This window comes from Ostrea edulis, chromosome 4 (genome assembly GCF_947568905.1).
Source record: "Ostrea edulis chromosome 4, xbOstEdul1.1, whole genome shotgun sequence".
Taxonomy (NCBI): Eukaryota; Metazoa; Mollusca; class Bivalvia; order Ostreida; family Ostreidae; genus Ostrea; species Ostrea edulis.
In genome coordinates, this window is record NC_079167.1 from 78,455,873 (window position 1) to 78,527,961 (window position 72,089).

Below are 72,089 nucleotides of genomic sequence, written 5' to 3' on the forward strand. Positions count from 1 at the left end.
TCGACAGGGAATGTTTACTCCTCCTAGGCACCTGATCCCACCGCTGGTGTGTCCAGGGGTCCGTGTTTGCCCAACTATCTATTTTGTATTGCTTATAGGAGTTATGAGATTAATCACTGTTCGTTATCTTAACCTTCCATAGCTCTTAGAAAGAACTGCAAAGAAGAAGTTGAGGAAATTCTTTACAAAAACTAAATGAATCATTTGATATCACATTGTCTGCTGTCTGACGTGTTTCATACTGATTGTTAGGCCGTTCTTGGCATTCTGAATTTGAATAAGGATAATTCAGTTTACCTAATCAAGATATAGGACTCACGGCGGATGAGACCCATCAACAGGAGATGTTAACTCCTAGACACAAGATCCCACCTTTGGTATATCCAGGGGTTCGTGTTTGCCCAGCTCCTTTTTGTATTTCTTATAAGGGCTATGAGATTGATCACTGTTCGTTATCTTCGCCTTTCATTGGGCATGTATAAGAAGATTATGGTATAATCAGTACATCAGCAATGTAATTTTACATGAATACATATTTGTACTGATTTTGTGACCACAATCTTGTGCACAGTGAGAACAAACAACATGGCCTATGTTGGCATTTTCCCCTTATCTTTCTGTTTTTGCTTAGCAGCCAGAATAATTTCCCCCTCACTCTTCTCTTGCTCTTTTTTCTATCTTCTGTATAAAAGTCGATCACAAGTCTGAAAGTGTCAATAGCGTTGAGTCCCCATATCCGCTGCTAGGTTTGGAATGTAGGGGCACTTGTAAAAAATCCGACTACAGAAATTGAATAAATGTGTTAAATAAAAAAATAATAGAATGAAATTTTACTACTGGTAATACTAATTTAACGAGGTAATGCTCTCGAAAAATCTTTGCTCATTGACTCAATACGTAAATAACCAGGAAGATAGCAATCTATGTATCCCGAAGTGTCTAAAATACAGAAAACAGCGTTAATGTCCAAAGTGACATAAAAAAGGGGAAAATAACGATCAGTAATGAATCTCTTAATTCCTATAAGGAATAAAAATAAAGAGTTGAGCAAATGCAGACCCTTGGATATGCCAGAGGTGGTATCAACGGTCTAGGAGGATTAAGCACCCCCTATCGACCGGTCACATCCGCCGTGAGTCCTATAATTTCATCAGAGAAACCCAGTAATCCATAATAAAAATCAGAGTACAACGAATGACCTAACCATTGATATGAAACATGGAATGTGAAGATAATGAACAGTGACCAATGAAAGGTGAAGAAAACAAACAGTGATCAATCTCATAGCTCCTATAAACAATACAAAATAAAGAGTTGGGCAAACACGGACCCCTGGATATACCAGAGGTGGGATCAGGTGCCTAGGAGGACTAAGCATTCCCTGTCGACCGGTCACACCCGCCGTGAGCCCTATAACTTTTTCAGGTAAACGGGGTTATTCGTAGTCGAAAAAATAACGAACAGTGATCAATGAAAGGTGAAGATAACTAACAGTGATCAATCTCTTACCTCCTGTAAGCAAAGCAAAATAGAGAGTTTGGTAACATGTCAGATAGCATTGGACCAAATAACAGGTTGTTATAATGATCATAGAATTTGCTAAAATGCTGTAATCTAACAATGAAGTGTTGTCTTTTTGGGATGTTCCTTGTCTGACTTCAGGCATGAAAAGGTTACATGAAAAATATGGAGTAAAAATGCAAAAAAGAAGAATCATCCGAACTGCTACTTAAAGCAAATCTTAAGGAATATAACTGGTATTGAAAAATGTGGCTTCATATAAAAATCGGTTTTGGTTGATTACTGCCTAAACTCGTTTTGCAAAATAATTATAATGGGAATATAGTAATATAGCAATAGTCATTCTTGAAATGTGTATCTCATATTTTCAGTGTAAATCGGGTTGTCCTGAATCAATTATATGTTTAACGTCACACGCCTGCGTAGGTTCACCTATAATCACAGTTTGTCAAAGGCAAAAATATCTTAGATATATTATCAATTACAATTAAGTTTTTACTTTTAACAACAAAACTTTAGCTATTTATACAGCATTTGACTAGAACTTAAATTGATCTGTTGAAATTCTATCTGGGGAATAGTTTTGTTTTGAATGATGTAAACGTCTAAATCTTAATATGTATCCATTGTTTCAAATTTCTCTAAATACATGTAGATGAATCTTAATTCCTAAATACTTTGTTTGAAACGTGTTTGTTAATATTTTTCTTCCTTGTATTACATTGTAAGTTTTGAATTTTAGACTGTCGCAAAACTAGAATTAATTTGAGATGGCCTAATGGTATTCGAATGAAAAAAAAAAGATTCAGTTGAATAAACCAACTTAATCAGTCACTTGTACATCTTAACGGCGGGCGGAATATTTGAATTGATCTTAAAACACGAATACGGAATTTATTTCTTATGTGAAATTTTTTGAGCCAGTATACAGTTATAAGCAAGGTGAAGATAACGAACAGTGATCAATCTCACAACTCCCACAAGCAATACAAAATGGACAGTTGGGCAAACACGGACCCCTGGACACACCAGAGGTATAAGTGATGTTATTAAAAGTAAGGAGACTCCATTTGTATCTTTATAAAGTTATGACTTAGTACCACTGTAGTAATTTGATTAATAAGTTGTGGGTTTTCAGTAGAATACAGCATTATCAACGACTGTGCAACATGTATTGGATTTTGAAAAAAAAAATTTCTGTCACAATACCATGACAGCAGTTTGTAAAATTAATATCCAAGATATCCCATGTAGTGAGATTCAGTTGTGTTCAAAGCAGAGCTCCCCCATCCCTTTGGTGTGTAGTATTATATATATATATATATATATATATATATATATATATATATATATTCAATCTATACCATCGTGACCAGGATGTTTCATATCCGAGTTCAAAATTTTAAGAATGGCACATGTAGTGATAACTTCTCTCAAGAACAATTCTTTGGGTTTTTTTTCAAAATAATTTACAAGCATTCTCATATGGGGTCCGTGTTTGCCCAACTATCTATTTTGTATTTCGTATAACAGTTATGCGATTGATCACTGTTCATTATCTTCACCTTCCATGGTGTACATTCCTTTTTTTTGAAGTTATAGCTTGGGCCTGGGACAAAGCTTCATATCAGAATCCTTAAGGCGGCCTGATACACTGTTCACTGGAAATTCAGACGAGTGTTTAGCATTTTGAGTGATCTGCTCCTGATTGAAGGTTATACGTTGGAGTCAAGAGGTGTTACGAATAAGAGTTTCATAATAACAGCGACTCTTGTTCGAGTAGATTCGAAATCTACCGGTGATTTTTACATTTCTTTTATCTTATACTCTGCAAAATCTAAATTTTACAGGGTTTGTTTTCTCGAACACCAACATATATATCCTCTCTTTAGTTTGATGTTTCATTTCAATATTATATATACTTGAGAAGCATTTCAATATTTCTGTGATTTGTTAATGGGTTGTGCAAATTATCTCTATAATGTTTGTGATCTCAGTCTCCCTTTTAACAAACCAAAGACATTTGTATAAATACATTTTTCTGTATTTTTTAAAAAAAATACAGATACACTTTCAAGTTAGTAAAGTATAGATATTATTGACCTGTAAGTTATTTGAAAGCAACATTTAAATTCACCTGACTTTGACTTGCTTCCATATTGGTAATGATATCCACATTCAAGCGATGGTAAATAAAACTAGTCCATAACAGGAATGTTATCTATTTTTCTTTATTGATTTGCAAGTTGATCTACATATCAATACACGCCGTTTTACCACCTTGGTTTATTTTTCAGTAGTTGAAAAACTAGCTCGTTGAATGAATATACATGTATTGATACGCGGACATACAACAATAAAAAGTTGGATCTAACTGAATTGAAACAAACTGTGTCTTCATCGTTGTATATGAAAAGCAATGTACATAAATAGAAATTAAGGGGAAACACACAGTGAATGTACATTTACCAGACATTAGTTTATTGCCGAAAATTCGGTTATAGTGTCAGGTCTCCTTAATTAAGGCGTCTGAATACTCAAATACCATTGGTAAGAAAGTCTTCATTAAACGATACTTCACCACATATCAAAGTATATGTACGTTTTATCTCAAACACAGGGCGCATTGCACACCTTTTACATGTAACAGATATTTGTTATACTGTATATTCATGTACAAACAAGCTATGTTCATTCGACGTCATATGGCGCAAATGGTATCGGTGATTGTGGGAGCTACCACCCAATCCTGCTTCATACTTTGATATTTTATTGAAAATAAATACTAACAGCAAACTAACAACTCACCTTTATGACAAATGGGATAATTTTAGCTTCTCCATCGTCAACTTCACATATTTATGTAGCAATATTCCATTATCACCTGCATATGGTGTGTGTATATATCTCAACTGATCCGATATGCAAGAGATTGTCCTGTGCATGATCAGTTCTAAAATCGAGACAGGCGACTGACAAAGAAGTTGATGGTGCATGGGTTTCAACAGTCTCGTTTAAAGTCGACATTTCGCAAATCCTATGGTCATTATAACGATATAGTTTGTTAATACAACCTATCATTGCGCCGAATGCTGTCTGACGTGTTTTATGAAAAGTGAAGATACCAGTGACCAATCTCATAAATCCGACAAGCATTACAAAATAGAGAGTTGGGCAAACACGGACCCCTGAGGTGGGATTAAGTGTCTAGGAGGAGTATGCATCTTCTGCTGACCGTTCACAACCGCCATGGATCCTTTATCTTGATCAGGTAAACGGAATTATCCGTAGTCAAAATCAGCGTGCAAAGAACGGCCTAACAATCGGTATGAAACACACTAGACAGCATCCAATGATAGGGTGTATTGGTAAACTAGATCGTTATAACGACCATAGAGTTGGCAAAATACTGACGTTAAACGATACTGTTGACACCCATGCACTATCAACTTGTCGTCAGTAGCTTGCTTCTATTTGAAAACTGACCATACGCAGAACAAGCTCTGGCGTATCATACTGATTGTTAGGCCGTTATTGTAACACTGATTTTGACTACGGATGAATCCGTATCCAAGGGACCAAGAAGTGTAACAAACAGCAGCCTAGATTTTTCTCATTACCCCGATAGATCGTCGATGTCTCTCTATGCCCCGCACATTTGGAACTAAACAAGACCAAATCCAAACAGTTCTAAGGGTTGCAACAATGTATTTTAAAATCAAGATACGAGAAAATAGGTTTTTTTATATCCTGCCGGTTAAAAAGTATCCCAAAGGAAGTACTGGCTTTTTAAAAGTGGGCTTTCTCCGAGTAATACTATTTTTCCAAAAGACTTTGATTTAAAAAATGAAACATATACATGTAATTAATTTAAGAAATGAAACTTATAATTCTTTCATTAATGCGCTACAAGTTTCATTTCTTGTCATTTAAATATGTGTTTTTTAAATAATAAAACAAAGAGTTTCTCTCATACACAAGCTTTAATCAACTTGTATGAAATGGCGCGTAGGAATACATGAAAGTAAGAATGTAAACAGCAACAAAAATGGCTAACGGAGTGTGATTAGGTCAGGTAGAGTTACTGTGCGGAATTAAACGGATCAGACGCCAAATTAAAGGTACAATGCTTTTCAAAAGCTGAATGAGATATAAAGGAAGAGAACAAGCGGTGACTGGATGTGCATGTGTATGCTGCATTGTATTGGAGGAGACGTTGAATACTGGTTTTGTCGTGGGAACGGTGTGATTCGACTCAGCTCCATTTCAGTATCAAATCTCTATCGATTGCATGTTTCTATTGGTCCCATAATGTAATGCGTTTTATGATCAAGGTGAAGGTCATATGAGTACTTTGACCTTGATGTTAGTTTGTTGCCTATTAGACTTTTCATATATGAGAGATCCCATGTCTCTATCAATATTGGTTGCAAAGTTATACCAGGTTTTATATTCATGGTCAGAGGTCAAGGTCACTGGGGTCCCTTGACCTTGATACTAGTTTGTATGCCCTGGCATCTTCTTCTCATTTCCGAAGATCCCAGGACGCTATCATATTTTTTCAAGTTATATCTGTTGAATTTTGGAACTAATTTTTTCACACATAGTTCTATGTTGGACCCACCCCCAAAATATAACTAACCCCATTTAATCTGAAAACAAAAACATTTCTACAAAACTAGATATATTGCCTGATCACATCCTTGAGTTTCTAATACTTTCATCTACTGGTTACGACACCGGTTGCTAGCTTTTTAAGGCAGAAGAACAAGAAGCGGAAGAATAGTTAATAAGAGACAAGCAAATACAATACGTGAAGTGTGTGAGTTAATAATACCAGTACATATATAATACTGGTCTCCAGTGATTGAAAAAAAATCTTCAATGTGTTTCCATTGTTATTAGGAAGAAAGCTGGTTGATGTAATTCATTGTGTTTGATATTACAGTCTCTTTGACTGGTCCTCGGTAATTCGCGTACACTGTGTCATTTTGGAGATGATCAGCAATGGCCTCGTAACAACACTGATATTATTCCTGAAATTAGAAAAACACGGAGTTCTCTGTACATTTGATGTGTAAAGGAAAAGAAATCGTATTTAAAAATTGAGTGGAAAATGAAAGTATTTCAATTATATGGCCGTCGGATTTGGAGTTGTCTTGTGATTGTAAATATGCCCACCTCTGTGTCCATGGTAAGTTGTTCCATAGCATTGAATACAACCAAGAATTATCCACATCGCTTGGCCCCATCACTAAGTAATATTCAATTTTATCTCATTACTCTGATGATAATAGAATTTATCAATTGAATTAATTTGCTATGCGACAAAATGACTATTTTCTGAAAGATTTTTTTTATTAGAAGCGATATATAATCTCCACAAGTGTTATACCGGGTATATTTGTGCTATTTCTAGATTAAGAGAGTAGTTGGTTTACCCTTCACCAAATTAGCCTTTCTTTAATCCCCAGGTCTTGATCTTCAATTAATTCTTAAGATATTACATATGTTTGCAAAAAAAAAAAAAATCAAAATCAAACCTCGACAGAACCAGAATCCTTCCCTCCGGGTGGGTCCTTTCCCCCACTCTCGCTTCGTTGATGAGATCAAGTAAAACTCCCCGGTTTGAGGAGTCGTTTTCTCCTTTCCAGCTTCTACATTCCAGTACGCAAACGTGCATATCACTAGCTCCCTGCAATCACGTGTTTGAGACGAAACGAATCTTGGATTATAAATACCAAACAGTACTTCATGAAATGTAAAAACAAAAATTCATCAGAAAACTTTGTAAATGGACACCTTTTGGTGCAGAGTAATGCTAGTCTTGGTGACTGTGGTTGTTTGTGTACAATCTGTCATTTTAGTCGTGAATGCTCCAATCGTTTTGTTTTCATTTTTACCAGGAAGCCAAAGTGAAGACTGAAAAAGAAAACACAAACTTTGGGCATGGCTATAATAACGAAAGGATTCTGCTATACAAAATGTGAAGCTCATGCCAATCGTAAACCATCTTAAAGCATGTAAGTAACTGCAATGACTGGTTGATTTCTGAAGTTGCACAAGGAGTGTAGGGTATTTTCGTCTAGACTGCTTTCATTTTGTAATTGCATGTGTTTATGTCGAGTTGAAAGTTCGGGAATTTAATCCAGAAATAGAGTACAATGAAACAGCATAAATTTATTACATGTACATTTAGAAAGTTACACACACTACTTATGTTACCGAACGTAACCTGTGAGTGTGAGATTTAAACCGTTATTTATAAAACAATTACGCTAAAAAGACATCCGGGATAGTTTTGAAAGTTTACTGTGAGGTTTACAACCGAAATCAATACAAATGTATAAAACACATACAAAGCACAATTTCAAAATTTTCTTTAAATCTGTGATGAGTATCTCTGTTGTGATTATGAGAAACTTATCCAAACCACATAGAAAGGAGATTTTGTAAACCTAAACATATACTTACTCATTCAAACTACATAGAAAATATATTTTGTAGACGTAGAAAATGTACTCACTCATTCACACTACATAAAAAGGATAGTTTGTAGACCTAGAAAATGTACTCACTCGATACTACGAACCCCACCAAACCTTTCTATTTCATACCTATCAGTAGACTGCTATATGAGCATTGTCATCATATCAATAAAAATGTAATAAATTACATATCGTAGAAGTTTCAACAGTTTAAACATCGAAATTCGTTAAATTGGTATGCATACAATGATACCACTTTCCGTTTCTTACTCCAATTTAGCGATTGAGGTCACTCTACCCAAAATGCCCTCACCTACGGTATCACTGTACAACGTTGTGATTGACATAAAAAAAATCTTCATAATTAATATTCATGTTCAATGGTATTGCTTTTGAAACATCTTTGGTACAATTTACAAGGCCAATTTCTTTCTTGTTTGAATTCAGTAAATAGACTAATGAAAAAGTGAAAATAACGAAGAGTGACCAATGTAATAAATCCTATAAAGAATAGAACATTTAAGAAGAGGACAACCACGTTCACCTGGACACACTGGTCAGAGGTGATATCAGATGCCAAGGAAGCATTTCCTTTTGACCGGTCACATCCGCCATTTTGATCAGGTAAACGGAGTAATCCGTAGTCAAAATCAGTATGTAAAGAACGACTCTAGACAACTTTCCACCTAATGAAAAGTGGCAGGGTGATCTTTATATTTAATTGAATTTTCTATATTTTTTCAATACTAAGGTGTGCTATATTAATTGAATAATATCTATTCACAACATTCTATTGGCCAGGTTGTTTGTAGGAATTCACTCACTCTAGCTAAAACCAGTTTAATAACTTTTTCTTCTATAAATAAGTTTCGCGGGCTATTTTCATCAGTACATCGGGTTTATTTTTTTGAGGAGGTTGTGGATTGTTAATCTATAGAAACTCTAATAAACATGTCAACTCCTTAAATCATCATTGTTTTACCATAAGTGGTACTGTCTCTGGTGATATAAGTATTGAAGCACACTAATTGTTATGAACTGTGTTTCTTTTTTTTCTTTAAAAGGAAATCGACAATACAAGCAGGTGTTACTCTTACTTGCTAATGTAATGACATTGTACATGTATCTCTACCATTAGAATGACCTAAAGGGGCAACACCAAAAATTTCCTGGCGCTCTCTGATCCATAGTGTGTACACCGTACGGAAACATTATAATAATGACGAAGTGAAAGTACACATGAATACACACCGAGTGTGTCGATAAAAAGAACCCACGTTTGTGTTCCGTCTATTTGATTGCATGGTTTTATACAGCTACTGAAAGAATATGTGTAATAAAGTTTCTGTTAATCTTAATGTCTAGAAAACTTTGATAGTATATTCTGAAGTAATGTTTACACTTACCGAAATATTCTTGTTGGGAGCGGTGTCGTTTTCACTCGTACCAAAACGATTTCATACCCGATGATTTTCTTTTCTTATGTAATAATCACCCAGTATTTATTATCATAATTTCTTTGGAAATATTTGATTATATAAGTTATGTTCAGTATGAACAATATAAAGTGCTGACAAGGATCTTAATTTAAATGACGTTCTGTTAATTGTCAGAGTAACGTCATAAATTGTCACCAGAACGTCGAAATTAATTCAGACGCATATGCTATTTTAAAGACCTCTTACAGAATGAATAATCAAGATATTGTAAAAAGATAGGTATTTTAAGAAAGTATGAAGTCTATAAATATATTCTACAGCAATATGTTTTTGTTTTTAGCATGGGCCATTTTTGGCACTTTTTGAACCAGGCTCTTTGTTTTAGAGGGAGTATACCTATACATATAGCTGCCCGTTGTGCCACACCTTAAAGTATAGATTTGAAATGTTTATTATTAACTGGTTGATAATTATGTACGTTGAACTATTTTTTTTATCAGTATATTTCTCTACTATGAAATGACCGTTTTTTGATCAAGGACTATAAATTTTGTTACTTTTTGAAGTAAAGTAATAAAGTCAATCATGTACATTTCATTGGAATATTTTGACTTCTTTAAAGGGAAATACGAATATGAATTTATGTAATTGTATATTTTGTTGCATGTGTAATGTGGTGTGTGATTTGTTAATTTCAGATCTGCCATTGCCTTTAGTTCTTAATAAATTTAATAAAACCTACGTCGCTTGGTTATAGAAGGGTTGTGCAATAGTTGCAAATTAGATCATTATAATGACCATATAATTTTAAAAATGCTGACTTTAAACGAGACTGTTGAAACTCACTAACAGCAACATATCTGTCAGTAGATTGTCTCGATTTAAAAATTGTTCATAGGCAGAATACGTTCTTGCATCTTGAATCAGTTGCGAGACAAACATCATATGCAGGTGATGAAGGAATATTGATACATACATATGGGAAGTTCACGATGAAGAGGCTGAATTCATTCCATTTGTCGTGAAGATTAGAATCAAATAATTAAATAAATGTTTCATGATTTAAAAGTACACATTAATTTTAATCTCTCAATATTAAATTTTGATGCTTATGTCTAACATCGTAAAACTACAAATAATACACATGTCGTCATTGTGACATCAGAATCATGCGCAGTAACCTGACAAATGATTGGTAAATGAAAATATAAAAGACTGCTCATTATACAAATTGCAGGATTTCTTTTCGACCATACCGATTCAATTTCCACCAACGGTCTCAGGGATACAATTGTAGGTGCATGATAAGCCTTCACAAGTCTCAGGAAGTCCTCTGTGTAATCTGGGATAGGATATTGAGCACTGATGAAATGGTCATTTCTTGTGAAAGACTGAAAATGAAAATGAAATGAAAGACAGCATGCAGAACGTATCTATCATGTACACTGTACATATTGTTGTATCTAATAGTTGCATTCAATGTAAATTATTTATAGATCATTCTCATGTCACATGTTACTGTACAAAATCACAAATATCGTTCTAGAATATCCGACAAACTGTTCAAATCATTCAGGCTAAGATATGCCGATATTTTATTAGAGATTTATATGTAGAATCACCTGAAATTCAGCAGAAAGTGGTGATTTATTGGCTACTTCTCCGAGATTGAATGATCCTGGAATTCTCGTAATGTCCTGGTTGATACAGACCTTCCTTTTCCTCGGAATGATTCAAGTAATGCCAAGTAAACAACTCTGTATTGATCCTTAAATATGAATTGTATTATAAACGGGTATTACAAAAAGCTGATTTTCTCTCTTTATATTATTTGTAATGATCTAACATTCTAAACTAACACAATATACATATCTATATGAAAGGTGAATACAACGAACAGCAATCAATCTCATAACTCCCACAAGCAATACAAAATAGATAGGTGGGCAAACACGGAACCCCGGACACACCAGAAGTGGGACCAGGCGCCTAGGAGGAGTAAGCATCCCCTGTTGAACGGTCACACCCGCCGTGAGCCCCATATCCCGATCACGCAAACGGAGACATCCGTAGTCAAAATCAGTGTGTCAAGAACGATCTAACTATCTGTATGAAACGCGTCAGAAAGCACCTGACGCAATGACAGGTTCCATTGATGAACTAGATCGTTATAACGACCATATTATTTGCAAAATGCTGACTTCAATCGAGACTGTTGAAACCCTGTGCCATCAACTTGTTTGCCAGTAGCTTGCCTCGATTTAAAAACTGACTATACGCAGAACAAGTTCTTGCATACCAAATCAGTTGAGAGATATAAACACCATATGCTGGTGATAATGGAATATTGCTATATAAATATGGGAAGTTGACGACGAAGAAGCTGAAATCATCCCGTTTGTCATACAGTCATACAGTTGAGTTGTCAGTTTGCCGTTAATGTCTAATTTCAATAAAATATCTAAATATGAGGCAGAAGTGGACGACTCCGTGGTGTTTTTTATTTCGAGCTCATAGGGATATATCGAATCGACATATGAATGAAAGTTATTATTGTCAATAGACAAAACGTCGTCGATATATCTAAATGTCGAATTGAAGGCCACAGCAAGATATTTTTTCTTCTCGCGTAGAAGCTTTTGAATAAATTCTGCTTCATATGAATATAGAAACATGTCACCTAACAAAGGAGCACAATTCGTGCCCATGGGAATATGATATGTAACATATCAAGGAATACAGGCATGATATAGCACATCTACCAACAATTATTTACTGAAAATTGAATGCTACTAACCAGATGTAGGACTTTGATTTGGAAGTTCCGTCTGAATGAGAATTATTTGAAAACACCTGGACACCCATAAACGAGAACACATACGTAACAATTACCATTTCAATTCAAATTTATTATCTATAACCTATCATTGGGCCAAATGCTGTCTGACGTGTTTCATATTAAATGTTTGTCCGTTCTTAGCACACTGATTTTTACTACGAATAACTCCGTTTACCTGATCAAGATATCCCGTAAAACTATCGACTAGGAATCAAAGAGAGTAAAACACAAACTTACGTCGCCCTGGATCATGTTAGCACGGCTGTTTCTCATGGTTTCTACATACTGCCGGATATTAACTTTCCCGGTTATCTCCCCTCCCTTATTAAGCGCGTCCAATGCTATGTACGTCCCTGTTCTACCAATCCCTGTGCTGTATTGTTAAACAGAAGTCATTAGAAGTCATCAATATAATCAACGGTTGAAATAGAAGTCATCAATATAATCAACGGTTAAAATGAAATTCATTAATATAATCAACAGTTAAAATAGAAGTAGTTGATATTATTAATGGTTAACATTCTAGTATATTAGACATGGATCTCAATTAGTCATGTATAGTAAAATTATTTGATAAATAGGATTATTTTGGGTGAAAACCCTTCAACAACAGTGACATCATCAGCATGGTAAATTATATTAAAGGTAATCAAAATTCGCTAAATCCTGTCTGTTGCGCGAAATTTTTAAAATCCAATTTCAGAATTTTGAATATATTTTGTGTCTTAGCTTGTACATTCCCAACAGTTTCTCATTGCTGTCATGAAGTAATGTTATTTTCACACTGAAAATATCACTGTTATGACTTCGACAGTGTGAAAATATTCAGTGGATGAATTATACTATGTTGCTATTGAAAAATATGAAAGAATAAATAGTAATACGCGCCTGCAGTGGACAAGAGTGTACTTCCCTGGATGTTCGACAGAAGTTTTCAGAACGTGTCGATGGAATACCACGAGAGCCAGCGGTTCTGGGACACCGTGGTCTGGCCACTGCGTGTAGTGGAACATACACACGTCACGCTCAGCTTTATCCTGAAATTAAACAGTTAATGAACACCTATATGGAGAGTTGGAAATATTGGATATATCTGTTGCAGAGAAAGGTGACGAAAAGATACGTACCAAAATATTATAATTCATATAAATTGAACAAATTGTATACTGATGTTTCATAATCAGAATACGACATTTAAAATGCTGGATTCTGGCACCTGCATCATATTCATCGAATCTTAATTCTTCACAAAATGGTTTGCATATTTTATCATGAGTTAATCTCATTATATTGCACTACAATTATGACGGGTAGGCATGCTGTTAAAATGTTTTCAAGGATTTGTCTTTAGCCATTACGTAAAATGAAAGTTATATTCCATTCTTTTTACAAATTACCATGCAAGTTAAGAAACTTTTGAGGATGCATTTCAGTCTTTGTTGTAAACGCCAACAGGTATATTGATATCAATCTCAGATCTACCTCAGCCTTAAGAAAACTTGTATAAACTTCCTGCATAAAAGAACTCTAAAGTTTAATCCTGTGATCATAGATAAATGAACACCATCTTGTAGGTCTTTTACCCGTATAATAGAAAATAATATCGGGAAATAAATATCAATTTCCCAAATCACTATAACTTTGAGCTTCACTGCTTTTAAGGAAGAAATGCAAGTTCTAAGCTCTTCAATCTTCAGTAGCTACACGGCTCGTACGAGAGTTTTACCTTCCAGGTTCTAAAATTTTCGTATACTCTATCGAAACTTCCTAAAAACCTTTCTAAAAATGATGAAAATGAAAACCAAATGTTTTTACAAGTAAAATAAATACATTTACCATATGGAATGCGATATATTCCCATGATTTATCAATTAAATATAGGAAGGAGTAATATATTTTAACTTTTGAACATGAAAGAAAATTTACAAGTCCTTATGTTTTAGGAATTTTATATGAAATTCTATATAACCCTGCTGTGAAAAAATTTAGAAATCCATTTCAAAATAAAGGATTATCTCCCTCATGCATAGCTCTTATTTTAAGACGAATTTGACTCCAGGTTTTTTTTTGGGGGGGGGGCACTTTGTTTTTCCCTAAAAAAGCTCTTACAAGTTTGTTATTTCGGATTTCAAACATTTCGGTTGAACATCACTGAAGAGACATTATTTGTCGAAATGTGGATCTGGTGCAGCAAAATTGGTAGCGTATAATTTTTACATTATGACCCCTGGGTCGAGGCCTCTGCTGGTGGACTGTTAGTACCCGAGGGTCTCTACAGCCCAGTAGCCAAGTACTTCCTTACTAGCTTGAAAATACGTATGTATATTTAAATGCTGTAATAAAATTTAGAAATTCATTTCAAAATTAAGGATGATCTTCCTCATGCATAGCTCTATCCTTGGACGAATTTGGCTTCAGTTTTTGGCATTCTAGTTTTCTTTTTAGCTCTTACAAGTGTATTGTTATTTCGAACTTCCAAAATTTCGGCTTGAGCATTACTGAAGAGACATTATTTGCCGAAATGCGCATCTGGTGCATCAAAATTGATACCGTACAAATTTTACATATATAACACTTATTAAAATTACATTATATTGCTAAGTGCGGTAAAACGTGAATATACCTTTCCTGATCAATACTGTCAGTACTAAATGTGCCTCTTAGAATTCAACTACATACATGTATGTATACCAAACTCACTACTAAATGTACCTCTTTGAATTCAACTATATACGTATATCAATCCCACTACTAAATGTATATCCTAGAATTCAACTACATGTGTATACCGAACTCACTAGTAAATGTACTTCTTGTCTTAGAATTCAACTCACTATACTAATTAAATGACAATTTATAGTCTTCAAACATGTATGGCAGCAGTCATGCAGAGTAGTTTTATCATGGTCATACTATCATGCTGTAAAGCATTAATTAAACTAATCCAGTTATTACAAAATTTCTGACATTACAACTGATACATCTAAAAACGAAACGTACCAAAATAAACAGTTTTGTTTGAAAGTTAGTAAGGTTTTCATATATGCATTTGCGATCAAGGTAGAAAATGTTAATTGTTACTTTTTAATGTTACAGTTAGAGTGGGAAAGGTGGAATTGAGAATAATCTAAGCTTTACCAAAATAACTTTAGCAATGTAGTGCAATTTATCTTCATCGTATGCTATACAATCCAAAATCTTGAACTATCCAGACACAAAATTAGGTAGCAAACTGTGAATTAAACATTAGATATAAAGTATATTACACGTATGTTCATTCCAATATGTACTCCAAACTCAGTAAATATCAGGATTTCCTCCATTTGATTCCTGTTATTCTCAGTTTCATTAATTTATATGGGATAAACCAAGGGTTCACTTAATAAAAGAATATCGGGACACAGATTTCAAATTAATAATGGTGGTAACCAACTTCTTTACAAGCATTTTAATGCACCGGACCACTTCATCTTGTCCATGAGGGTAAGGATTTTAGAAAAAATTTACCATCACACAAACAATCCTACATTAAGCACCCCTTTTCGTAGACAACGAGAAGATCACTGGATCAGGACCTTAGGTACTGCATTTCCATATGGATACAATGATAATGTATATGATGTGGGAAATTTGACTAGTCCACAAGGAAATAACGTTAATGTGATGGGACTCTTTCCCAATACCCAAAGACGAAAACGCAGTAACGGACATAGTTCATATAAAAGACCAAGTATAAATGATGTCACGTTTGATTCACTTTTGCCTCACGTCAACAGACAATTGGGTCCACATCATATTCGTACAAAACTTTACTCTATTCCATTGAGGGTTTTACATACGTTATTTGAAGAAGCTATGACTAGTCTATATTTGGATTTTTCAACACCTAAATATAGACTGAACTCTATGATTATGGATGTTGCCTACCACAGGCTCTATAAACCAGCACGGACCATGGATGATATTCCTTCCAAATCATGCCGTCAGTTCCTTAAGCTCAAATTTACAAACAAAGGAATAGATGCCGTCAACATAAGCAACATTCTTCGTCATAAAAGGGTTCAGTCGTGTATTCCAACTTATTTCAAGTTCAAGTCTACACCCTATATTTCCTACAGCCATACTTCTACTATTGCATCCAAACTTTTTAATTATAAACAAACTTTGCAGTGCATAGATATAGGCCATCTTATACGTAATCCACCAACATGTTCTTGTTCTTCATCTTCTTTCAACTACAGTCCAGCTGGACATGTCATTACTGGTGCTGTTGATATAGTTGAAAATGAGGACCTCAAATCACTTATTCTTAAAGGTCCTAAATACAGAGAACCTCGGTCTTTTAATTAGCGACAGAACTTCATCTATATTATGAGTTCTGTCGAAGATTATGCCAGACGATGGGCTAAATATGAAAAAGAAGAACTTGATACATTGTCAGAATGGGTTAAAAGCATAAGATGGATATTAAAATCCCGCATTACACACATGAAAACAAAAGTACGTACCATCTATCCTTCTGTGCTTAGTAAACCAGAAGTGATAAAAGAATTAAATAGGTTACATGAGAAATATGTTTTGGTTCCAGCTGACAAAGCTAGTAACAACATTGTCTTTGTTTGTAAGGCTCATTATTACAACTGTATTTTAAACAAATTTGGCATTAATTCCACCTTTGGTAATCATACTAATACTCCAACTGCTCTTTCAAAAGACGAAATTCTTCAACCATGCTTCAGTTTTAGATACATTTAATATTCCAGTCAATGGGTCGAATGAATATGAGTTACCGTACCTATACTGGATTTCTAAACTACATAAAAACCGTTACAAACAAGGATACATTGCTGGATCCAGTAAGTGCTCTACCAAGCCCCTATCTTTGCTCCTCACGAAAACGTTAACAACTGTGAAGGAGAAACTTCAAACTTACTGTGCGACTACATATGCCAGAAGTGGTGTTAATCAAATGTGGATTCTAAAAAATTCTAAAGAACTTTTAGTAAACTTGAAATCACAGAATTTTTCCCAAATCAATAGCATTAAAACCTATGACTTTTCAACACTATACACGACCATTCCTCACGATAAATTAAAGACTAGTCTTTTTGACATCATAGACAGTTGCTTCTTCAACAAAAACGGAAAACGGAAATATTCATATCTAGTGATCAGTCATTCAAAAACTTCCTTTGTTAAACACCACTCTGATTCCACGCACAAGTACTCTGAAGTTGAAATAAAAAATATGCTAGAGTTCCTCATTGACAATATCTTCGTGGTCTTTGGTGATCAGGTCTTCGAACAATCTGTTGGAATTCCCATGGGCACGAATTGTACTCCTTTGTTAGCTGACCTGTTTTTATATTCATATGAAGCAGAATTTATTCAAAAACTTCTACGTGAGAAGAAAAAATCTCACGCTGTGACCTTCAATTCGACTTTTAGATATATCAGTGACGTTTTGTCTATTAACAATGATAGCTTTCATTCATATGTCGATTTGATATATCCCCGTGAGCTCGAAATAAAGGACACCACAGAGTCGTCCACTTCTGCTTCATACTTATTTATTTTATTGAAAGTAGACATTAACGGCAAACTGACAACTCAACTGTATGACAAACGGGATGATTTCAGCTTATTCATCGTCAACTTCCCACATTTATGTAGCAATATTCCATTATCACCTGCATATGGTGTTTATATATCTCAACTGATTCGATATGCAAGAGCTTGTTTTGGGTATAGTCAGTTTTTAAATCGAGGTAAGCTACTGACAAACAAGTTGATGGTACAGGGATTTCAACAGTTTCGATCGAAGTCAGCACTCTATGGTCGTTATAACGATATAGTTCGTCAATACAACCTCGCATTGGGCCAAATGCTGTCCGACGTGTTTCATACCGATTGTTGAGCCGTTCTTGGCACACTGATTTGACTGCGGATAACTCCGTTTACCTGACCAGGGTATGGGGCTCACGGCTGGTGTGACCGGTCAACAGGGGATGCTTACTCCTCCTAGACACCTGATCCTACCTCTGGTGTGTCCAGGGGTCCGTGTTTACCCAACTATCTATTTTGTATTGCTTGTAGGAGTTATGAGATTGATCACTATTCGTTATCTTCACCTTGCATATATATATATATATATATATATATATATGTATGTATGTATGTATGTATATTTAATTGCTGTTCCAAAATTTAGAAATTCGTTTCAAAATTAAGGATTATCTCCCTTATGCCTAGCTCTTATCCTTCGACGAATTTGGCTCCACTTTTTTGGCACGCTGTTCTTGGCTATATTTGGCTCTAAAACTTCATAGTTATCATAGTTATTTCGGATTTCAAAGATTTCGAAGTGAAATTTTCTGTGCTTTATATTAATTATATCTTCACTCAAGGCAGTTATGTTCCTTTAAGAGTTCATTGCTATTTCTGTGTTTTATATTAAATATTTCGAATGCAATGTGTATCATGTATGATCCTCCTAAATGTACGTTATATAACTGTATCCCATTTCCATTCTCAATGACCGTGAAGCGTGTGCCAGCGTGGCGAGATTTCCATCGTCATCGAAAGCAAGTTTTCTTACTTGCCAAGATGGTCGAGCGGTCTAGCGCGCTGGTCACATGCTGTTAGGAGATTTGGTTCCGTACTTTATATATATATATATATATATATATATATATATATATATATATATATGCTGCTAAGAGATTTGGTTCCGTACTTTATATATATATATATATACATGTATCCCTGTATCTCTCTCTCTCTCTCTCTCTCTCTCTCTCTCTCTCTCTCTCTCTCTCTCTCTCTCTCTCTGTATATATATATATATATATATATATATATATATATATATAAAGCTCTAAAATTACGAACGACACGAACAACCAGATTGTCAAATTTTCGGGACGACCGAAATACATCTAGCACTACAACTGCACTAATCTACAAACGTACTTACAACACATATTACATGTTTTTTAGCTTCTAGGCTTGCCAATCAATGTTAAAAGTGCCCCAAAAAGTTTACATGATAAATGATAGCATTAATTATATGATAAAGATTTTCCATTCTATTTTCTTGATGTGCAACCTAGATAGGCTTCAGTACTATGTTGGAAACGTTAAAAATTGAAATTTCCGATATATATAGAGGCTGTCATGATGTGGAACTTTTTTGTATTCAAGACCACAAAAATCAATAATTTTGACGTCACTCCGTCTGTTCTGGTTTTGATGAAATTCTAAGATCATCAAAGATGTGCATGTGGTAGATTCTACAAATGAGTAGATTGATGTCTTCTTGTCAAGCTGTTAATTACACTAACTATGCGAAGGGGAAATGTTTTGTTTTTAAAAGCTTTTTTAGAAATTCCTGACCCAACCAAGTCACCTGAAAATAAAAGACAATGTAAACTGTGAATCCATCGTTTGCGTAATGACAAGTTGAAGTTCGAGACATTTGTATGAAGAAACGTGTACCGTCTGCCTGGTTTGCGACTCTATTGACCGTCTTCTTTTCTTAATTTCTTCTTGCGAAAGAACGGACTCAAATCTATACGGCTTAAAACTTAACTGTTCGTTAGTTGTCATGTTTACGTACTGATGAAATAAACTGGAACCAACGGTGTGCCGTCCTAAATAAAAACTTCAATGGCCTTTCTCTTAGAGGCGGGTAATTTTAAATATAGGAAAGATTAATATTGATTTAATTGTTAAGCAAGAAATTTTGTTGTTAAAGTTGTCATTAACGATATAAGTAAGTGATACTTTATTCATAAAGGTAACAATGTGGTTAGGGTTGCATTTCCCTTTCAATTAGTATTATCCTTAACAGAGCATTCAAATATAAGTACAGAACTTTGGAGCGCTATATCTATTTGTCTTCATAATCGTTTTTTCTTCAGTGATATAGGTGTACATTTTCTGCATGACAATTTTAATCTTATTTTTGCAGATAATTCTGCTTCACATACTTTAATATAATTTTGACCAGAGCATGACCCATTTTCTCAGCTGACTTAGAATATTTAATGGCGTAAATGTGCGAGACTCACGGCGCAGTTTTGCAAGCGGAAGTGTCTGATGACGTAGTCCGCGTATACGTTTTCTTTCTGGTTTCGTATGCTGATGTTGCCTTTCGTTATCTTGTCACTGGAATTTGGCCAGTATTGGGCACATTTGTTCTGATAAAGATAGGGAAGAAAGTTTATCATCATAATGCAACTTTACTGCGAGTAAGATCACGTTACGTACATGTAGAGCCATGTGATCAGTTTATTATCACCTTATTGCATACGTACAAAATGTATCCTTTTTATGCATGTTATTAATGATTGATTTTGAATATATAATGCAGTGTGATATCAAGTGTCTCTTTCTAACCTTATTTCCCTCTTTGAGATTGGTCAGACAAACAATTACACTAATGTCTTCCTGCCAGACCATTTTCCAGAAATCAACAATTGTCTTTGATTTTGGTCCTGATAAATATAAACAGGCATATTGGAACACACCAAGGAATAAGAGTAAACAAATCATCAAAAGAAAATGACATGTCCAGTCGTCTATTTCAATGTTACAAATTCACAAAATATGTTGGAATAATAACGCACACTTGAAAATCGATATATGAAGATATATATTGTGTATTTACCTTGCGCTGCAATATACGATTTCTTTCCTTGCACATCCTGTGTCCATGACGAAATTGAAGATTAATATCATAAATAAAATTACTCATTGATTTTTCAACAATTTCAATCTGCCTTTCTTGTATAAAAACTAAATGATGGCTACTCATTTGCATTATATACATGTAGATTTTATTTCTTTGGCGATACAGCGTTTTAGTTGTGTACTTAATTAACATTAACCACTATAAAAATGGATTCATATCACTGACCTTAATATAATTCGCGTTAATGTAGTCTGACTCTTTTGTTGATTTTTCCAGAGCAACACGTGAATGGTCATCTACTCAAAACAAAATGTACACTGTTGATATTTATCACAACACTTATTACTAGTTGAAAGAACGTCAAATTAAGAAACTTACACGGTAAAATCGTGGTGGATCGGTTTTTGGCGGCATTTTCCTGTTTCTTTCCTTCATCACACGGGTGTAGTTCTCCTCTAGGAATATTCTACACACAAGTGAATGAAACAACAAAATTGTATATGTAGAGAAATAATGTTAATACAATAAAAGTCTATTTGGAATATTAACAGAAAATATTTTTAAAACATCTTATTTCTGTACAGAATAGTGAGAACTGATTCTTAATCTTAATCTTTATTATAAGTCTTCGTCAAATATCTTGAACGACTTGATTCCACACTTACAACGAAAAACCTAATACAGGAGTTATGTTTTCAAAACAAACAAATACACCACCAATTTAAAGCCTCAAAAGAAATAACTCTAAAATGTGTACTACACCACATTCAGATATCAAGAAATTATAGACAACCAAGCGCAATATTTACTGAATTTCAAATGAACCATTCATATACACGGTTCACCCGTTACATGTATTTAATTTTATCAATTAATAGACACGTACCATGTATTCTTCTTTAAACTTGGCATTCTGATTTTCAGACAAAACAACTATTGCTTTATCAAAATCCTCGACGGATATGTCTATTTTAGTATTCGTCGTTAGCACTTCCCCCTCAGTTTCTAATTCTAAGCCTGGGTTTCCGAATCCACGCATTTCCTTCTCTTCATGTCTTGTATCACCTGTAAAATATCATAAAAATTGAATTACGACACCTGATGCTAATATAATATAATTATTCAACAAGATTTACTTTTTCCTGTGCTCAAATTTTCTTCTCAAAATCATTGATTTACAAAACACAAAGATTTACAAGATAATTACGTTAATATTGATTATTTGTCTCTGATTGATTGATTGATGTTTTCCGCCACACTCAACAATTTTTCAGTTATCTGGTGGCGCCCAGTTCTAACTTGATATCATTAACATGTAGGTATCTGCTACAGCAGAATTACCTATTGTTGACGTTTCTGGGATAGAAGAAAACGCTACCGTCTCCATGTCTTCATGTTTTCTCTCCTTCTTTCTTCTCCATCTACATGAATACAGGATTCAGTTTTGAATGTACGTTTTCTTTATATTTAAGTCTTAGTGCCTTAACAAATTCATTTTAACCTATCCAATAAGATGGAGTCATTCGACTACGTACATAATGTTCACAAAGGGAAATAGGTAAAACGAACATTATGTAATATGTTAACATCCACCAATAGATGAAGTACTAATACCGTATAAACAGTATCCCTGTGATGAGGACGACAATAAGACCTACGGCTCCCACCGTTAAATTACATGTCTTGACATGAAATCACTGTTCAGTAAGAATACATACTATAAATCCACATCTCCCATGGCATTCACTGGTGTTTTTAATAATTAATAACAACAACCATAAATGTCATTCCTTCATAAATATGCATTAGAAAACCACCCCCTTAGATTGAGTAGACCAGCACTCCATTAATACATGTATATAATTTGTCGAAAATGTCAAATCGTTTCATTTTTTAAAATAGTTTATTATACTGAAAAAAAAATTGTTCTGGTTTTTAACCTCGAATAAAATACTGTTTAATACGGCATATATACATTTAAGAAGTGAAGATAAAGTACAATGATTTTATAAATTCAATAAATAGTATAAAATTGAGAACAGGTAAAATACGGACGCTGAAGAAAAAAACTAAAGCAAAAACCTTACTTTGATATCTTTTTTTATTTTGGGAGATATCAGACCAATAAATCTATGGGGGATTCTTGTTACATATACGAAGCCTGCAGTTAAAGTCATGAAAAGATTTCAACTTCAATGGTATCGATTTTTAGAATAGATACATTGTAAAATATATGGGAAAATATGTCAATGCAAACAAAATAATATATTGTTAGAAATAAAAAAAAATATATATTAGAAATAATAAGCCATTTTTCTGTAGCAAGGTTATCAATTTCTTTCCTCTATGTTTGTTCTCCAAAGTTTGAGGTAATGTTCATAATTCGATTAAGAGGTTTTGTAATCACCTTTACTAGATATAATTAGCCAAAATATCTATAATTACATGTTTTATTGGGTTGAATTCTAATTTTTCTCAACATAGACAAATGTTGATAATTTGGGAAAACCGAGTGTATGAAGTAATATTGAGCACAATATATTACTTCTAGGATTTCCAAATGTAACTAGACGAATTATTGTAAATATATACATGTAACCTAGATACATGAAGGTGAATATAACGAACAGTGATCAATCTCATAACTCCTATACGCAATACAAAACACGCCAGGGGTGGGATCAGGTACCTAGGAGGAGTAAGCATCCCCTGTCGACCGGTTACACCCGCCGTGAGCCCTATATCCTGATCAGGTAAACGGAGTTATCCGTAGTCAAAATCAGTGTTTAAAGAACGGCTTAACAATCGGTATGAAACATGTCAGACAGCATTTGACCCAATGCGAGGTTGTATTGACGAACTAGATCGTTATAACGACCATAGAATTTGCGAAATGCTGACTTCAATCGAGACTGTTGAAACCCCTGTACCATCAACTTGTTTCTCAGTAGCTTACCTCAATTTAAAACCTGACTATACGCAGAACAAGCTCTTGCGTATCGAATCAGTAGAGAGATATAAACACCAGATGCAAGTGATAATGGAATATTGCTACATAAGTAGGGGAAGTTGACAATGGAGAAGCTGAAATAATCCCGTTTGTCATACAGTTGAATTGTCAGTTTGCCGTTAATAAAATATCCGAGTATGAAGCAGAAGTGGACAACTCTGTGGTGTTTTTTATTTCGAGCTCAAAGGGAAGTGATACATTGCAATCGGATCTAAATATAAATAGATAATCGAGAAGTTATTAATGTTATAGTAGAAAAGAACCCAGTAGAGAAACAAAACATTTACATGAATGATCAGAATGAACAAGAATGCTTCTATACCACAATTCAAACATCTCACCTTTGTCACAGAGTTCTCCGGTATATCCTGGATTACACCCATCGTCACATATCCCTGTTGTCCTGTTACATGGGAGGTAACTCAGGCACTGCCCACTACAGTTATACACACAATCTGGACCGTATGATTCTGCAGAACACTCTAGTAAAATATGATTTCATCGAAAAATTTGTTACTTTCAACAAAGATTCACATTTCCGTTTCATATCCATTGCTACTTTCTTGTCGTATTTATCAAATTTAAAATATATTGATATTTAACAATCAAATATTCCACAACGGTTAGTAAACGTGGATACTTTACACTTTAAGATAACGACAAATGAATTACCTGTGTTACAATGTGTTGCTGTCCATCCATTACCACAGCCATAGTAACATTGTCCAGTGGTGTGGTTACAGGACAGGTTGTCTCTGCAGTGTCCAGTACACGTAGATCTACACTGTAGGCCGTAATATCCAGCTGGACATGCTATAAACTATTCTTTATTTTGATGCGATGTACCGTGTCATATCTCAATTAATATTGTGAAAGTGTATCTACATTATATATTTTCTTCGAATGATACAACAAATGTAAACTTACATATATTACAAAATTCTCCCACCCATCCTGCAGTACAACCAAAACACGTTCCATTGACAATGTCACATCTCATTTCCTGACAGTTGTTTGGGCAGGGTACATCACAGTTATATCCATACACACCGGATTCTTTACACCCTATAGATATAATATCAAGAAAATATAGCACCTCATTTACACACACTATATGGATTAAACCGTATAATGATGTGGCACAATGTTACCTGTTACTGTTACTTCACATAATTCTGTGTGAACTGAAGCTGTTTGATATTCGGTAGGATAAGTTGTTCCGTCAAGTCGTTCATTGTAAAATATAACGTAACGTCCATGTTTGACACAAGTTGTGTTGAAATCCAAGGTCGGTAACTCCGGTCCGTTCTTGTAACAGAGATCCCTATCCTCCTTTATAGTTGTGTTCGACACATAGAGCGAAAAACCAACAAAACGTCCTCTTTGTCTCATGACTGAAATTATGAGTTAAAGACATCAAACAGTTATCTAAGTTGAAGAGAAGTGCGTTCTCTTCAATATATATCTATACTTTTATATTAACAATGTTTGCCAATATACTCCGAAATACTTGCTCTTGAGTTACTGCTTGCACCTTTGATATTGTTTCATATGTGAGGTGAAGCCCATAATTATATTATAATCTTACATGATTAGTAAATATCGGAATATTAATCAAAATTTGATTTTCGTTTTCCACAACCTATCCTGAAATAGCAAAAATGAAAATATAGTAGTGGGACACGCATTGATGGATCTAAGCCAGTTTTCTATTTTTTTTTAAATGACAACTTAAAAAATAATACGTTGTTTATTGACGCTTGATTTTTATTTTACAGAAGAAATTAGGTTTGATTATTGTTGAATAAATAAAAAAAAAATGCTTGTTCGTTTCTCCGATCCGTGATTTTAGCCTTGAATCAGTCTTATGGAATTTTCCAGAACGAATCATCTCATTCAAAGAAGAACATTCCCCTCTTGAGACCAACGATCTGACACGTCAATAGATTTTTTAATACAGTGACGGATCCAGAGGAGGGAGGGGTGGTTCGACTCCCTTACGTCCCCCTCCTTTTCGTAAGAAAATTGTGTTCTAAAAAAAGTAAAAAATAATGTTTTTTGAGGGTGGAACTCCCCCTTTGAAAACCAAAGTCAAGAATTCCTGGATCTGCCCCTGAAATGCGACGTTCGTCTTATATTTTTGACGTTATTAATTTTTTCCTTGATTATAGAGTCAATGTTACGAGTTTTTGTAACAATTACTGGTATGTACAATTCAATCAATCAATCCCACACAGGTACAACACAGAGCATGATAAGCGTACCGACAATTCGGAATTACATGTGTATCTGCATTAATGCAGATCTGTAGCTCTCTTGGAAAATAGTTGGTCATACCAGAGACCTAAAGATCCACCACTTATAAGAATCTTCGATTTACGGCGCAGATCACTATATTCTTGCATCATAATATCAAAAAATTCCTAAGATATTTTCCCAGTATATTTCTGTCCAAACATTTATTAAAGCCCAATGCGAACCGAAAACTCACAACTTCAAATGATTTCATTTGTAGAAGTGTCCATGTTAGGTAGCAGTCAATTCGAACCCCATTGATTTTTGTATCTATTCATTCTATCCGATATGAAGTACGTATTTGGTCTTCAATTATAATGATATAGGGTTATTGAACTTGTATTTGTAAATATTGGCACTCGTTGGCTGTCAAAATGCACGAGCTTGCGAAATCATGAAATTTACAATTTCGGTTAAGGCATGCTCTACATGATTAGATCAATGCATTTAGTTTTTCTTACAGATCTGAGGTTGTAGGGAAGATGTTTTAACATTGATAAATTTTTGCTCCATCCTTAATGTCCCGGGGTGTTGGAGTAAATTTATGCTTTTACGCCCCCTTCTTTCAAAGAATGCTTTATACCAAATTTGAACAAAAATTTAAATGTTAGTTATCAGGAAGAAGTTAGGAATGGTCAACTGTTATCGTACGGCGCACAACAATGGATGCTAACCATTTGCATGTCGTAAAATATTTATAGGGATATTATGTCACATTGACTTTACTGCTCAAAAAACCGTACAAGCATGGAAATGAACCAGAACAACTCGATACTGTCTGGACAACTAGCATTTGTGTACATTGCATCGGTTCATCATTTATTCATATGAGATTGATCACTGTTCGTTATCTTCACCTTTCATTTATACAGATATGTCAGGAAAAGGTTTCCGTATAGTATGCTTGTGTCAAAGTCAGCCTTTGACTGTAAAAATCAGCCCTTCTCGCAAAAGTCCAATAGTATCTCCCTCGGAAAAATGGCTATAAAGTAGCCTTTCCCCCTAGGGAGAAAAATACTACATAGTAGATCTTCCCCCCATAGTAAGGTGATCCCCCCTCCCTCTACACATATTATATATGGAAAGATAGTCGGGATTTGTACAATAAATGTTGATACTGCATAGATATGAGTATCGAAAAGTGTATGAATGTAGATACATTATTTTCAGAGAGACAAAGGACTAGAGCCAGAAATCATGAAAAATGGCCCCGTTTCCAAATTTTCTAATCTTTTGGGTTCAAAAGGCTACAACATCTGCATTCTAAAACCATTCATTTTATCCAATTTCCTCTACACGCTTTCTGTCTACGGGCTTCTGAATATAACAAAGAAATAAATGCATTTACGTTGTAACGTCATTTTGACGTCGTTGTATTGCTTAGGTAGTTTTAAAGTTAACTAAATGAATATTTACGCGAATGGCGTACCAGAGAAAAAATGTATCACTTGGTATTATCAAGTTCTTCATTAAATTTCCTCGCGTATTTGCAGGTACAATGGATATTCAATTTAATAATAAATACGACATCGTATGAAAAAAGTGTTTTGTTCTGCATGTAAGCTTGTTAAATTCAATGAGAATGACCGTGTTGTATCGTTCATTTATTCAGTTCATTTGTTGTCGTTCTCACAAAGATTCCACAAGTGTGTTGTTATCATTAGCGGATTTACGGGGGAGTGGGATATGCTTTCCTAAAATTGAAAAGAATAAATACAATCCAATTCATATTTTTTATGGAGAATATGTATACAAATAACATAAAATTAGATAATTAGACTATTGCGTGTGTTTTTAAAAAGAATATTATCGCAAACCTGTTATTTTATCGAATTCTGATTTTTAATCACACTGTTTATATGCATGCCGGTTTAGGCTTCAATTGGACAAGTCTAGTTGAAAGTTCATCAGAACATAAACATCAGGGATGTCAATTTTACTCGGATAGCCTAATGCAAGGTGAAGATAACGAACAGTGATCAATCTCATAACTCCTATAAGTAATACAAAATAGATAGTTGGGCAAACACGGACCCCTGGACACACCAGAGGTGGGATCAGGTGCCTAGGAGGAGTAAGCATCCCCTGTTGACCTGTCATACCCGCCGTGAGCCCTCTGACGCTTTAGTCGAGCGATAGTCGAGTACTCTGTTAAAAAAACCGGGACCAGGTATAAGTGTACTTAAGTCATAAGTCACACCTCGGCTCACCTGAATAGACATCATATTAATTATCTTTTAATGCGAAATAAACACACTAGGGTATGCTTTTTGTGAGAAAATCTTGGGGGTGTACCGTGCATTTTTTCCAGGGGAATTAACCCAACTTTGATGATGTGCGTTATACACTTACAGTAGACCCATAATTAATCCATCATGAAGAGATCGAAACTCGGTACGTAATGATTATAATAAAAACATAAGTATGCCCGTCTATCCCCGATTAACACTTTATGTCAAATTGAAAAATGTATAAACCAATTATTTTTCCTATAGACTTCTACCTTTCGGTATAAAAATACGGATGTCACCCGTCTATCAATGAAAAAAGATGCTAGACACAAGGAGCCAGCAGTAACGCCAGATATGCTTTACAGTATTGATGAGAAAATATAAAACATACGAAACTATATTTTTAAAAAAGAATAATCTCATAATATAATCAAGCACATACACACACGTGACCGCCTGCCCACCCACCAACATTCTTCTTCACCAGAAGTTAGTTGGGTTTTTTCAGGTTATTTGAAAAAAAAGTATCGATAAGAAAATCGTCGTGGCCTGTTGTCTTTTTAACGGAATATACATATATAAAGTGTTTTGTGGGAAAGAAAGAGTGAGCCCACTTGTACAATGTATCAGAATAAATATTTATGTTCAACGATATTCTGCAGTCTTAATCGTATCGATATCTTGAATTAACAAGAGGCCCACAGGCCTTGACGGTCACCTGAGTCCATTGCATGGACCTGTCTGAAAGGCTCTTATTTGCATAGTCCCCCGCAACCTATACAATTGAAATATTTGGCAGAGCGCAGTCCAACCTCTTTAAAAAAGCACCCAGTGTTCAATATATCAACACATTTTTGGCACATTAATAGATGGAATTTCAGACAACCCCTCCAAAGTCTTTCACTAATGCATTGCTCGGGTAGACAGCATCTTGATTATCATTAAGTATTCATCTTATATCAAAGGAACTAAATATAAGATTTTAAGCATCATAAACATTAACTTTGATCATCACCCCCCACCCCCCCCCCCCCCCACCCCCGCTCATCTTGAAACCCTTCAACGGGGTTTACAAAATAAACAATTTCGTTAGATAACCTGTGGTCTTTCTATCGTATGTGTTAAATCTCATTCAGAATAAAGAAATATCTTGAATTTGTAAATACTAAAGGAATTTTAACTATACAAGCATTATAGCCACCCTCCCCCTGCAATCAGGCATTATATATTGCAGCTCCTGCCCCAGGGATCATGAAATTTACAATTTTGGAAGGGGATTCCTTGCCCATCATTACTATATACTCATTATGTCTGTTTTAAAATTGCCTAAAAATAAAGAAGATTTTTAAAGGATTAATGTATTTTCACTACATGACTAATATGGTCACGCCCTAACACAGGAGCCCCTGCTTCGGGTGTCATGGAATTTACAATTTGGTAGAGGCTTTCAGGCTCATCATTGCCTTCTATTATGAATTTAGATGATACATATCAAACTGGTAAAGATTGGCCCAGCAGTTATTGAGAAGTTGTTAACGCATGAAGCAAAACAAGGGAATTCGGAAATGAACTATCCATTTAGGATATTTAGAATAAAAGTATTTCAAAATGGAAAGAATATGTCTTGGAAAGATCCGCCGTAAATGTAATCGGAGTGAGAAGAGGGGGATAAATATATTATATAATACGTTTTCAGGGGGGGGGGGGCTGTCATTTGGCTATAAAAAGGGGGAAATCCTACTATTTTCGTGGGGTAAAATTTACTATAAAGCAATATTTTCTGGGAGAAAAACTACTTTATTTTTTCGGGGGGGGGGGGGGGGGGGGGGGTCGGGGGCATTGATAGAAGGAAAGACTACTATACAACACAGGTCCCGTGGACATTGTAATGTTTAACAACCGTTATTCACCAGTGTCATGCGGTTTTTTTCGTAAACATGCGGTTGGTGTCCATTACATCATTAGTTGACCCGCCACATGCTCGGTTGTAGTCCAGCCGTGTCTCATATCTACCGGATATTAACGTTGGACAAGTAACAATCTCTACCCAGAGTTGTCGTTCCTTGCTCTCACATACACCTTTGTCAAGGTCTCGAGGGTTTTATAAGATTTTTTGTAAAATGGCACGTATGCTCAAATAAAGTATTGTTTCGACTTCAGTTACAAAAATATACGTAAATAAATAAATACTGAGAAGATGTCAAGTCTTTTTTGTGACACAAGAAGCATTGATTTGGGTTGAAACGCGAATATTGGGTTGTTCTATTGCACCAGACCTATGCATAGGTACATGAAGAATGCATAGTAATGGGGGAGAAACTACAAATGGTTGCTTGTCCTACATTTTCCCGATATTTTATAAAGTAGTTCTTAGTTTTATTAGCCGTAAAAAAGGTGGATTTACATGTGGAATAGCATTGCTTATTTTGAGACGTTGGCAGAGGTATATGTAAGTGTAAGGAACGATAATTCTGGGTAGAAATTGGTAAAACACTGCATTCTGAGTTCCGACTAAAACTCATAACAACGTATAGGTACCATACACAATGCGGAATCCATAGTCCGGTGGTGTCCAATTCAAGTTTTGTTTAACATGCTTAAAACTTTCCACTGGATAAACCGGACTTCACAGGCAAAGGAACGTGTTGGCCTGAAAGAGAAACGGGCACGAAATGCAAAGGAACGGGGACGAACGGATTGACAATTTTGTCATCCGTTGGACGTCCGTCAGTTTTATCCGGTGAGGTATGACTGCTGCTTGAACATTGAACTGTGTACCATAGTCGTTTTAGTTACCTATCGTCATTAATTTTGGAGAAGTTGCGTGCGCAAAATGGTCTTAAGAATTAGAAAAAACGTCAAATTTTCGAAAACAAATTAAAGTTCATGTTATGTTTAATGATGTCTGAAAGTTTCATAAAAATGAAATGGGTAATTTTAGCGCTATCAATGTTACAATTTGTATATAAAAAAGGAAAAAAGATTCCTATGAAAACCTTAATCCCTTATAGCGGCTGGGTTTTTCCCTCGATGTGATAAATTTGGCTTATTTTAGTGGTTAGATACCTTTCCGTCAAAATTTCACTGGCCATATATGCATCAAATTGCGACTCCGGTATTTGTAAGAGATATAACTCTTTCTTTTTCGCCAAAATGTGTTCCGCTAGCAAACGGGGGTGGGTGGGGCGGGGCTATACAATAACATCAATGATAATAATAACAACCATTATAATGCGAATCTCAATCAAAAGAAACGTAGTAAACAAAGTATGTCTCAAAACATAGTTTAGTGGATTGGTTGATATCTACATCATCAACTACTTGTGGGATTCATTGGAAAGGGAGTATATTAGCAGGTGCATTCCCAACCATTAACGTAATCAGGATTACTTTAGCTCTGCGACTCACATATGTAATCGGATCACATTAGCTGATGAAGATTATTCCATTATCACCTGTTTATGGTGTTTATATATCTCAGTTGATTTGATACAAAATAGAGCTTGTGCTGCGTATAATCAGCTTTTGAATTCAGGCAGGCTACTGACCAATAAATTGATACTACAGGGTCGGTGTTTCAAAAGTCTCGTTTGTTGTCAGCATTTTGCAAATTTTGTGGTCGTTATAACGATTTAATTTACCAATACAACTTGCCGTTGGGTAAAGTTTCATACCACTTCACATGCTGATGTTGACTACTGATTACTTAATCTCGGCCGAGATTCGGTTAGCTGGATATCTGTAATGTGATGCCTTCACCGAATATCGGAGCAGTCCTATACAATTCATTCAACTTCGGTCAGTTCTATCAATAAATGTGCACCTAAGTGACATTGCTTCTCACTTCAGATAAGTTAGTTGATCATTAAACCAAATCTGTATCACTAATAATGTTGGATTACTTACCGTCTAGGAATGTAACTTTCATAATAAAAACTATCACTTTTTCCGTTCAAAGGCTGACTTTCATAGCACATTTTTTGTTATCTCCCGAAGTTCCTATAGTCATTTCAGCTCACCTGAGTCGAAGGCAAGTGGAAGCGCCATCTAGGTGCAAATTAATTGCTAGAAAAGGCAGAAGTTGGATGTAAACCAGACATAAATTATGAAGGACTGCTCTGAGATTCGGTTAAGGTGTCAGTCCAAATATTCAGCCGAGCCAAATTTCAGTCGAGATTACTGATCATCAGTTTACCTGATCAAGATGAAGGGTGTAACCGGTCAACAGGGGATGCTTACTTCTAGGCAACTGATCCCAACTCTGTGTTTAAGGGTCCGGGTTTGCCATATTCTTAACTTTGTATTCCTTATGAGATTGATTAATGTACGTTATACTAGTATACACTTTTAACACTAGCACGTTAAATTTTTCAAACAATATCAATTCATTAAAAATCTTACTATTGACCTCCATTTACACGTAATTGCAAAATTTCTTAAATGTTGTAATTGTTAGTATTTTTACGTCTCAATGTAAAACATATAAGGAATTGTATTTTTATCACTACTTTCACTAATGATATACAAATTACACATCCAATAAATTTGCATAACTTTGTAAACTATAACAAATCAAACCTTTTTATTTATTAAAAATGCTATTGCAAAACGTTTCGAATTTGTTGTATGTAGAGTAGTTTCTGTAATTTGGTAAAATGGACTACTGGCGTACAATCTAAATGTTTGAAAAGAAAGAAAAAATTGGAAGGATATGTCTGCATATAATAGAAGATTGAATTTAGCATGCCGCCAGGAAATTAAGAAACATTCAAGGAATTTCTAATTGGTGACCATCACGGATTTCATTAACATTTTATTAGTGAGAGTTAAGAAGGAGGAGATTATTTTAGTGAACTGGACACTAGAGGACAATGAAAACATTTATAGATCAAGTCATAAATCATTAAACAATAAAGACCAATACCATATTGTTCTCCATAGTCTTTGAACTGTATTCTGATGCTGTAGATTCTGAGTACGTTCTGAAGGTCAACATACCACCATGTCCGTTTATCTGGAGAAGTAAACCCTATTTCTTTTGTCCTTGTACACGTGTTAATATCTCCATCTACAGCATTACTGGATTGGTATAGATAACATGTTCCAGCTCCTGCGCAGCCGCGTAGTTTCGTAGCCTGCTCGGTCTCCTTTTTCTGAGAGATGATCTCTTTAATTGAAAGAAACCTATTTTATTGCTAACTGATGGTGGAAATAATAACTGATTTCCAAAATTACGTTCACACAAAAAATAATTCTATACAAAACAACCAATACTACATGTACCTACTAGATGTATCGTCATAATTACTCAAAATTTAAATTATGTGTTGAATTTATAGGATTGTGACAGGATTTCGGTGTCAAGTTTGATTATAAAACGAAATGAAATACATTTCTATTTCCAACGCATGTAAAACAATAATTATGCTGCAAATTTACAAAATGTCCACTGCATCTTAATATACTATTATGAGAGCAAACGAATACTAGTTACACTTGATTTAATTCCCCACCCCCCACCCCCCACCCCCCCACCCTTGTATGAAGAAAACTAATTGGTGTTCTGACCTGTACACTATCGGGATATCTTCCTAAGATATATCCCTTCTTTCGATTTCAGTGTTAGCACAGTGTATTAATTGGTTTACTAGACCGTGGTACGAACGAGAACGTTAACTGTACGATATATATAAATCATATATTGTTTACTTACGATATCCATAAGACAAAGTCATCATCATTGATATGAAAAGGACAAGTGTCTGCATATTCAGATTCCTAAAACAACAAGGAGGAAGTTTTATTATTGAATTTAACAAAGTGATGTGATCAACAGCTGTCATATTTCTAATTGTTGAGACATTGAATGACCATTATGAAGTTTATAACATTTACTCTTTATAGAATAAAAAAAAATTGATTGAAAAAGAAATTTCTATACATTTATGAAAAGAATTGAAAGACAGAAACGTTTTTAGATATGTCCATGCTGAGTTGTTTTTATACAATTGGAGAATATGGGCTAAAACATGTTCGGCAGCGAGCGCATAAACAGAGTCTTATACTGTGATTGTAATGAATTGCAACTTTGTTTCGCTTCTTCCAAAAGTTAGTGTCCATGAGGAAATGAAAGTTTTAAAGTGACTCCAAAATGTATGATATCCCCTTCGAGTTTACTTTATGTTTGTTGCATTTCATTCTAAACAGCTAGGTTATCATATTGAAAATTACATACATGGCTGTCTGTTGACATACATTTACAATGTAGAACCTAATGACGCTGTGTAATATTTCATGCAATGTGGACAATATGAAAAAAGGACGGCCTTCACAAATTATATCAACTTCAAAAGCGAGCTACTAAAGTTAGTCTAAGTAGAAATATTTATACACCTACAACAGAAATAATGCAGCATCTTAGGTGGATGTCTCTATCCGACTAGTTTGATATAGAACTATCATTCTTGTCTTCAAAGTTTTACATATTTTAAATCCCGATTATTTCGATGTTTTTTTTTTATTTCAGTATAGTTCACGAAATTTACTGTAACGTGTTACTGGGTTCTTTACAAGAGATGGGGTCATGTATTTATAATTTACCTCTTACTCTACTTGAGCTAATGATTGATCATTAACATATTTTTTTTCTATTTTTCTATCCGAGCGTTGATTGGTTCCGAGTTACTTATCTAGGGTTTCTAATTATATACAGAGGATGGTTCGCTGGCTGGGCTACTTGCACCGTGTTTCTGAGCCCAGTTCCTATTGCTTAGTGAAAGTACAGGGTGGCTCACTCTTATTCAGGATAATTGCACCCAGTACCCCACTGCAATTCTTTAAGCTCTTTCCACTAGTGCTTATTCTTTTTCTCCAAACCTATTTCTTATTTCTATTTTTGGCTTATCTATTCCTTCTTTCTTCTGGAGCTGTTCACATCAGATTGACTGATTTCTCGACTGCAGGCTCTTATTGGACCTGAGCCCAATTGATATTTACTATTGGACCATACCTATTCAAAAGGGGCGATCAGGTCCATGGACTATTCCAAATTATAAATCACTTCTGCGTTTGGGAGATATGGACCCAATACACTATAACTATCAATCATCACATATCAGTAGCTCTACAAGATTAAGTCCAAGTCATTAATTCTATATCCAGAGGGCAAACACACAATATTCTAAAATATCTTTTACAATTTACTGCTAACAGTTGTGGAATAGTATGCCAGAATTTCCAAAATCTTGTCCAACATTAGACACTTAAATCAGCTTATCTTAGAATTTTTTTCACCCTAGAAATTAAAAAATATATAGATTTGAAGAGAACAAACATTGATCAATCTCATAACTCTTATAGGCAATACAAAATAGAGAGTTGGGCAAAACACGGACGCCTGACACACCAGAGGTGGGTCAGGTGCCTAGGAAGAGTAAGCGTCCCCTGTCGACTGATCACACCCGCCTTGAGCCCTATATCTTGATCAGGTAAACGTAGTTATCCGTAGTCAAAATCAGTTTGCAAAGAACGGTCTAACAATCAGTATGAAACACGTCAGACAACATTTAACCCGATGATAGGTTGTATTGGCAAACTAGATCGTTAAAACAACCATAGAATTTGCGAAAATTTGCCTTTAAACGAGACTGTTGAAACCCATGTACCATCAATACTGCTGTCTGTATATATGTTTTCAGGGTCACAATGTAAAATAATTGCGCTAATAAAGGACATATGGACGCATATTCGCTGAGCTTTTAAGGAAAGGAGGAACGATTTCTTCAGCAATTGGGATATTCTGCAGAATTAAGTAGCATTTTTTTTGTTTTGTAATACATGATAAAGTATGAAATCTCGTCACTTCAAACATTTTTCTTTCCCAGCTCCCATCATGTTCTGACCAGACCACACACCTTTTCGCATTCTGAGCGGAGATGCAAAAATGCGAGGGCGTCAACGTGAAGTTACAAGGACAATGGAGCGCATAGTAAGGACAGGAGTGAAGGAAGCTGTCATCGAATTTACGGAGTTTAAAAAATACAACTTCCTTGTACAAAACAGTGTCTAAGAAGTTTATTGGGGTTTCAGATATTCAATAAGTGAATCTCAACAACTAGTAGTAAGAATTGCCTATTTTTGTTGAAGATCCCAGTGGTCAACACTTACGTTTGTCCGCTTATCCGGTACCAGTGGAAAACATTTCGGACAAGTGAGTATTGATGGGCACAAAAACTTCATTGCTATTTCGGATTTCAAACATTTCGGTTGAGCATCACTGAAGAGACATTATTTGTCAAAATGCGCATCTGGTGCATCAAAATTGGTACCGTATATGGTGTTTAGCTATTTGAAGCTTTAATATTTTAAACTGTTTTTCAAAAACCACCCTGTAATATTTCTTGAAATGGTAATTTAGTAATGTAAATGATGATTGATATATGTTTGCAGAGATAGGAATTTTAGACACCATTTTCCACTATGCGTTTTTTAAAAGGTTTTTATCCTAGAGGGGGTCATTAGGCTATCAAATTATCCGATACCCTATCTACTTCTTATGAATAACGATTGCTGGAGTGTAAAGGTAAAACACATTGAAATGTTTAAAAAATCTAAAGGTTTTTTGAAAACACAATTTTCCGGATATGGTAGGCTATGATTAGTCAAAATTTGACCACTGTGCGTGCATCACTTTTAAACCAAGAGCATGGTTCAGTAGATAAAAAAATATTGAAAACAGTCAAATGCAGTACATTTTCTTCAATTCATATGAAATAAACATATTTCTATCGTTTAAATATTGACAGTGCCTAAAAATGTATGTGTATTGACAATGCTTGTTTTAAGGTGATGTGTTTTATTTCTAGAAGTGGCTGTACTCTGGGAAAGGCCGCTAAATATAATTTTCTTCGGGAATTCGGTCAACATACATCCTCGACCACATACATGCAGATGTTGATGGAAATCTTTAGGTTTTTCAATAGTAAGATGTGGTATGGGGAAGTACCTTAAGTACATCTTGTCATTTAAATGTGTGTGGACACAGGGAAAGCATATTTTTCAGACCCTCGCCGTCGCAACATTACTACTATTATCCATTAGTTCACTGAAGGGAACCTCATGGCACTTCCCCTTCTTAACAGTCAGAATTTCATACCTTTCTTCAAGATGCAGGCGTAGGTACAAATCGTTTGGTTAGGTGTTTTTTTCTCATTGAAAGTAGATTTAAAAAAAAAAACCGGATAATAAAGATCATACCAAAATATATACTCTACAACAGTTTTTGTCCTATGACATTGTATTTAAATGCAGTGTCCACTGTTCAGATGTGGTTATGGAATTTTATTTTGTTAGCCGGTTTTATTCAAAACATAAATTTAATGTATTGATTAATGTAACAAAAGAATGTAAAATTATAGGGTACCGATTTTGATGCATCAGATGCGCATTTCGACAAATAACGTCGCTTCAGTGATGCTCAACCGAAATGTTTGAAATCCGAAATAGCAATGAAGTTTTAGAGCTATTATAGGGAAAACAGTGTGCCAAAAAAGTGGAGTCAAATTCGTCGAAGGATAAGAGCTATGCATGAGGGAGATAATCCTTAATTTTGAAATGAATTTCTAAATTTTATAACAGCAATTAAATATACATCCGTATTTTCAAGCTAGTAACGAAGTACTTAGCTACTGGGCTGTAGAGACCCTCGGGGACTAACAGTCCACCAGCAGAGGCCTCGACCCAGGGGTCATAATGTAAAACTTATACGGTATCAATAAGAATTTAACTTCATATTTAGTTCACCTGAATTGAAATCTCAAGTGGGCTACTCTGATCACCCGTTGTCGGTCGTATGTCCGTATTTTTGTCTGTTAATTGTCTTAAAACTTTTCACATTTTCTTCTTTTTTCAGAACCAGAGAGCCAGTTTCAAGTGCACTCAAATGAAGGATCATGTCTCCTTCGAAGAGTAGATAATCACGAAAATGCAACATTTAAAATTCTTCAGAAGAAATACTGGCCCAGGAAATGTTGAAATTTACACGATAGCCATCTGACAACGTGATGTTAAAATCATGGTCCCCGAGGGTAGCTATAGGGTGGAGCCACAATAAGGGATCAAATTTTTACGTGCGAATATATAGGCAAAATCTTTTAAAATCTTCTAAAAAAACAACACTGGGCCAGAAAAGCTGAAATTTGCACACAGCTTCCTGACATGGTGCAGATTCAAGTATGTTCAAAATTTGGACCATTGGGGTAGGATAGGGCCGCGATAGGGGGCTAAAGTTTTACATTCGAGTATATAGGGACATTTTTAAAAATCTTCTCAAAAACCACTGGCCCAGAAAAGTTCACATTTACATGTTTGCTAACATACAGTTGATGCACGTGTTTTGTATTGCTTGTTTTGCACTAAATTGAACTAGATTGTTCTGGGGAAGTGATGTTTATAATTTATGTGACACCTGCGACCTAGATTGTTCTAGATCACAACACATTTTATTTTTAGTAGAAATAGTACGTAATGGTTACATCTTTGTCTTTAAAGATTGTACTAGAAATTTCATTCGTATTATATATATATATATATATATATATATATATATATATATATACATATACATAAATTCTTCTCATAAAAAGATCTTGTTAGACACTTTCTATTCTTTGGATTGCTATACCGGGAACTACGATTTTGGAATTGTCATTTTTGTGTATAGATTCCGTTTGGATTTATTGTTCAACTACCGTAAGTTAACACATTACTATTGTAACTATTTTCTTTCAATTACCAATTGTTAAATAAATCTTGTTAATTGTTTAATTGCCTTTTGCTATTAAAATCTGCTGCGCTACATTAAGGGTTTGTTCTGACACACGTTTGTGCAATTCAAGGTCCACGGGAATAGGGTGTGGATACAATGGGGGACCAAAGTGTTACATGCCAATGTATGGGGAAATCTTCAAAAATATCTCTTGCACTATTTAAGCTAGGACTTTCATATTTTGTATATGCCTGTACATTTCTTATGAACGGAATTTTCATATGATACAACAGTATGTGATCTTGTGACCTTGTCCTTGAGATTTGGCCTACTTTTAATGACAATGTAACCTTAACAATACGTCTTGAAGTATTTAAGATAGATCTGCTGTATCTTGCATACGTATTTCTTAGGAGAAGACCTTTTATTTCATATCATGATCGTTCACCTACTGACCTTGAACTTGAAGTTTGACAAGAAATCATAGCCTATTAGATATATTCCCAACTATTTTAGGTGGATCTTTTATTTTGTATATTGATTCTTTATGACAAAACCTTGTACAACATGGTGTTTGATCATTTTACCTTGATGTTTGATATTTTTAAAAATCTTAACTAATCAATATATCCTGAACTATTTAAGGCAGGATTATATGTTCTTTATGATAAGACCTTAGTATTTTGCGAATTCTGACCTATTTTTGATAAAACTCCTACCTATTCCATCAGTGCGAACTGAGAATCTAAAAACGACCAACAAACCTCAAGTCTCAGATTTTTGCAACACCGTCCACAGATGCTTATAAGACAATTGCTCTAAAGACATTCACACCTGATACCGAGCGTTTGGCGGTGGAACTGTCACTACCTTTTTTAACAAATTAGGTTTGTCGCGACCGGGATTTGAACGACCTTCCGCATGCGGGGCGAACGCTCTAACCTCTAGACCACAGCGGCAGTACAGTGTATAATTGCTTGAGTGGTGAATATACTGTGCATGTCGCCAACTCTGATTTGCAAGTCGCGGATTTTAAACAGAGCAACAACCAATATACATATGTAGAAATGTATACAGCTTTGACATATTCAAACCAAGACAATTTTTGTTTTCATCAATTCATTAATCTAACTGATATCTGGAATCGCACGATGTGTTGTTTCTATATTTTGCATACTGCCGGGGAGCACTACAGTAAAACAAACTTATTCAATAATGAATAAAAATGAAACATATTTATGCTACTAATCAAAACTTATATTTTAGAAACATTTTATTCTTAACCTTTATGCATGATATTGGTAAGGAATTTTTGTTCCGAAACAATAAAAAGTGATTTCTCATTTCCCCATTCGTATTTTCTAACACAACTGCGGATAAGTCGTCGTTCCTGCGGCCGATATTGATAAATTACAGGTAGAACTAGTCACAGCTTTTGATCTGTTACCTGTGGATGGATGACGTTGTGTGTACTTTGGACACGTCCCAACAAATAATACAAGAAGAAATTGAAGATAACGTACATTGATTAATCTCATAAATCCCATAAAATGCAACATTAAGAATAGGACAAACACGAACTTCCGGATACACATGTAGTGGAATCAAGTGACCTGGACGTGTTATCCCCCACCAATATATTCATGCACCGAATTATCTATGAATACAATCAGTACGTGAATATTTTCAGCAAATCAACAGATTCTATCACAAAATAAATTTAACAAATTATTTTTACCGGTAAGTCCTATTAACTCTTATAACATTTCATCCAATCAGATTTGAACAATATCGCAAAGTACATGACTTGGAATATCGTTGATGTACATGATATAAACTAATTCTTAAAATCGATTGCTCAATCAAATCAATTGCATGTAATTGTATCGATATAAATAACCAAACTACACAGATAATCTGACTAAATTTTTCAGAAGGAAATCTTGAATGAAGCGTATTCTCAAAAAAAAAAAATATGGTAGTAAATTATCTTAAATAAAGTTCTTGTTTGATTAATTACACTTATTTGATTAACCTTCTTGGGTCCCTCGTACTTTTTATGTCGAGTAGGATGTTAATAAGTATCACATACGGGACCAATCAGTGTATAGCATCTTCATAATTCGTTGTGCCATGTAGAGAGTGGCTGCTATTTTTCTGCGCTAGTTATCTTCCTTCTACATGGATTTGTTTTGTAATCCATTACCTTAGCACTGGTATTCTGTTATTAGTGTGTCGGGTGGCCAGGGGTGCACAACTTTCGACTTTTGCGATGGCTTCCGGCATTGTTTTTATTCAGATTGGAGGAAATGACTTGGACATGGGTAAACCAATTAGAACAGTATTTAGAGATATCGTCAGTTATGCAAATTATTTGTTGATGTGATGTGAAGCGAAATTCGTAATTATAGGACACATTTTTTGGACGAAAAGGATTGGTTCCTATAATGAGTAAGTGGTTGAACTGAACAATTTGTTGATGAAAAACCATCATCTTAATGAAAGGTGAAGATAACGAACAGTGATCAATCTCATAACTCTTACAAGCAATACAAAATAGATAGTTGGGCAACCACGGACCCCTGGATACACCAGAGGTGGAATCAGGTGTCTGGGATGAATAAGAATCCCCTGTCGACCGGTCACACCCGCTGTGATCCCTATATCCTTATCAGGTAAACGGACTTATCTTATCCGTAGTCAAATTCAGTGTGCCAAGAACGGCCTAAGAATTGGTACGAAACACATCAAGCAGCATTTGATCCAATGATAGGCTGTATTGACGAACTAGATTGTTATAACCACCATATAATTTACGAAATGCTGATTTCGATCGAGACTGTTGAAAACCCTGTCCGTAGCTTGCCTCGATTTAATAAAGTGCACCGCCACGGCACATGATACCCCCGTCACATATTGTTAACAGTATAGATTGTACCCATTAAAACATTTTTATATCACCTTAATTAAATGTCACAGTGACCTTAACGTAGGATGCGACACACCTTCTACCTAAGATGCATTAGTTGACCAATTTTGGTGATTCTAGGTCTAATAGTTTTCAAGTTATGAGCCGGACAAGTTTTTGCCATATATGGCCATATCTTCTTAATGAAAATTCACAGTGACCTGGTTTTAGTGTGCGACACATCTTCTACCCAAGATGTATCTACAGACAAAGTTTGATGATTCTAGGCCTTGTAGTATTTAAGTTACGGGTCGGACACGAAAAAGCTAACAGACGGACGGACGGACAGACAGACAGACGGACGGACATGAACGCCATACCATAATACGTCCCGTCTTAAGACGGGCGTATAAAAACTGATTATGTGTAGAACAAGCTCTTGCGTATCGAATCAGTTGAGAGATATAAACACCATATGCAGGTAATAATGGGATATTGCTACATAAATATGGGAAAGCTGAAATAATCACGTTTGTCATACAGTTGAGTTGTCAGTTTACCGTTAATGTCTACTTTCAATAAAATATCTAAGTATGAAGCAGAAGTGGACGACTCTGTGGTATCTTTTTATTTCGAGCTCACAGGGATATATCGAATCGACATATGAATTAAAGTTATCATTGTTAATAGAGAACACGTCGTCGATATATCTAAATGTCGAATTGAAGGCCACAGCAAGTTGACAATTCTCTATTACCTGAGTTATATCTACATTTCTGGAGATAATTCTGCTACGGTCTCTGTTCGATCTTGAATATCGTACCCGTTTTCTTAACATTGTGATATATTCTTGTAAAAGGTTCAATTTTGTTAAAGTACAATTTTTGGGTTTTGTAAACCCATTATGTTTGATCAATTGATCAGATTCTTGTTGGTTTTTTTGTTCATCTTGGAGGATATCTTGATCAAACAGATTTCTTGCATTGACCAATCGGTATGTAGGCCAAAGATCCAAAATCATTCCTATAATATTTGGATCTCCTTGATATCATGACAGTTAGACATGTATTTTCCATATTATTCATTACGATTTCTCATTGAAAAGGAAAACAAAACAAAAACCCATGGAAATGCATTGACCACCCCTACCTTTGACCTTCATGTACATCTATTTAGGTCTCAGAGTTTGTCAGTTTATCTGAGGATTAACTATTATGTATTCTTGGGTTTCTCCTTTTTTTGTTTTACATCGAATCCAGACCACAAAGATCAATAATAATTGAAAATTCACAGAGGACAATGTCCGCCATCACCCATGTCTCAAAAGGAAATTCTACTATGGTTACTACGAACATTGATTATGACATATTGGCAGATGCTATTTCAAAGAAACAGAATCTCATTGAAAATTTACAATTAACCCACCCAACACTATAATAGTTACACCAAGTGGGTCCTTGATCTGAAGTATGCCCTCCCTCAGTGTAGATTCGGGACTTCCACTGACACATTCTCCACCAGAAAGAAGATCACGCTCTTCAGTACCGGAACCTAGGTAGTCAACTGGTTAATGGTGACAATGGTTTCATTTTGAGTAAGGAAACAACCCAGTCACCATTCTTAATATATCTAGATCAGTTGTTTGGAGGCGAGTCCCTATCCACATGTGACAAGAATTCGTTAATAAATGTTGTTCCCTTGTCTCTTTCTGCAGGTATACCTTAGGGAGCAACTCCTCCCAAGATAGTAAAAGAAAACAAAAATGACATTTTTTTTTTATTTAACTTCACATTTTAACCTCCAGATTTTCAGGAAAAAAAGGTATCTCTGCATCAGAAGGGAGTAAAAAGATCCCATTAAGACAATGGACGAATGCATTTTATGATTTTTGTGTCAGTATATTTAATCTCACTTGATGAAATACATGACTACCATCCGTCAGATTCATGCTGCTAATGGCGATATGGCTTGGCGGTATTATGACGAGAATTATTAGAAAATTGAGATAATTTAGCTATCTGCCATGATAACAGCCTCTAGGGGAGCTCATGGTTAGGACCTCAACAATTTCAAAGTCTTCTCAAGGTTCTGGTAATTTTTGCTCTGTCAGTAAGCCACAGAAGGAAAACAATGGTCAGCCATGCTCCTCCTCTCCTTCAACCATATCTACAAGGCTTTTCCTGAGATAGTGTGTTCTCTATTAGGCGTTGTGCCAAAATCTACTCCTGGGAAATTCCGCTTAATTCATTACTTGTGTTTTCCTTTACAATATTCTCTTAAATCTCATTCTAGATGAGGCAGATAAAGTTCAATATGATACCATCTTTTTGGTAATATAATTAGTTAAAAGGTTTGAAAAGAAACACAGTCTTATGCGTTTCGCATAATTCCCATACACCCTAGTTACTAAACATTGTGTGAAATTTGCTGGGAAGACATGTTTCATTCTGATAAATGTCTACCCATTGGGTTTAGAAGTAGTTGTAGAAATTTTGAAACTTTTAGTTGTGCCCTGCAGTGGGTCAGGTGTAGTAAATTTCAAGTAGGTGGGGTGTCTCATATGACAGATGATTGTTTTTATTGATGAAAAAGGTTCTACCAATTATGAAAGGGATTTGAATCGATTAATTTCCATGTGTGCTAAAATTGGTGTTCGAATCAAATATGAAAAAAAGACTGTTTTACCATCCACGGCCATTATCATTGATGGCATTGAGATTGATTCAGAGGTTAACGAATCAAGATTGTGCATTGAAAAAAATTGAGAAAATTCGTAATAATTTACAATATTTTACAAAGAAAAAAGTGTTAGTATGAGATCGCTCCTAGGTTTACTGAATTTTGCAACTTCCGTTATTACATCTGGGAGAGCATTTTTGCGACGTTTAACAGATCTTAGTTTGGGTAAACCTAAACCTCAACACTATAAAGTCCGACTTAACAAGGAAGCCCGGCTAGACATTAACGCTTGGTTATTGTTCATTGAGAATTTCAATAACAAATGTATCCTCAAGGATGATAATTTCATATCTTCAGATCATTTGAAGTTATACACTGATGCAGCTGGGTCATTAAGTATTGCAGGCGTTTTGGGTTCACGGTGGTTTGCTTTTGAGTGACCTCCTTCTCTGTGTGATTTGCAAATAGCTGTCAAAGATTGTTTCCCATAGTTTTATCATTTGAGACGTGGGATGATATTCTGGTAAACAAATATTTGTTATTTCTTACATATAACTCTGCAATAACCTGTGTTATAAACAGTATAAACATTTATAAACAGTCAGTCTTCAATTTAACCTACAAGTATGTGTCTTGTTAGAAGGCTAGTGGTGGTGTGTATATGCAAAAACATTCATTTCAAAGTTGAACATATTCCGGGGAAAGAGAATGCAATTACTGACAGTTTATCTCAATTTAAATTTCAGGAAGTACGCCTCAAGGCCCCATAGATGGACCTGGAACCAACATATATTCCACCCGAGTTAATAAACATTGAAATAGTGACTCGTTAATGCTGTTAGGTAGATCTCTTTCGCCAGCAAAAGTATTGCTTATGCTAGAAGTTGGAAATTATTAATTCAATATGATTAATCTTTCAGTCTTAGCATTGTCTTCCCAGTCCCTTTAATTATTTTAGCAAATTTTATTGAACACCTTTATTCATCTGGTGTCGGTACTTCATATATAGCTTTTCAGTGCTCTTCTATTAGTTTTGTTCAGAGGTAATTTTGGTTGTCTTGACCCATGTCAAAGTTTTCTTATCGAAAAAAAATGCTAAAAGGTTCAAGACTATCTGTCTGGCGTAACCGTTACGTTATTCAAATTCTTCTGGTTTACGTTTTGGAAGATTTGATAACCTAGGAATGTATCGCAAAGTGGTAAAATTTAAACTAGAAATTGAACTCCGTTTATATTAGAACTCGAATTGTACAGAAAGAAAAATGTTGATCGAATAATTACGTTCGCCAAGTGGGCGACGAAAACAGAAATGTTGGGTACCCACACGCAAAGTATAGTTGCCAATGCGAATGGGCGAGCAGTAATTTGGAACTCTAACGGTACAGTTTTGTATATGGTTTGGAATGTTATATGTGTCGCATGACTGGGGTGTTTTCCATTACTTTTGATTTGTGTATTTAGCCTTCAATTCGGGTTTTATACCTTGTTACTTGTATAACACATTGTTAGTGACATAATTTTGGCCACCTTTTTGCCTTTGTTTTATCATTTTTATACTGGGAGGCAAAAAGTACATAATATATGTGATCTACCTTGGTTTATAGCCTAGGTGGCTTGTTTTATGCAATATTTGTTCCGATTGGCCTCCTAGTATTTTCATACGATGCCTGAATGTCGTCATTGGCCACCTTTTTTTGGCCTTTTTTATCATTTTTATATTGGGAGGAAACATGTACACAATGTAAGTGATCTGCCCAGTTTTGGGGCCTATTGGTTTGTTTTATACAATACATGTTCGGATTGGCCTCCTAGTATTTATATACGATGCTTGAATATCGTCATTTCAAATAAATGATGATTATGGAAGCAAACTGGTTTTCTGTTGTTTTGGCAAAGAACTAGCTTTATTGAAGGCAACATTTTTAGCTTTGGCATAAAGAAGTTTTACTTAAATACAATTACCGTGAAGGATTCTTAATACAGAGACTACTACAGTATAAACACAGTATAAGTATTATATTACAATACTACGTGGTGTCTATTGTAGAATACGTCATTGTACATGTATTCCATATCTAAGAGAAGCTTCAAATATGAGGAAAACATGGTTACAATACTGAAGATGTTTTAGAATATCAAACATTCTCAGCTCTCAGCTTTACAATGTTGCATGACATGTTATTTTACCGTACTGTCAATGGTTGTGCTGTTTGAAAATTTAATCCTAGATTCCATAAATTATACAGTATGTTGAATAAATGTTTAAAACAGAATGATCTTGTTAAGTTAATCTATTTTACATTCAAACAAACGTACCTGGAGTAAGGTTGGATTGTATTATCTGTGATGTCAGAATTTCATTGGATGTTGTTGGATAGTTTATTCCTGATAGTAACAAAATTCAGAATAAATGGCATTGATACATACGACACTGCGTACAACATTTAGATAAATAAGTCACGTTTGCCACCAGGCTGATATATTACAAATTGACACCAAACTTATATGTAGAATATCGATCCTCTTATCTTCAGAATTAATAGCGTAGTGTGAACACGCCCCGACTTGTGATGCTAGAAGTGGTTTTTCTCTACCCAAATATTTACTTGGTTACAAGGATCCTCCAATTTTATCAATGTGGGAGCATGCACAAAAATAACTGGATTGTTTCCCCTTTTCCAGATGAGGACATCTTGTTTTAGTATGGAATCTTCCGTTTCTTCTTCTTCCTCTTCTCATGCAAAGTTTGTCGGAACCATTCCTTTTTTCGTCTTTTGACATAGGTCATTGATATTTGGTATGTGGGTATACCATGATGAGAGAGTGTACCACGTACCATTTCTGATGACCCTTGACCTTGATGATTAATGTAGATGTCAAATAAAAGTATTTGGGGACATATTTTGTCTGCACAATAACGTTTTTGCGTTTTGACATAGGCCTTTGCGATTTGGTATGTATATATACATATAAAGGTCTAAATCATTGCATACCTACCTATTTACCTACCTACCTACCTACCTACTTACCTATATACATACATACATATATGCACGCACGCACACATACATGCATACATACATGCATACATACATACATACATACATACATGCATGCATGCATGCATGCATGCATGCATGCATGCATACATACATACATACATACATACATACATACATACATACATACATACATACATACATACACATATACATACATACATACACACATAAATACAATATATACATGCATACATACATAATGGTATATATACATACATACATAATACATATACCCATGTATAGAAATAGGCGTTCCGTTTAATCCTTAGTCAAAAAGGCGTGCCAAGAACGGCCTAACAAGTGTTGTGAAACCCGTCAGACAGTATATGATCTAATGACAGGTTATATTTGTAAATTAGAGCGTCATATCGACCATAAGATTTGCAAACTGCTGATTTCAAACGAGATGACTGAAATCCCTACAACATCAACCAATCGTCGAGTAGCCTGCCCCGATCCATAAATTGATCACACACACTACACGTCCCCGTGCACTGAACACACACACTATAAATCTCCGTGTACCGATAACAATACGCAATCCACAAAGGAACACCGTCACATAGATATGAGAAGTTGACAATAGAAAAACTGAAGTCATAATGGTGGGTTGTTAGTTTAACGTTAACATCTATGTTGAATAAAATATTCAAATACGAAGTAGATATGGAGGACTTCATCTCAAGTTAACTGCGATACGCCAAACCGACACATAAACTAAAACCAGTACCACCAACAAAAGAAAAGTGTCAACACATCCATACGCCGAGCCGAAGGCCAAAGTAAGACACTTTCTTCCCAAGGCAGAACCTTTTAAAGAAATTATGTCTCGTAAGAATATAAAAACATGTCAGCTATTATAGGGACACATTTCATGTCCCTGGAAATTCAACATATTTTAGTAAGGTTTCATCACCAGAGACTATGTATATTTTATTAATGAAGAACTCCAGCATCTTTAAAGATGAATATCAGATTATTTCTGCGTAGATTAAGAGTGGTTTTCGATGATTGATCACAAGATATGAATATTTCCATGTTCCAATTTTATAGCAAAAGCATCTGTCTATCATGTGAAAAGAAAACCAAAGTCTTCAATTTCAGGCGATGAATGACCTAGTACAGTGTTGAAAAGGCTTGCCTACCAAGTTTGACAGTGAAAATGATAAATGATAAACCCACCTCAGATATGTCCAGGGGTCCGTGTTTACCCAACTCTGTATTTTGTATTGATTATATCAGTTATGAGAATGATCAGTGTTTGCTGAATGTTAGGACGTTCTTGGCACACTCATTTTGACTACGGATAACCCCGTTAACCTGCTCAGGATATAGCGTTCACGGCGGGTGTGACCGGTCGACAGGGGATGCTTACTACTCCTAGGCACCTGATCCCACCTCTGGTATATCCATGGGTTCGTATTTGCCCAACTCTCTATTTTGTACTGCTTATAGGACTTATGAGATAGATAACTGTTCGTTATCTTCACCTTTCATAAAACAGAAGGAATAACAAATTCGCCAAATGAAGGGGGAAATGAAGGGGAAAACACATACCAGATTAGTGCGGATCAGTCCCCACAATATATGAATTCAAGATTTGGTATCGAATGAATTCCTTTTTCAAACACATTATGGTATACTCAACATCGTCATAATGGCGAACGTCCTTTTAAAACATGGATGAAAATATAGATATCAGCAATATTTGTGTATTCATTGCTAAAATCATCACTTAGCTGAGTAGGTTAGCACGTCGACTGCTGAACTGTCCATCGCGGGTTCGAGTCCAGCAGCGGTTTTATTTTTTTATTTTTTCAGATTGCTTTCTACTAAACTGCATTTGTTTATTAAATGAAGTAAATTTGAAAGGTTTCAATTTAGAAATAGTGTTGTACATATCCCCCAGTTTTCATCCATATCAAATTTCTCTGATGTAACATACCTCCTTAAATGCATTCATTGGATTAGATCTGTTTCAGTCCATGAAGGCATAACCATGCATGTCAGTGAAGAAATCTAGGCAAAGAAATATGTTTGTTGAGTAACTAGAACAACCAGCAAGAATACAAGCACGTTTTGAAAGTGATGAAATATTTGTTTTTCCCAAAAGAGTACAAGTACACCACATTATTGAAAACAAATGCAGCAATACACATTGGTAAAATTCGTCATTTTGAACCAAACCATCACATCTAGAGCAAGATAGGGATAAGTCAATTAACGCTGACGTAGAATGTCAACTTCTTCACTTTGGAAACCTATCATCCGAGCAACTAAACCAAGGAACTACATTACGCAATACTTTTCATCTCCCTATGAAGCAAAGAGGTTTACAGCTTGTTTACAGGGATCCAGGTTCTGCATTGCTGAATTCATCATCATGCAACCAAATAGAAATACTTTTAATTGATGACATTTCAGAAATGGGAACGTATACTTTTTCAAACATGAATCTTATGAAAATAACCATTTGGCAATCTCTCTGTTAGTTGTTGATGACCTTTGCTATCTAAATTCTGTAAATTAAAAAAAAAATGAAAGTCCCATTACGTTTGAAGAAATGATAGAAGACATGCCCAGTAGAATTCCACGCAGAATGTATACACTATCAAATTGAGCAAAATCAACAAGTGGCCTAGCAATATGTTTTTTTGATGCAGAGAAAATCAAAGTTGATAACTCTGCTTTAGACGAAATGAACAGACTGAAAACTTACAATTTTTTTTATTTCAGATGCATCGACCACATTGTGTAATGTCTAAATGTGGGTTCTCTAAATGAACATCATCAAGGTTTACTGAATTTTAAGATCGTAAGGCATTCTGATATTTTGTATTTGTCAGACACAAACGTCCACACCTACAGTATCAATTTGACATGAAACGCTTCTATACAAGAAGTAGTCATTGGTCAGTCGTACCCTCTGGTTTGTTCATCTGGGAGGGACAAGACCTTGTCACTATAAAACATTACTATAGTCGATATTGTGAAGAATAATCAATTCGCAATATGCTAGCCAGTACCATTATTCACTATATGTACATAACGTTCTCGCTCCATAGGTTACCAGAGATACTTCTATCTGACGGCAGTCCGCAGCATACATGCGACGAGTTTGCAAAGTTCAGAAAAACAGTACGGCTTCGTACATGGGACCTTAAGTCACAAATAATATCAGTCTAATGGGCTTGCTGAGAAAGCACATATTAGCTAATTGTAAATACGACCACGAAAACCCCTATTTCGGCATCTTCGAGTACTTAAATACTTCCCCGGTACAACATCTGATGAGTCAACGACTTCGTTCCATCTTATCAATAACTCATGGTCAACGTCAGCATGCAGAAGAATGAACACTGCCACAATCAGCTTGTCCATAGTCGTGAGAAACAAGCTAAACACTATTCGCGACAGTCCACACGCTTACACCGTAAGGGAGATACCATAAAAATGAAAAAGCAGAATATTTGGTTTCTGTCGACAGTAACAAACCAAGTTGATCATCGATCTTACACTGTACGGACCACCGCTGATCCTTAGTATCGCCTGAATCGCCGTCACTGGAGATATATCCACCCAATGTCTTCATTCGCGAACAGCAATCTGCCACTTCATTAGGTAATCAGCATATTCCTTCTTCAGTCAAGGGATCATCTCTGGTATCCAATTCTAGCAACCTGGGGAATCTGCCCACTCTTTGTCCAAAACCTGAAATAGTTAGAGTCCCTATTACTACTTCCAAAAAAGAACCTTACGTAAATCGGTCTGGTAGTGTGGTCAACCTTCACACTATCATTTCTATGTAGCTATATCAAATTATGTATTTGTATGTATATGTTAATAAACGCACTGATGTTTCATTCGAAATGAAGATGGAATATCTATATCATTATTGAACCTCACCCATATGCGTGATTACACAATCTGAAACACACTCTATAAGTATTACTTCGTATATTGTTTATGCAGTTGATTCTGTGAACCCCGTCTCTGTACCTCTATGCTTGAATATGCATGTGTTTATACAATTATGCGCTTTAGTTTTAATTTTACACGTCAACTTCTTACAAGACAAACAAAACAAATGCTATATGCGTGTGACTTTACTCACGGGGTATAAAATGAATTTGAATCCATGCATCTTATAAATATCTGCAATTTTATATTATTTAATGTGACCCTCTTACTCGTGAAAAGATATACCCATATAAAAGTTTGATCGCCTATTATGGCCCTTGAACAAACTTGAATTTACACTACCTGTAGATGCTTGCATATTGGTGTAATTAATCATGGTCCTGCTGTTCTGAAGATTTTTAAAGATGCCTCGTTATATTTACCAATATAAAATTTTGATCCAGAAGTTTTTGGAAGACCTGCCTACAGGATTTGTTGCACGATGTGACACCTATCTACACCACTCATTTATGTTTGATAGGCAGCAACATGCAGGGGTTGCATAACCTCGAGAAAATTGCCTCCTCTGATTCGCTGAACAACAGGGCCATCACCAAATGGGCCTGAGTTTGTACTCAGAATGTGTACCTATATAAGAGGTTGATAAAACTTTATTATACTTCAGATATTGGCAGCTACAACAAGTACAATGAGAATTCATGTTTTGTATACATTATATTCAGCCATATCTAAAATCATAACGTATATGTATTACAGTTTTCTTGCCTTCAATGCAGTGACAATAAGTTGATCATGCTGCATTTCTTAGGTCTGGTTTTCTTAACTTTGACGGAAATCCCTCCGAGTCGCACTTTTTGGTTCTACATCAGTAGAGATGTCATTTTGCATTAATGTTCTCACGAGAGAAATTGAATTGAAAAACCTGTGTAGAAAAACATTTTAAAAATTATATGCAGAATTGAAATATTCACTTTCAAATAAGTAAATCGGTAATCATTCTTAGATTAAGAAAATACCTAAGCGCTTTATTTCTCTTATTGCTTTCATAACAGTTTTGAATGATAAACCATGTCTCAAATATGTTATCTGATTAATGTTCCTCGGCTTATCTTTTTTCATGAAAAATTGATACTGTAGCTAGTTATGATGGTGCCTATCAAAGAAGATATGGTGTCCTTTGAATTTAAGAGCTCTGGACAAGTGCTTTACTACCCCCTTCCCTGGAAATATTCCGTGGAAAAGGTCGTGTTTCACATGCATGACCAATAGTCATAATAGTGGGCAGCCTCATCGCACCTCATGAACACCTAACACAATTATATTTACCAAATAAAATGATATATCAAAACATTCAACACTAAAAGTAACAATGTTACAATTCACAATTTCACAACCTACATCTAAGCATACATTTCAATACACAATTATGTAACTAAAACTAAACTAGACTTCTCCGTGAATACACAAACAACATACACATGTACAGAAGATAAAAACAAATTCGAACAAGTATGCCAATACCTGTCATTTCCAAATATACCTTTAGGCCTCTTTTGACATTTTTGTTTGTCATGCATTGTCTAGCTAAAAATCTTCCTTAATACTTGATCGTGCCTTCATCTATAGACTGTTGCTGAGGTAAATTCATTTAACTTCTGAACATTTTCCGTGTTTCATCAAAGGCAGGCCTTATCTTATGCAATCTGTCAAGACAAACTGCAAGTAAATGTTTATGAATGTATTCTAATTGAGGCCTGTGATAGAAAAAAAACTTAGCAACAGAAGTTTGTAAAACATATTATCAGAGAATATGTGGTCTACCAACAAACCGACCAACATATGCATAGCAATATAACACCGTCCCCTTTTCGAAGGGCGGGGGGGGGTCATTATTCATATATTGTCAAAATCCTGGTAAATACATGTCATACTCTGGTGTTACCCTTATTACTTGAGTAGTATTATCGTTCAGATGGAAGAAACGTTGCAGTCGTTCGAATCTTTTCAATGTCAGTATTTTTTGAAACACAATTTTCCCTTCAAGTGAACGAGAGAGGAATCTGACAACATCAGTACTACTGTGAATTATATTTGAAAACAGAAACAATAACATTCTAGAATTTTAACTAATATCACGACCATGTGAACTTTGATTTTGTAGCAAGGCAGACTTATAGAATATATATGTGCTTCATAACCATGTGGTTTATACTGATACAATTGAAAGAAGCATATCAAACACAAATATCTTACAGAAATAGCACTACTCAAAACTGAGTTGAAAGTATTTTTATGAAAAATATCCAAGATGAATAGAGTACACCAATGATCATTTCCACATCAGCTTGGTGAACAGTCATCTCTAAGTTCATTGATATAAAACCCTGTTGTGAAAATACATGTTTTAATGAACACTTAAATTAAACAAACGTAAGAAATACTGCAAAGGTCTGGCATCAGGAGGTAGGTTATGAGTAGGACCAGTCGGCATCCTCGATATCATCAGTCCAGAAGGCTTCATCTCTGATATCAGTGATTTGACTGCCGATGTCAAATATTGTTGACTCCGTGTCATTTTCGCGTTCCTCGGGTTCAGTATCCGTGTCACTGCCAAATAAGTGATCACTTTCTGACACATTCTGATCGAAGAATCATCCAGAATCGGATGAATCGCTATCAAACTCACTTTCGGATTCTGAGTAGTATCATTCCACGCTATGTTGTGTACACGTGGATACAGCTTGTTTTGACAAACTCTCAATCCCGATGAACTATTTTATGACACATTTTGACGATGCTGGAATTTTCGTTCAAGGACTATGAAATTATATTTCATTTTAGATATGGAAAAAGGAGTAATTGTCTGTGTTATCAATAAACTGTCAAGTTATTACACGTGCCATAGAATATATAATCAATATTATGATGATGTGCTGTCACGTGAACCAGTGATAACAATCGGCATTGTTTTTCAAAAAGTTAACATTTTTCATCAAGTATATCACAAACAACTGTATGTTCTTTTGCTATTCCAACTTTAGTCTGATTTTATGCCTTTTTCACACAAATAATTCAAAACGTCACAATGTCAAGCGAATGCGGTATAGAATGTGAGGTAAAAAATCACCCAACATTTTAATACAATATAATTAACCTTGTCCTCCATAAATTTAAAGAAAAATATATTTCAATCAGAAAATGTTTTCTTTCTTATTTGTTGATTTTTCCTTATCGTTTAAATGTTATAGCCCTCATGTTCAGACTTTAAACAAATATTTCACATATTATATCGGATATGCGTAAAAAATGCCTATCTGCCATAAAAAAGGGGTTAATGTGATCCGACCCTATCCCCAGGAGTTGTGATTTGAACATTCTTGAATCTGTACTACCTGGATATGTTTGTATGACTAATCATGAACACGCTGTTGTTACGATGATGTTTCTATATTATCATGTAAAATTATGATTCTTTTCATGGTTCCACCCTACCCCCACATGGACATGATTTAAACAAACATGAATTTGAGCTACCTGGGGATGTTTGTATATCAGTTTGAAAATCACGCTTTTGTTGTTCATGACAAAAAATAGTTTTTATTTTTCCGGTTCAATAGCTTGATTTGAACAATATTGAATGTACTCTGTGAAGGGGGAAGATAAGGAACAGTCATTAATTTAATAAATCCCATAAATAATACAAAATAGATAGTTGGACAAACATGGACCCTCGGACACACCAGAGGTCGAATCAGGTGCCCAGGAGGAGTAAGCGTGTCAGGTAAAGAACATGATCCACGAACCATGAAAAATGGCCTAGCCTGGGATATTGATAATATCCGTATTAAATAATTTTCGGGATATAGGCTTTCGGGAAATGTTTTTCTTTTTCCCATATTTTTTTTTTTTTACACGTTTCTCTTACTACGACGTTTAATATCAGGCTATTAAATGTTTAAAGAATTGCCATTTCGGATTACATGTCACAACAACAACCTACAATACCACGTACAATGTTCATGAACCTATATATTACTAAATATATCAAGTTATGTGAACTAGAATGACTAAGGTGTCTTATTCAATTATCATAATAAGCATTAATTATAATATTTCTAGCCAATTTTGAGAAATAGAAAATTAGAAATAAAATATTTTTGGAAATGATAATCTTAAAGCTAGGACTGTTCAATTTATTTTTAAATTATACTGATTTGATTTAATATTTTAAAAAAGGAAAACATATAGTACATAGTCTATTTACATGGTGAAAAGGTAAATCAGTGGAACAATTCTGTTTTATATTCTCTTCCATGGTGTTTTTGAATTACAATGACCGAATATCGACACCAATGGCAATGCATTAAGTTGACACCGCGTCTCATCAAAACATATTCGATTCGAATTTTCTCGGAATTATATGTTGAACAAAGATTTACTGTGAAACCTGATTAAAGCAAGAGTATTGTAATCATCTAATAGTAAGTATCAACTATTCTTTTTCTTTACATGTACATGTAGATTTTTTTTAGCATGAATAACACAACACCGATATAGGGGTTCAGAAATTGGTATATTTAATAACTCTGAAATAGGATATAAAAATACATATGCGTTTACTGTATATATCTATAGTTATAATTGTATAGTCATATGCGTATTGCTCATGTTAAGATACTAAAGTATTATAATCTACATTTTTTTGTGCAGTACATTTTTGACTGACTACGTAAATGAGCTGCTATGTTTAGTATGTACAATCTTGCAGGATTAATTATCAGATTATATGCTTAAATCAATTTCTATACATATACCGTCAGGATATAGGGTTCACGGCGGATTTTACCGGTCGACAGTGAATGCTTACTCCTTGTAGGCACCCGATCCCACCCCTGATGTGTCCAGAGGTCCGTGTTTGCCCAACTATCTATTTGTTATTGCTTATAAGAGTTATAAGATTGATCGCTGTTATATCTTCACCTTTTATATGCGAAATTGAATATATACACCATCGGCATCATGACGCTCTGTAGTTTTAAATTGTATGGATTATATTGCATTTATAAGTGTACACCATGCTACATGCAAGGTGAAGATAACGAACAGTGATCAATCTCATAACTCCTACAAGCAATACAAAATAGATAGTTGGGCAAACACGGACCCCTGGACACACCAGAGGTGGGATCAGGTGCCTAGGAGGAGTAAGCATCCCCTGTTGACCGGTCACACCCGCCGTGAGCCCTATATCCTGATCAGGTAAACGGTGTTATCCGCAGTCAAAATCAGTGTGCCAAGAACGGCTTAACAATCGGTATGAAACACGTCAGACAGCATTTGACCCAATGCGAGATTGTATTGACGAACTAGATATACATTGAATACAGGAGCACAGAACCTAGTGGTCATCATCTCATAGTGTCAATATAAGAAATACATGGACAAATTAAAATATCTGACTGTAATTAAGTACAAGTCTGGGAATTTTTCTAGATAGTGAATGTATTTACTGAATGATTTTTTTATTGTACAATAATTTGAGACATTGATTATATCTGAGTGTTAACTGTGTGATTTTTTTAAAGGTAATGTAGGTTTAAGATGTGACAGATGTACTAAGCATTTGTTCTCTACTTAATTTAGTAGTCATTGACTTCTTTAGATTAAGATTAAAGTGTCTTTAAGATATCCGCAATTATTCATTATTACTTATGAGCAACATTCTATCTGGTCCAAACACCAAACACGATTAGATATGCCAGAAATACCATGTACAACCAAAGAATTTATATTATCAACCTGTTATCATTTTTGGTAGTGGACTGAAATTTATCATGTACATCAGTTGGCAATGAACGTAACATGTTAATTATGTCAAATATCTATCTCTAATGTAATATTTCTGTTGAAATCTCTTATTTGTCATGCTAATTAGTTTTTGGTATAAATCATCTCACAAAGCACAGCTCAACCTCCGTAATGCATTGCAATAACTTAAATGAGAAGTCTATATTCCTACACAGAATAATGAACACATCCTCACCCCTAGAATACCTATAGCATAATTCACAAAGGAGGAATACATAGAAAAACAATTAAAAAAAAAACTGACTCAGAGAATGTCCCACAAAGAAAAGGTGAAGAATATAGTGATCAATCTTATCACTTTCACAAGGAATATAAAATATAGAGTTGGACAAACACAGACTCAAAGGCATACCCAAGGTGGTGCATAGGAGGATAAAACATGCCTCAATAACCAGTAGGGATGTCAAGGAGTACTCAACTATGGCTCGTTTAAACAGATCATTCACTAAAGTTTTGACAGTAGAGTATTCAATGAGATAGCTTTTTAGTAATGCTTATCGATTCTAAACGCTTCAGTGTTTTGTGAGTACAAATCATGTAAAGATGAATTTAAACTGCTTTTAATTCGTTCATGATCATGTAAATCATATATGTTTGCCTTTAGATCTAGTTCTGTAAAAAATGTCTCCCAAGTCCACTGTTTGGACATACTCTTAAAGGATTGCATGATGGAAAAACGCTAAACTTTACTGATAACTTATGTACACTTCTATCCTGTCAGTCTGTGTGGTTTTGACTGAGTACTCGACTATCGCTCGATTAAAGCCTCCGAGCATTTGACTAGGATATCCTAGTAAAGTTGACATCCCTACAAAACCAGTCATACCTGCTGTCAGCTCTATATCTTGATCAGGTAAACAGAGTAATCCGTAATCAAAATCCATGTGTAAAACGGTCTAACAATTGACATGATACATGTCAGACATCATTTGACCCAATGACATGTTGTATTGACAAGCTAGAACGTTATAATGACCATAAACTTTGAGTTTGGATGTAGTTCTGTAAAAATGCCTCCAAAGTCCACTGTTTGGACACACTCTAAAAGATAACACGATATAACTCACTATTTCAATTTTTACGAATCATTAACCATGTTTGTCTGAGGAAGTGCAATGGCATATCATTTGTTTAAGATTACAAAATCACAACATATTGATACATACATACATGGGTATGATATATTACGGGAGACAACACACTCAGGCGTATGTCTATTGACGTACCAAGTTCAAACTGCTCTTCACTTTTGCCTAACCACGTACCAACTTCAGCCTCCTCTTCACTTTCTTCCATATCAGCTCTCACTTTGTTCTCTAAGCTTGACATTACAGAATGAGTGCTGAAGGCGTCATCTGAGGTGTAAAACGTTCGTATCCTATCTATGCCATCTACAAAACAAAATCAAATTTACCTGAAGTTTAATGGCATTTATTTTTCAGAATGCAGCAGGAGACATTTCCCCTTGGTGAAATCAGGTGCCTAGTAAGTAAAAGCATACTTTACTAACCGGTGCAGAGCGGGGTTAATGTGTTCCGAGTAAAATAACAAGTAAAAACAGCATATTCATATTAAAGTAAAATTCTTCCAAGCGTCGTATATTTTTAGTAAAAATCAATTGTCAATACATAAACAAACATCGTATCACGTGGGGAAATCCTTCGCTTAATTATTACGTCGTCATACAAGTGACTTAGAACTACTTTTATCCGCTAGATTTTTAGTTGTTTATCACATCGGCACAAATGAAAGATGTACTCAAATCAGTTGCCGTTTGGACTTAACATGTCGACATTGATATGGTAAACTTAAAAAGTGATACAGATCGGTACAATATCCTCTCAAATATAGCAATTTCCATAATCTCAACTCAAATGTTGGGCATTTTCCATTTTCACACCAAAATTGTATCTAAACGAGGCAAAATATTCTACCTTCCGTATCGAAAACCTAAATATGCAACTCGTTACCTTTAAGAATATACCTTGATCGAAATAAAATATTGTCATCTTTCACCTGTGCCGAGTCGATATGTACATGAGTTTGTTTTCTTTATTCCAAATCACAATACACATCGGGGGCGATCTCAAAGTCATAAAGGAATATAAAGATTACTTTACAGTCTTCCGTGCATACTATATATAAAAATATGCACATTCATATCATGACTCCATATGGAGAGACCGGGAAACAAGCAAAGTGTTCCAGGGACATAGAATACGCAGCGGTATATGTTTTACAGGCAGCTAAATATACACGTTGATAGCATTATAAAAAGTAAATGACAAGTGTTCTTTCTATATGTATTTCCGTGATCAAGGATTGGATATATCTTACAAAATCATTCATGAAAGTTACTGGGGTAATCATTTTATTCCTATTCTACAGAATTCACCGGCTCACAGACACATACTTGGCCTAGTATTCTGAAGTCGAAGTAAAAAAAAATGTATGCTAAAGTTCTTCATTGACAATATCTTCGTGGTCTTTGATGGTCATGTCGGAATTCCCATGAGCACAAATTATGCTCCTTTGTAAGCTGACCTGTGTTTATATTCAAATGAACCAGAATCTATTCAGAAACTTGTACGTGAGAAGAACAAATCTCTTGCTGTGGCCTTCAATTCGACATTAAGATATATCGGCAAACTAATAACTCAACTTTATGACAAACGGGATGATCTCAGCTTCTCCATCAACTCCCCATATTTGTGTAGAAATATACCATTATTACCTGTACACGGAGTTCATATCTCTCAACTGATTTCACATGCAAGAGGTTGTTCCGCGTATTTTTGGGTTTTAAATCAAGCAAGCTACTGACAAACAGTGATGATACAGGGTTTCAATAATCTCGTTTAAAGTAAGCATTTCGCACATTGTATGGTCGTTAAAATGATTTAGTTTGCAATACAAGCTATTATTAGTTCAAGTGCTGTCTGACATGGTTCATACCAATTGTTACACCGTTCATGGTACAGCAATTTTGAATACGGATAACTATGTTTACTTGATCAAGAAATAGGGCTCAAGACGATTGTAAACGGTCGACATGGGGTACTTACTCCCCCTGGATACCTGATCCCACCTTAGGTATATCCAGGGTCCGTGTTTGCCCAACTATCTATTTGTATTGCTTATAGGAGTTATGAGATTGATCAACGTTCATTATCTTCACTTTTCACCTATTTAAATCTATAATGAATACCTTTTTTCCCTTTATCATTTACTAATATAGGCAAATATCCTAGACTAGCAGTATTTCTAATCATTAAGTCTGAATTTAAATCAAAAAGTAAAAAGACTTTAATCTTGATGAACTTTGAACCCCTGACGATGGTAGACACTTACGTTTGACAAGGGTGGATGGATTCATTTCCTGTTTAGTCAGTTCTTGCTTCCAGGGAAGAATTTCCTGCTCAATGCCAGCTGTTGGTTTAACCTAATGAGCAGAATAAGATGCAACTTAAGTAGACTACAAGATGATAAATCAGAGTGTTTCGAAGAAAATACATTGTGCTATGTGTAATAGCATCAAACAGTGTGACAGATAAACAGACATACAGGTGATAAACTTATGTGTTATCCAATGTAGCTTTGCTCTTTTGCTGGTAATATAAATGTTTACGCTTAATGTAGTAGAAGTTAAAAAACTGAAATATTGTGGTGAAATAATCCAATTTTTGTTGTTTTAAAGGTATGTAATGTTCTGAACTGAAATTTGCATTCACCCTTTTCACTCAGGAGTAGTATACATGTGATAGAAAACAGCGCAAATGTCATGATATTAATCAATAGGTACCATATATACTCGCCAATAGGTCGGAATTTGGGGAGTTAAAAATTGGTCCAAAACTCTACATCTGACTTATAGGCGAGTCCTATAAAGATTAGCATTTTTTCTGGACAGTGCATTGTGTTGTAGTTATTTAACAACTTCGTACTCCAAAGATTACCATGCTTAACAGTGACTGAAAATATGATATTAATCACGCATTCTAGGATTATATACATAAAGTACAAGTATTTACATATTTTAATGATTTTATTCATCAGTGCATTTCACAAAACAGGAGTGAAAGCACTAGAGCAGTGATTTGAAATTGTCAACTTATTCTTGAAAAATAGTTATACCGACTTATAAGCGACTCAATGGCCAATTCCTCCAAAATAGCCTACAAAATAAACAACCGACTTACAGGCGAACCGACCTATAGACGAGTATATACGGTAATGAGAAAATAATGACACCGTTTATTACAGTCATGTCGACTTTAGTCAGCAACAATCTGAAATTGCTGATGCAAACAGATAGTTGTCCTAATAACCCTTGTCTATACGTAAGGCGCTCGTAATGACTATGAACAATCCGTAAAGTGATTGTAACCCGACGTGAATGAAATCGTAAATATCACTTAGGCATTCGTAATAATCCCTAAATAACTCGTAAACTATCCGTAACATATCGTAAACTAACCGCAAAGATTCGTAAAAAAAAATCCTTTTTATGAATGTTTTACGGATTCTTACGAGCAGTTTGCGTGTTCTTGCGACCAGTTTGCGATACATATGAATTATTACAAATTATTTACGGGTTATTTACGGAAAATGAAATCAGTGGACAATCGTAATTTTTTTTTTTTTGACGTGTCAAAAAAATTGCCCCTTCTTTCACGGATCATTACGTTACTTAAAATACAATTTTAAAGACAAATCCTTATTTTGGATATATCTTGCATATGAAAATATAAAGATGTTCATGCAGATATTTCATTATTTGGTGTTGGGTCTTTTCTTTTCCATTACAGATCTTCAAATTCTACATGCATATGTGAATACATTTTGGAGACAAGCTTTACAGTTTTCTATAGTAATATCATTATATGGCAACATTCATAATATTAAAATCACATTACCATGAAAACAGTCACATAACCTGATGATATGATTGGTGTAGTATATCAGTTGTCATATATGATCTAATTTTCAGTGTTGTACCTGGTAAGGATGGGTGGTTTGACTATATTTGTCAATGAAAATGGAATAATTGGTGCCTTTTTAAAAAAAAACCAGGGACTCTATTTTTCAATAAATCATCGGATACAAGGAGTCTCTTCTCAAGAGCAGTGCTTGTGAGTTTGATGAAGGGGGACAGCTCATCTGAAAATGAACAAAATCAAATATTTTGTTATGAAGTGTTTCAAAATGTGTGTTCTGTGAACAGCGCTTCAAAATGTGTGTTCTGTGAAAAGCGCTTCAAAATGTGCGTTCTGTGAAAAGCCCTTCAAAATGTCCGTTCTGTGAACAGCACTTCAAATTGTGTGGTGTTTGAAAAGCGCGTCAAAATGTGTTTTTAAACAGCGTTTCAAAATGTGTGTTCCGTGAACAGCGTTTCAAAATGTGTATTCTGTAAAACTTCCTAACAAGTACTCCCCAGACTTTGGGTATTCAACGCACTGAAATTTTTAAATAAGACAATATAATACGATAAAAATGATATATTGTCTTGCATACCTAAACGTTTGAAATAGAAATATCATCATGTTTAACACAATGGATAATTTAATTTCTAAAAATCTTCTTGGTTACTGAACTTTTCTTTTCAAAGTATTTTCCCTTTCTTTATAGTGAATATTTGTTTAAATCCGTTTTTCTTTTATCATATTAAATGAAATTCCTCTTCAAATAGAACACATTAACAGTAGACCCACATGCCGTGCAGTAAAGTATGTAAGTTAAAAACACGACTAGCTCCAAGGGCTACATAAGCTATGATAATTTTCGTGTTAGGCATATCTAACCTAAATGTCCTAATATAGTTAGCACCAGTGTGAAACAAATTGTAGCTGTTTTAAAAACAAAACAAAAGCCCCTGAAAGTGCTAAAAACTTATGACAGATTAAACAAGAGGGCCGTGACCCACATTGCTCTACTGAGTCACCTTTTATGATTATTAAAAAAATTTTTTTAAAATTTAATCCAATTGAAAGGGGCATTGACCTACATCTGAACTAACTTGAATATTCTCAACTCTAGATACCTGACGATATGTAGCTCTCTTTGAAAATATTTGGACCAACCCATGAGAGAGCGATATATCCATCCCTTTTAAAAACTTTCGATTAACGGTGCAGAAAAATGCGCACAGCTGAGGCCTTATGTGAACAAACGATTCCATTTGAAGTTGGAGGTTTACGGCTCGCATGGGGTTATAATAAATGTTTGAAGGTGTTTAGAATCAAGTGTAGCGTGAAAATATGTTAGAAAAGTTTTTTTTATGTCGAATTTTTGAGACGGCGATGCAGGGACACAAAGATGCAAGGCCTCAACAGTGCCTATTTTTCTCCGCCGTAAATCGAATGTTTTTATATGGGATGGCCCTGTAGCTTTCTGGTCTGTCCCAAAATTCCCCAGCGAGCAACATATATGTAGCTACACCCAAAGATGGTTTAGACAAGTTTAACCTAAAATGGCCCAGTGGTTCTGGAAAATGTCAAAAGCTTACAGACAGATGACAACACGAAAGGACGGATATGTGACAGACAAAATGTGATTAGAAAATCTCGCCTGAGCTAAAACTATAGAAAACATTAAAATAAATAATAAAATGGTTTCCTGTCGTAATCTTAAACTTCACAACAATAACATTACTGTTGAAACTATGACACCATTACGGATAATCTGGATTTTGTTTTGCTGAAACGGGGAACTTATCTTTCTTTTCCTTGTTTGTTCGAGATAACATCAACTTTAACTCGGCTTTTTCGCTGGTGTCTCGCTAGATGTTTGTGTCATCAGTGGATTTGAAGATCCTCTCATCATCATCGATTGAATCATCTGAAATAACGACACGGACAAGTAAATCATACAATATTGATTAATCCCAGCCTTACAATTCAGCAATAATTGTCTAAATAATTATATTTTGTCTCAAAGTAAGTAACTAGTCATACAAAATTTGGGATAACCTGAAACATAATATGATATTGTACGTATCTGCATACCCAAATTTAAAATCCACGTTTGATGATACGGCTATAATGTTAATTCATCTCACTGCCTGGTGGTCAATTTGTCAATTCCAATGATTTACTTAAGTCAACCAAAAAGTCAACCACAATATGATATTTTCAAGTCGTAGACTAGCATGATGAAGAAAGGGAGTGATAACCTATATACTCTTGTTCACTATTGACGGATCTAATAGTACACAGCTATTGACGGGGTTTGATAACAACAGCTGTTTTGTATAACCCGATAACGGGTCTGTTGCCCAAAGTCGAGGACAGTCTATAACTGTTTTGTTAACTAGATGCACATGTTTGTTGACTTAACATGATAGATGAATTGTATACATTTATAAACACATCCACTAGTTAAAAAGAAAATATACGTAATATCCTAATCAATAATCAATAATTACATTTTTCGTGTTTCTGTTCTGCGTTCCATCTAATAAATTCAGTATCTTCACCAGTCAACTCAGTGAACATCACCATTACGTAATCATAGCAGCAGAGCGAGAACCACGTGACTTACATAGCCAACAGAAATAAAGCAGACTATTGCCCGGTCAAAAGTATATGTGAATTGGTTTAACAGTAACATTTTTACTTCAGAATCGTATTAGTTTTATATAAGAAATCTTTTTAGGTATATAACAAGACTAGTATTCATCATACTTTGAATTTATTTCAATATTTTTTAAAATTCTATTGAGGTTCACAATTTACGAAACAGAAATTAGAATTAAATATTACTACATGCAAGGTGAAGATAACGAACAGTGATCAATCTCATAACTCCTACAAGCAATACAAAATAGATAGTTGGGCAAACACGGATCCCTGGTATAAAAGACAAGTCATGAATGAGTTTTAAAATTTCAGTACACAGTGTACATTTTGTGTGCTACTGAAACATAAAACCGTTACATTCCTCAGAATGTTGTTTAACATCAAACCAGTCTGTAAAAATGTCATGCAGTACACAATGTAGATTTTGTTCACACCTGCTACACCATTTTACTGTTACAGGAATATAACATGTCATTGTTACAGAAATACACATCTTACAGAAATACACAACATCACACAGCAATACACAACATCCTACAGAAATACAAAACATCCTACAGAAATACACAACATCCAACAGAAATACACAATATCCTACAGAAATACACAACATCCTACAGAAATACACAACATCCTACAGAAATACACAATATCCTACAGAAATACACAACATCCTACAGAAAAACACAACATCCTACAGAAAAACACAACATCCTACAGAAAAACACAACATCCCACAAAACCAACTAATATCCTACATAAATACACAACATTATGTAGAAATACATAATACAGAAGGTCAACAGGGGTTGCTTACTCCTCCTAGGCACCTGATCCCAACCTGGTGTGTCCAGGGGTCCGTGTTTGCCCAACTATCTATTTTGTATTGCTTATAGGAGTTATGAGATTGATCACTGTTCGTTATCTTCACCTTGTATAATATTCAACAGAAATATACAACATTTTACAAAAATACACAACATCATACAGAAATACATAACATATTACAGAAATACACAACATCCCACATAAATAAACAACATCCTACAAAATTACACAACATTCCACAGAAATACAAAACATTCCACAGAACTACACACCATCCTAGAGAAATACACAACATCCTACAGAAATACACACCATTTTTCCTGTCGTAAAAATACAAAACATCAAACAGAAATACACAATCTTCTGTATTACTACACAACATCCCACAGGAATACACAACACCCTACAGTACTACACAACATTCCACAGAAATACAAAATATTCCACATGAATATTTCACTGTCACAGAAATTCAAAACATGTCACTGTCACAGAAATATATATCAACAGTGCTTTTCATACATTTAAATTGCTACTCGTATTCAGGCACTTTCACCCTAACAAAAGTGTCAATAATGTAAGAACAAATCCTTAAATGGTTTCAAAATTTCCAATGAAATTTAATTCTTAAAGCTTATAACAAGACTTTTATAACGATGATAAGTATGACTTTTTACCGTGTTTAGAACATCTTGATACAGAGCATATTTGACAGTAATAGGATAGTTTTGTCAATCAATCAAGCTTTTATAGAGCTTTTCTCATGTTAATTTCACGGCATGTATTTTATGTGAATAGGTTGCAAAAGAAGTTATATATACAATATCTTATTCATGGAAAAATTCAACATTGATAAACTCCAACTATCCAAAACTGTTCATTTCCCCCAAAATCAATAGGATTTTGAGTAGCCTTTAAAGGGACTGGTTCGCGTTTTTCGATGATTAATATTTTTCATTTTTTATGTTGAGAATTATAAATATAACTCATTTAATATTTACATCCAAAATTTGGACCGTCTAAATGCAAGGATAAGAACAATATTTAAGCTTTAATTCTGTGTTATGTAAACAAAGACTCGAGTCTTTTTATGTAAACAAACAAACAAGTGAAACATTAATTTTGTAATTTAAAACATGTTCATTTTGTGCTTTCAGAAACTTTGACTTTTAAATGAGACATGTTACCTAAATTTATACATGATACACGATAGATATGAACAACTTGGATCAATATCCAATTATTTTGAAAACTTAGTAAACACCTCAATTTTTGTTTTCAAAACAATTAATAAACCCTCTATAATGAGTTTCTGTTTTGATGAATATGAGTGGCCAAAAGTATAGCAAGAAACATGGCTGACGTCATCACAATGTAAATAACAGCTGCATGAAAAAAACCAACTTTCAATGAAATAAACATTATTTATTTACCATTTTTTTTCTAGTATTTTGTTGCAAAGTCTTTCTGAATAATAACTTGTCGTAGTCTTGAAGATATTGAAGCATGAAAGCTACGGATATATGTTTGAGAGAGGTCATTCCAAATTTTTGTCACTGCAGCCATTAGGTCATCCCTGTTTTTAATATCATCAAACTCACGGGACAGTTTGATTTTGATACAACGCCAGACATTTTCAATAACATTAAGGTCCGGGGACTGTGCAGACCAGTTGAATTTTGGAATACCGTTTTCTTATTTCCAAGTATTGGTCTGTCTAGAGGAGTGGGGGTGGAATTATCGTTTTGGAAAATAAATTGCTGATTTCCAAACATTTTGCTAACAACGGGCCATAAGTGATTATCCAGCAATTCAATATACCTTGCTGAGTTTAGATTTCTATCAACAGGTACACGAACACCAATACCATAATAGGTAATACACCCCTAAAACATACAACTTACTCTCACGGGCGTTTTGCGTTGGTTCAGACGGTAAGGTTTCCTCTTCTCGGACGATTTTCTCCACAAACTTACAGAGTTATTTTGTCCAATGACTACTTGTGTTTCGTCTGAGAAAATAACTTTCTACCACTGTTCAGGTTTCCAATGTCTTTTCCTCGGCACCACAAAATTCGGCGTTGTTTGTTGACTTTGGCGATTGTAAGCGTTTTCTGAATTTTGCCCCTCCTGTATCCTTCCTGGTGTAACTTACGACGAACAGTTCTCATGGACACATTTGTACCTTCATTCCTATTAAAAGTTGATGTAATGTCTTGAAGAAATTGTCTTCTGTTAGTTTTCAGAAAGCGATAAAGTTTCCGATCACCCCTCTTATCTATCACTCGGGGCCTTCCTCTCCGGGGATCGTTTTTAACACTTTCTTTTTGACGAAATGTTTTCAAAACTCGTCCAACAGTGCTTCGATGGATTCCCAATGATTCACTAATTTTGTTGTCATTAAATCCCTTTCAATTTAGAATTACAACCCTTTCCTTTAGGTCCTTTGACAATTATCTCTCATTCTTCGACATTGTTTTCATTCGATACTTTACCGGAAATCGTCTGCTACTTTGAATTACAAACGGTTCCCCCATATAATTTGTACCCTAGTTAATTCGCATACCTGACATCACGACCCAAGCTTACTTTGTTACGCGTCAGCAATAAAAATAAAATTTGAAGCGAGTAAAATTGTGATGACGTCAGCCATATTTGTTGCAATACTTTTGGCCACTCAGTGTAGTTACTCAAGAATACATAGATGGAGGTTTTAAAATGGTAGATATTGTAAACTTCGATGCAAGTATGAGGATTTCATGGGTCAAAAATGTTAAAAACTGAAAGTGCACCAAAGTGGCAAAAGATTTTAGAAACAAACATAGATATTTACACAATAATTGAATTAGGACCAAACGTTGCGTAAAAAACATTAAAACCCACAACAATCATTTCTGGATGGATGTCGTTAAATCCTGGAAAAAAAACTTTGGATATGTTTTGATAAAAACAATGCTACTGAAGAAATATGTAAAGTGTAATGTGGTATAATGAGAATATACAAGTAGAAAATAAACCTTTTTTTTTTTTTTTAAAAAGCATGTTATGAAAATGACAGTTTTTGGTAAACGCATTGATAAATGAGGATGGAACATTTTTATCAGATAACCAATTTACAAATAATTATGTTAGGTTGCATACAAAGTTTTTTAACGTGTTGCTCTGAATCATTTGAGGAAAGAGGATTAACCTATCATTGGGTCCGTTTTTGACCAACTATCTGTTTTTTATTGCTTATGGGAGTTATGAGATTGATCGCTGTTTGTTATTTTCGCTTTTCATGCCATCACATATCTTACCAGTTGCCTTTGCTACTAATTCTGAAAATAAGAAAACATTTAGGTCAAAGGAAATGGAACGAATTTTTTTTCAATTGCAGACAAAGAATGGAAAATAATCAATTTAAATGGCTTTTTTTACAAATGATAGAAAAATATATTGGTTATAATAGAATAAGCTAAAAATATTAACTACAAATACTTATTTGAAAAAAATAAATAAATCATGACATGTGCAGTTTCTGTGTTAGAGGGAAATCAGAAGCACTAGAGCATACTTTATATGAATGTGAAAATGTGCAGAACTTTTTACGTATGATTTAGCCCTCGTTTTTTAATCTTTTACATTTGAAATAGTCACATATACGAAAGCACTTTTACTTGACTGTTCAGAGAATGAATTGATTAATATCATAGATTTCCATTTGAAACATTATATATGTTCTTCTCCGTGTAAAAAAAAATAACACTTTCTAGTAAATTTTAAGAATATCTTGATAAATGTATATCACATCGAAAGACATATCTCTTAGAAAGAACTGCATAGAGCAATTTGAGGAAATTGTTTACAAAAACTGAATGAATGATTTTATATCACATTGCCTGCTGTCTGACGTGTTTCATACTGATTGTTAGACCGTCTTTGATACACTGATTTTAACTATGGATAACTCCGTTTACTTGATCAGTGTATATGGCTCACGGCGGGTGTGACCGGTCAACAGGGGATGCTAATTCCTCCTACTCACCTGCTCCCACCTCTGGTGTGTCCAGGGGTCCGTGTTTGCCCAACTATCCATTTTGTATTGCTTGTAGGAGTTATGAGATTGATACCTGTTCGTTATCTTCGCCTTTCATTGTGAATGTAAAACTTATACGGTACCAATTTTGATGCACCAGATGCGCAATTCGACAAATAATGTCTCTTCAGTGATGCTCAACAGAAATGTTTTTGAAATCCGAAATATCAATGAAGTTTTAGAGCTATTATAGCCAAAAACAGCGTGCAAAAAAAGTGGAGTAAATTCATCTAAGAATAAGAGCTTTGCATGAGGGAGATAATCCTTAACTTTGAAATGAATTTCTAAATTTTATAACAGCAATTAAATATACATCCGTATTTTCAAGCTAGTAACGAAGTACTTAGCTACTGGGCTACCAGCAGAGGCCTCGATCCAGGGGCTATAATGTAAAACTTATACGGTACCAATTTGTATAATAAGGTTATAGACATAAATACTACATCAGGAATGTAATTTTACATAAATATATATTTGTACTGATTTTTTGCCAAACGTTTAAAGACTTTTAGATTGTGTACAGGGTGAACAAAACTTAGCCTATGTTGGCAATTTTTTTCCTGATTTTTATGTTTTTGTTTGGGAGCCAGAATAATTTCCCCCTCTATCTTCTCTCTCTCTTTGCTATCTTCTGTATAAAAGTCTACCATAAGTGTGAAAGTGAGTGTTTGTGTAAACAGCATTTAGTCCCCATACCCAATGCTCAGGTTGGAATGTAGGGGCACTTGTAAAAATCCCAACTAAAGGAATTGAATAAATGTGTTGAATAAAAAAATGATAAAATGAAATATTACTACTGGTAATACTAAATGAACGAGGTAATTCTTTCGAAAACTCTTTGCTCATTGACTCATTACCCAAACAACCAGGAAGATAACAATCTATGTATCCCGAAGTGTCTAAAATACAAACAGTGGTAATGTCCAACGTGACCTAAAAGGGGGAAGATAACGAACAGTAATGAATCGCATAACTCCTATAAGGAATAAAAGAGTTGGGAAAACACAGACCCTTGGATATACCAGAGGTGGGATCAACGATCTGGGAAGAGTAAGCACCCCCTATCGACCGGTCACGCCCATCCTGAGCCCTATATCTTGATCTGGTAAACACGGTAATCCGTAATACAAATCAGAGTGCAAAAAATGGCCTAACCATTGATATGAAACATGAAAGCTGAAGATAACGAACAGTGATCAATCTCATAACTCCTGTAAGCAACACAAAATAGAGAGTTGGGCAAGAAATCAGACAGCATTTAACTCAATGAAAGGTTGTATTGGCAAACTAAATCGTTATAATGACCATAAAATTTTCGAAATGCTGAAATCTGACAATGAAGCATTGTTTGGGCCTGAAAAAGTTATATGAAACATATCGAGTAAAAATACAACATAGAAACATCCTAACTGCTATCTAAAGCAAAGTTTAAGGAATATGACTGATATAGAAAAATGTGGTTAATAATAATTGGTTTTGGTTGATTACCACTGGCAAAACAATTATGATGGGAATAATCATAATAGCCATTTCTAAAATGTATATCTTAGATTTTCAGTGTAAAATTGAGTTGTCCTGAATTAATCATATGTTTAACATAAGGTGAAGATTAACGTTACACGCCTGTGTAGGTTCACGCACAATCACAATTTCCCAATCGCAAAAAAGATCTTAAATAGATTATCAGTTACAATTAAGTTTTTACTTATAGCAACAAAATTTGAGCTATTTATACAGCCATTGACTACAACTTGAATTGATCTGTTGAAAGAGAACAGTTTTGTTTTGAATGATCTAAACGTCTAAAACTTAGTGATATCTATGCATTGTTTCAGATTTCTGAAATACATATAGATGAATTTTAATTCATAAATGCTTTTTTAAAA

The 72,089-nt window shown here is 34.8% G+C and overlaps 1 protein-coding gene and 1 long non-coding RNA gene across 2 annotated transcripts; both read right to left on the reverse strand.

Annotated features, from left to right (window-relative positions):
• Positions 1–5,485: 5,485 nt before the first annotated feature.
• On the reverse strand, positions 5,486–12,660 carry LOC130054362 (uncharacterized). Its single transcript, XR_008802671.1, has 5 exons — positions 12,525–12,660; positions 11,071–11,216; positions 7,065–10,839; positions 6,703–6,775; positions 5,486–6,557 (listed from the first exon to the last, which is right to left on the reverse strand). It is a non-coding gene; the product is annotated as an uncharacterized LOC130054362 (long non-coding RNA).
• Positions 12,661–13,129: 469 nt separating this feature from the next.
• On the reverse strand, positions 13,130–47,363 carry LOC125669346 (uncharacterized). The gene is made up of 14 exons (XM_056161480.1): positions 47,187–47,363; positions 34,232–34,296; positions 33,443–33,685; positions 25,144–25,386; positions 24,920–25,057; positions 24,665–24,805; positions 24,334–24,474; positions 21,869–22,047; positions 21,361–21,448; positions 21,208–21,278; positions 20,959–20,995; positions 20,688–20,785; positions 20,360–20,488; positions 13,130–13,324 (listed from the first exon to the last, which is right to left on the reverse strand). Exons 2-14 carry the CDS (start codon positions 34,284–34,286, stop codon positions 13,130–13,132), a joined length of 1,758 nt encoding a protein of 585 aa, XP_056017455.1. The 5' UTR covers positions 34,287–34,296; positions 47,187–47,363.
• Between the last annotated feature and the right edge of the window lie 24,726 nt (positions 47,364–72,089).

Coding starts and splice junctions, on each gene's coding strand:
- LOC125669346 (XM_056161480.1), bottom strand. CDS start 34,286: ATGCAGACACTTGTCCTTTTCATATCAATGATGATGACTTTGTCTTAT. Junction 25,058..25,143: donor ATGTGAAGTAACAGTAACAG/GTAACATTGTGC, acceptor TTATATCTATAG/GGTGTAAAGAATCCGGTGTG. Junction 21,449..21,868: donor AGTTTAAAGAAGAATACATG/GTACGTGTCTAT, acceptor ACTTGTGTGTAG/AATATTCCTAGAGGAGAACT.